General features: G+C 38.1%; 4 protein-coding genes across 4 annotated transcripts in view; 2 read left to right on the top strand and 2 right to left on the bottom strand.

Annotated features, from left to right (window-relative positions):
- The first annotated feature begins 9,843 nt into the window (after positions 1-9,843).
- On the top strand, positions 9,844-19,856 carry LOC135470805 (uncharacterized). Its single transcript, XM_064749847.1, has 5 exons — positions 9,844-9,868; positions 13,460-16,130; positions 16,635-16,896; positions 18,013-18,105; positions 18,428-19,856. Exons 2-5 carry the CDS (start codon positions 13,779-13,781, stop codon positions 18,547-18,549), a joined length of 2,829 nt encoding a protein of 942 aa, XP_064605917.1. The 5' UTR covers positions 9,844-9,868; positions 13,460-13,778; the 3' UTR covers positions 18,550-19,856.
- A 9,622-nt stretch (positions 19,857-29,478) lies between these two features.
- LOC135471696 (protein FAM110C-like) lies at positions 29,479-53,815 on the bottom strand. The gene is made up of 3 exons (XM_064751013.1): positions 53,454-53,815; positions 36,771-36,903; positions 29,479-30,451 (listed from the first exon to the last, which is right to left on the bottom strand). Exons 1-3 carry the CDS (start codon positions 53,554-53,556, stop codon positions 29,626-29,628), a joined length of 1,062 nt encoding a protein of 353 aa, XP_064607083.1. The 5' UTR covers positions 53,557-53,815; the 3' UTR covers positions 29,479-29,625.
- A 7,302-nt stretch (positions 53,816-61,117) lies between these two features.
- LOC135470804 (annexin A5-like) lies at positions 61,118-70,789 on the top strand. The gene is made up of 9 exons (XM_064749846.1): positions 61,118-61,138; positions 63,835-63,913; positions 64,277-64,371; positions 65,267-65,380; positions 65,693-65,783; positions 66,106-66,254; positions 66,765-66,945; positions 68,895-69,007; positions 70,227-70,789. The coding sequence occupies exons 1-9, from the start codon at positions 61,118-61,120 to the stop codon at positions 70,347-70,349; spliced, it is 966 nt and encodes a 321-aa protein (XP_064605916.1). The 3' UTR covers positions 70,350-70,789.
- An 86-nt stretch (positions 70,790-70,875) lies between these two features.
- LOC135471401 (inosine triphosphate pyrophosphatase-like) overlaps positions 70,876-72,089 on the bottom strand; it is a 5,182-nt gene continuing 3,968 nt past the window's right edge. Inside the window, exon 4 of the mRNA XM_064750628.1 lies at positions 70,876-71,207. Coding sequence (XP_064606698.1) covers positions 70,918-71,207 — 290 coding nt within the window. The 3' untranslated portion in view covers positions 70,876-70,917. The remainder of the gene's footprint in view (positions 71,208-72,089) is intronic.

The following is a 72,089-nucleotide window of genomic DNA, read 5'->3' as shown; positions in this document are numbered from 1 at the left end:
AGCAATACATCTTTATACATGTCTTGTGGTTTTATGTACATGTAAGGCGTGATTATCCTTAAATCGGTGGCAGGGCTGACAGTTTAGACCTATATATATATATATATATATATATATATATATATATATATATATATATATGTATATATGTGCATGTAATTATGACACAAAACATTTTCATAAACATATTTTGCAACTTCTGGGGAACCTAGCATTTTACAGACTACCCTAATTCTTCTAATTCAGATATTAGCAGTGTTGAAAACAGAACATTACATTTCTTACTGGTATTTGAAAAAGTAAAGATATGAGTATGTTGTACATTAGATGGTCTAACCATGTGAGAAAAACGAAACTCAATATTCCTGCTAGAATTACATATATATTGGCTAAAATGAGCAGACCAGGTGTCCCAAACTTTAGAAGAAATAAGGTAAAAAGAAGGTATTCTGAAAACACAGTTCCTCATCGTTTACTGGACATTGTCACTTTGTCATTAGGCATTTTCCTGAATCAGCAAAATGAAGACAGAGCCCAAGGCAAAACTAAAACTGTAGACAGGCTGAAAGTCCAAATTATCTTGAACTACAAAGGTTCTCCATTGTAGAAATATTGACTGTACATTTGGACTGCAATTTTTGTGATACCATAGCCAATCAAAAAGTGAGCTTTTGCTTGCTCTAGATCAGAGAAAACACTGGCGGAAGCTGCTGCTTTCTGTATCCTGTCCCATGTAAATTAGTTCAAATCATATCTCATATTTTTAGTTTCAACAAAATTACCAAAGTTTATTCGAGGTCTAGGTTTAAAACTAGTCACTGGTAAACAATTCATATAAGCGGGCATGATTTTCCACCATGTTTGTATGCCGTGGAGCAATGTGACATCCTTAACCTACAACAGGAAAGAGCATTATGTACAGTCAGTTAATAATATTGTCCAAACGGATTTCATTTTTAACACAAGGTTTATGCTTAAAACTGTATCAACATTTATCTAATGCAAAGGGTTAGTGCATGAGATAGTAAGTGCAATGTTTAATTTCCACTAAAAGAATTTAAAGTCTAAATATTTCCTCAATGTTTCTGTAAGTCAACTTTGTGATTAATTCTAAAGTGTTTTATTTATTTATTTATTTATTTGATTGGTGTCTTAAGCCGTACTCTAGAATATTTCACTCATACGATGGCAAGCCAGACACATTATCACTAGACCTTGAGAGGAAGGCCTCCGGGCACAGTCGGGGAAGCGCACAACATCAGCGTAAGTGACCAGACATCTCACCATTACGGTCGCGTGAGGAAGACTTGAACTCACAGCGACCGTATTGGTGAGATGCTCCTGGGTCATTACGCTGTGCTAGTGCGCTAACCGACTGAGCCACGGAGGCCCCCTCTAAAGTGTCTTAAGTGATTATACATGTGTTGGTTGCCAAAGATTATGTCAATCCAGATCAGATAACAAGGCCATAAGTGATGTCAGTGACCCAGATTACAAAGCACTAAATTAAATTTTTAACTTGGTTTCTTTGTTGCCTTCCCTTTATGCACGTAAGAGTTCTACACTTTGATTGCGCTGTTGCCAATATCATTAGTATATGTTCTTTCATTAGCAGAGAACATCACAGTTAGTAAAAACCATGAAATGTCTCAAGCGTTTCAAAATATTTGCTCAAAACCCAGAAACCAGGCCACGGGATCACAAAGTGATCTTAGACATACGTCCAAATTTCAAATCACTTTAAAATTGTTATTCCTTACCTGACAAGGTCAAAATATTGTTTGAGAACGTAAATTCTGGGTAAGTTATTGTAAACCAAATTTCAGCTAGAATAACAGATAGGCACATACCAAGTTTAATGACTGAAATTTTGACTTAAGTCTAAGATTGCTTCGTGAGCCTGGTGCCTGAATGTTCATTTAAGTCTGGTAGTGAGAAGACCAAATGTAAACCAACAGGATTTGCTGCCTCATATGATCCAGCCACAGATGCCATGGTTTGTTTTATTGTTAAATTGCCCCCGAAACATGATGGAAGCAACTGCAGGACCATTCCACTTGTAACTTCCCCAAGAAATCTACTGATGGTACTGATATGCTGGGCAATGCTAAAACACACCTGATCCAATAGTAAAAGTTTCCAGCTGATTTCTTAGCCGCTTGTGGTTTGTTTATTATTAAATATGTACTTTTGACATGAATGCAAATGCAACTCCATCACACATCAACTACATGTATATGAAGTAAACAGAAATAAAGGCATTGCTCAAGTGTCATTATCAGGAAAAATTCCATCCCTTCATTTTTAGGAATTGTTAAGAACGACATTAAACCCCAAGTGCTCACTCACTCATTTTTAGGATACCTTTGCTCATACTAATTTATTTATTTATTTAATTAGTGTTCTACACAATAATATTTCACTTACCACATTAAAACTCCACGAGGAGTCATGCTTTCCAAGCAGAAGGCAATCCTCCTGACTCATACAAACCAAGATACTAAGATCGGGGTTAGGGTCATAATACCAACTAGACAACCTCTTAAGTAAACAGCAGATGTACACAAATATGTTCCCTTCGTGGAAACTAGTACAGCGCCCAGTAAAAAAGATCTGTCAGAAACTCATTTATTGTTGGTCACTAAATGCTTTTTGATATCTTTAAAATGTAGGTTTTTGCATCCGACTCTGTTTTAGTATCACTATAAAGCTGTTCCAGAGATATGAAAAATATAGGTTTGGTGTACAAACCCTGTAGGTTGATGGTGGTGCCTTTTGATTTACACAATTCTTCAATACTCAACACTGCATTTTCTTGAGCTGTCAGCAATGCAGCCATCAGGCTATTATTAAAAACATGTTCATCAGGCATAACACAACTGACCATCCAAAAAAAAAGGGGCATACATATCCCCTTAATGTTGAGATTTTGATACACACATAAATTTTTTTGGATGAAAACTTTTTAAAATCACTATCTTTTTCATTTGTCATGTAAAAAAAAAAAAAAAAATTCCAAAATAGCCTATGCTATTTTTTCTCTCACAGGATTACATCCAACAAAGAATTTTTTGAATGTGAGAAGTTGATTGGATAAATGGTTGAGCAGAACATCGAAGGTCAAACATATGACAGAGATTCCTTTCTTAATACATGTGGCTAGATGTTCAAAGTGCTTCCAACCACCTTTTAACCTGCCAACATTTAGGACATTAACTTCATGTAACAGGCCTTATTACTAAGACTACAAAACAGATCAATCATGTTAATATAGAGGGTCATACAATTAACACATGTACATGTTCGAACATGCGTGTATGAGGACGCTCAAAGTTAATGTATGTGAGAAGTTTTATCAGGTACCAGTGCTGGGTGACTACGTGAAATGCCTTTAGAGACTGATGTTTCAATTTTATGGGTACAGTGTCACAGCAATCTATATCAAGTCACCTTATGGTAGAATGACACTTCACAAATCATTATTCACAAATGGAAGATGTTGAGCAGAGAACATTTCCATAAAATAATTTTTAACTGTCATAATGTTGTATGTGTAGTTCACAAAGTCATTAAATTCCAAGTGTAACCATTTAACAATGTCGTTTCCATCCATGAACACCTCAGATCAGCCGAATGGACTGGCCGGTATAGGACTTCTCACTGTACATACAAGTATATGTCTAAACATTAACCTTTATGGACTAGTTTGCCGTTTCCACCCTTCCAAAGGGAAGGGGGGGGGGGGGGGGGGGGGGGAGGTGGGGAGGCCTCTACATTCATGATACAGATATTATTATTCCTGATATCTTATTCCTCCTCAGAGCTCACAGAATGAGCAGTCTGACATGTACACGTACTATTTCAATAGGCACTCTGATAACTATTCAGCCCAGACAACGTTCTGATTATACATTTGAAGGCCTAGACAGCACCTGGCTAAAACATATTTCCGTCGAAAGCAGGGTAGTCAAGCTTTCTAAGAAGTATGATAGTTTGTTATTTTGATGAGATTTCACCACATAACACGTTGAATGAAATGACAATACCGCACAAATGGCTGGTGTGAATCAAGGCAGCCATCTTGTCAATTTGGGCCACTCAAACATATTCCTATTAAAATGCGCGGCCTGAGCTGTAGCCTTTACCCATTCACTCCATGATGTGACAGTTGACAACATACAACTACTACATAAGACATCGTTTTGAGATTGTTTACAATGAGTTATTTACGTGTAGGTGAAGGGCCATTTCACACAGTTTTGTGGGACAGGTTTGTATCATTTACGGACCACCACAGATTAAAAATCAGTTAGTTTTCAAGCCGTGTAATATTCAACGACAGTATCACAAATCAATCAATCAGACATCAGCATACTGTCTCGGCCCAAGCTGCATTCCTCCCCCAGCAGACCTTAGACCTCCTAAGACACACTATTCAAATGATATAAATACATTTTTTGTCGTTCATGTTAGCGTTTAGACAGCAAGCAGTTGCTAAATAATGAATATTACAGTCAGTGAAATATACATTTGGGATGTCGAAGGTTTATGGAAATGAGAAGACCACATCTCATCGGATAATGCTTAAAATTAATTCAATCTTATTACATAATTTATTCTCTGAATTTATAAGAACTGAAGAATTTAATTTTGCCCTTTATCTTTCTCGCATACAAGGGATGCTTTTCTCTGTTTTCTTTTAAAAAATACAGTAAAATCATTGAAACCCCATGTTTAAGCTGAGGCATAAACACTGAAACATAAAATCCAGCGACAGATGAATGCCAAGATCAGCCTCAGTAGTGCTTAGATTTGTTTCAATTTATGTCAGAATTGAGCACAAATCCAGTTGTACAACAATCCTATTGTAATTTTGTAAACACTTAATAGGGTCAGGATGACTGGTACCAGCACAACCCCTCCTGAGGCTATGACCTGAACCCTGGCCATGCGTCTGCAGGCTACTCGTGCATCTGCAGGCTACTCGTGCATCTGCAGGCTACTCGTGCATCTGCAGGCTACTCGTGCATCTGCAGGCTACTTGTAAACTGTATAAACGATACAGTAGGCCTACTATGTGAACTGTTCAAGCAGTGGAAGAAATATCCTCGCACTATGTCCAATTTCCGAGAAAGTTAAATAACCACTATTCCCTTCATTTGCCATAGGCTACTGCTTAGACTATCATACAGGAAATACCTTCCATAGCTAGAGTAAATGTGACGTTAACTTGCAGTCAATAATGGAGATGGGCTGAAGCTGGAACAAGTTTCACTAAACTTTTACTTCTTTGTAAAAAAATTCAAAAAAAATATTTAATGCTGGTTTATGACACTTTGAATGGTAGTCTTTCAGCTGACATACACATTAGTCAGGTGCTGTCTTTCACTTTAAGCATGTGTTTCACAGCACAATTCTTCGGCCAACAATTTAAAGTTTTTCTGTTTTTAGTCGGTATCCTTCAAAGTAGTGGAAGGCAAGCTTATACTGAACCACTTGTACCACTCCATTAAATTAGTTTGTTTTTTTTTCTTACATTTCGTTGCTAAACACTGCATTAGCTTCGCTTTGAACTTCTCTCGTGATGTTACATTGGCCTCCTGTTAAAATTATATCCATATGAGCCAAATGGCATTATCCTAAAGTACAAATGAGAACATCTGACAGACTGGGTCACAGAAACATGAGTTTGATATATTAGTCACTATGGGTGAAATATAAACAGTTACAAAATTCTCATGAGGGGAAACAAGCCTGTCTGGTCATGTGGCTTTATCCAGATAGATGACAATTGCCAAGTAATATTACTTCCTGCTAAGTTCATGCCATTACACTGAGATCAAATAAAATGAAAAAAAAAAAAAACAATAAAAAATACCAGAGGCATAAAAGTATGCTGGAAACAGCCAAAATGAAATCACATGTAAAACTTTTATAGTTTTATAAAAAAAAAAACATATATATAATTGGACAGAATGTAATACATGCCTTAATCGAAACATATACATGTATTGTCTCATTTATCTACTGCATTCCCCAAGTTGAAAATAAATCGAAACTGAAAGTTATTCAGTACATGTACTTATCAGCAACAAGCTTTCTTTATTCATTTATCTATTTGTTAAAGTCCTAGTCCAGCAAAATTACAAAACGTAAAAGTTTGGAACATGGTTTCAAAAGTGAGTAGGTAATATTTCACTTATATGATGGCGGCCAGCATTATGGTGGGAGGAAAGCGGGCACAGCCTGGGGGAAACCTACTACCATCTGGAGACCTTCCCACTTATGGCCGGAGAGGAAGCCAGCATAAGCTGGACTTGAACTCACAGCGTCCGCATTGGTGAAAGGCTTCTGGGACATTACGCTGCGCTAGCACGCTAACCAAATGAGACACGGAGGCCCCTTGTTGGCCTTTAATACTTCACATGTAGACATGTTTGTTTAGCTATATATTCAACACTGAAGACCAGTGTGACATGTGACAAAAAAAACCCCAAAAACATGCACACAGACAGAATAAGAAAGGTATGATTGAGTTGAGTGACAATAGCCATATGCCTTCAAGGACAACAGCGCTAGTGCAGCGTAATGACCCAGGAGCATCTCACCAATACGGACGCTGTGAGTTCAAGTCCAGCTCATGCTGGCTTCCCCTCCGGCCGTACGTAGGAATGTCTGGCAGCAACCTGCGGATGGTCGTGGGTTTCCCCCAGGCTGTGCCCTGTTTTCACTCACCATAATGCTGGCCGCCGTCGTATGAGTGAAATATTCTTGAGTACGCCGTAAAACACCAATCAAATAAATAAATAAATAAATCAAGGACAACAGAAACTTTTTATTTATGTCTGATTCTGACTAAGTCATTTTATCTGGTCTGGAAAATAAATGTACACTTTTAAGTAATGAATTCTTTCTCAGCTGACGATTGTGGACCTTGTAATATGTCACAGTGGTATAAGACCACTGCGTTTTATAAAAATAAAATAAAACCTGGGTATGCTGAAAAGAGATTTGAACTAAATTAATTTTATTTGTCTTTGAAGACAGTACTTTAAACGATCAGCTCCGTGTCATCAGCTCATCTGCCAAGCTTACAGGCCAATCTGGTTGTGTCAAACATGACATGGTCACACAGACGTGCTTCAAAAATGCATAGCATCGCATTTAAGCATATCCTAGAACACTAAAATGATTCATCAAAATTAGATTAACTTAGTCAATAATGTCAATAATGCATGCAGGGCCGGCAGGTGGTTAGGATGCCAGCACAACACAATGACCCAGGAGTCTTTCACCAATGCGGTTGCTGCGAGTTCAAGTCCAACTCATGCTGGCTTCCTCCAGGCTGTATGTGGGAAGGTCTACCCGTAGTCTGCGGATGATCGCGTGTTGCCAGTGGCTCTGTCCGGTTTCCTCCCACCATAATGCTGGATGTCGTCATATAAGTGAAATATTCTTGAGTACAGTGTAAAACGCCATTCAAATAAATAAATACATTTAAATAAAATAACTTCTACGTGTTCAGCTGCGATAAACACATACATGTAAGCCTATATGCCATATACACATAAGGCTTCTCAGTGCCCTGTCTTTCCAAATACTGAAGAAATAATATTTGAGATGAAGGGTAGGCTACAATAAATTCTTTTTTTCTGGTCAGATGACAGATTGTATGGATCTAAGTACTGAAAACTCTATTTCAGCCACAGTGTAAGTCATATACAGGCCTCAGTCGGCTGATGAGTTTTTATCAGCGCACAAGTGTTTTTCAAACGGACTGAAGTAACTCAGTGGTGAGATTTAAATTTCTAAAATTTAATTCTCATTAAATCAAGTTTTGTAAAAGATAATAATTCAGTATAAACGAATATCATCAGTTTTACGATATTTTACGTTCAATAAGGCAAGCTATTCAGTGCCGAAATCCGTAAGTGTCGCTTGCATGTGCTCAATTTTGTTATATGAAGAGCTGTAGTCAGTTGGGTACTTGTGACGTCACGTGATCCATACCTTGCCCGGCAATTCGACCATATCCATCCGGCAAGTGCAAAGCACACATAAAAATTTTACATCACCAAAATATCTCATATTCAAATAATTTTTACACTGCTGGTGTGAATGTCTAGTTATGTCCATTATTAGTAAATCTGTCATAATGGCATTATCACTGAAGTGGCTCTTTAAGCTAAACACAGTAGGGCTAGGCACACTAACAGGCCTAAGGCATTAACAGGCATTATTCCCCACGTTGTCAACCTGTCACTACCATGCACTGTGAATTACACTTGTGAAACAGTTACCCATCAATCAACAACTATCCTGGCTTCCTCTCCGGCTGTAAGTGGGAAGGTCTTGCAGCAACCTACGGATGGTTGTGGGTTTCCCCTGGGCTGTGCCCGGTTCCCACCCACCATAATGCTGGTCGCCATCGTATAAGTGAAATATTCTTGAGTACGGCGTAAAACACCAATCAAAAAAAAAAAAAAAAAATCAACAACTGTCAGAAAGTCTTCTACAGGCTGCATGTCCTTCAATTTTGTCTATGGTTAACATGCAAATTATTTCCTACTAGCTACAAACATGGACATTGAACAGTGTTGAAAGTATCAGCCACACAAATTTAATACATAAGGTCAGCCAGATGAAACTACAGGCGGTGGTAACTTAACACGCATGTAAGCGGTATGAGTTGACAACAAATTCTGATTTCAAAGAGTAGGACCTACGTGTTAACTGGGTTAATTTCATTCATATCATACATGAACTAGAAATCTAGCATCACATTTCAACAGCTTCTCAAATTTTATTTTTGTCCTTGATTTTTATTTTTGTCCACCCCAGAGAATGCTTAAAGAACATATAAAGAATGGAGAAATGCACCTCATGCAACAAAACAAATACGTTAATTTCCTAAATTCTTCCTTTACTGTTTCAGCTACTGGCCTACATATACATACCGGTACTGATTAGATCAGTTATTTATTTTGTCTCATAGATGTACATCTATATTTGGGGCTACACATACACTGTGTTCGGTCTTAAGCTTTGCCTATTTCATATCATATTATTGTCTTAAAAACTAAATAAATTAACCAAGGACAGATGGTGATATAATCGAGTTAGAGTCATCAAGACGGACAAAACAAAAAAAGACGTTGTAGTTAAATCTGACATGTTGTCTGCTAGTGAAGAGAAAAACATATTAAAGGGAGCAAGTTGTCAAAACACTTACAATAGAGACAAAACATAAGTGATCTGTCAGTGTCAACATACAACGTAAGACCGGCTCTGAGGGGAGACGGAAGAATGGGCTTGCACACCGACCCGTTCACATGCAGGCGGTAATGCACATCGTTGTTTTAAAATGAAAATAATCAATTAACTGGTAATTTGTTCCAATCTCTGTTATTATACAGCATATCAGAACAAATATGTGGTAACTTACCTTGGACTGCAACTAAACTCGGGAAATACCTATTCCTTTCAAAACCCGGCACTTGACATCTGCAGTGCTATCCTATTAATTTCAAGTTCCTGGTTGTAGCTCTTCTCTTGTAAAAGGTACAAAGTTACACCATTTCCGGAGACTAATTTTTCCCAGAATGCCTTGTCATTACCTTATATAGAAAAATGATAAGAAAATATAGTTCCAAACGTTACGAACAAAATGTATTACTCGAGGGCAGTGAACTGATTTTCTTCTTGTTTTGTAAGGCATACAAATCTTCTACTAGACCACAATGAAAATATTGAAATAAATTTGAAAGGACGTCCTCCAAGTGATTTATACTGCGTAGTAATACATTACTGTTGATTTGTAAACAAACCATTCTTCAATGTCATCGACGCCAAACTATGCCAATAGCCGGTATTATTTTTTGACTAAGGTTTTTTTCTAGGATAATTCAACTTTATAAAAGTATGCGTGGTCCTTTATATGTTGAATGGCCATAGTTGTGAGTAAAAGAAAGCACGTTGGTCACACATGTCGTGAAACTCGCCACGTGCTGAAAGCGTCGTCTGCTTTTCTCCGGCCGATAGACACGGCATGCATTTGACGTCTGTAACGACACAATGTGTAAAGTCAGTCTTTCCGTTAAGTGAGAACGCTGTCGCGGTTCTGTCTAAACGGAGACAGTATTTCAATATTGATAACCATAAAGTTGTTGGATTATTTTCTAGTAATTTTAAATCTATTTTCCCAAGATGTATGTAAATGACTTTTGAATGTACTAATGGTGTCTGACCTGGATTTGGGAGACGGGTAACGTAAACCGAACTTAATTAGAATCAAACGTTGTTAATCAACAAATGGGCTGTTTCTGCTAGGTATGCATGTTATTGCTCACTTTAATGACAGCCATATATTATTTTAGTTTTTCCACAAGTTCTAACTTGTATTACCCACGTTGTCCATACAAACTAGGCAATATATTTTACAGCTGCTTTCTTCCAGCATGCATATGTAATTCCAACTTTTTAGTAGTCCGAAATTGCTTTGGCTTTACGTTTGACAAAAATTTTGTTTCGCCCAAACCACCGTCAGACCGATCTCCATTTTCAAACCTGATGCAGTTGCCATGGCAATTTGTCATGTCATTTGTGACAAAAATTACCTGCATGCCTCCACAACTGTTGACATTCATGTTCTTTATCTTTTCATTTGTTAATTTATTGCAAGTACAATATCGATTGCTTATTTCCTAGGCCGAGAGTGCCCCAAGAAGTCTTGGTGATGCTCGAAAGCTTTACTGACAGCGTTGACATACGGATATCAGACAAGTGCAAGGAGTAGATGCATCAAGTTTTTAATGGAGAACAGTCTGACGCTGGTTTAGGGGTATTCTTGGCCCACGGAACATTTTTTGTCAAACTTGACGTCAGCAATCTCGGACAACTACTAAGGTGCTACCTGTAAACATCAAGGTCTTGAAAAGCTTTTTTTTTTCAAATCTGGCAAAGTTTGAAAGCGATAAACAGAAAGCATGCCAGAGCATGGTCACAAATTTTCGGCTTGAGCAATCCAAACTGAAATTTCTGTACTTTTCCTCCAATATCTGACTATACATAATTATGCACTTTCACAAAATGGCAGCCACAGTATCAGGCGATTTTCTGTTTTCATGTAATAACTAATTTCCTAAGTAGTTCCATTTCAGCCTGAACTACAAAATTACGGCCAGCACAAAAATTAATGATCATTGCCATGTATGGATTGGAAGGGCACTTGGCAAAATTTATACAAATTAGATTACATTTCATTCCATTCCCAGAGAAGGCAGGTGTGACATATTTAAACACATATACGCCATCCCGCTGACGCAGTTGCAACAACATTTACATGTTCAGTCAAATGTGGTTTCTTTAATATATAGTCATGAACCGTAAAGGAGAAGACAGGAGCTTAGTAAAACATATATCACCCATAAATAAGATGCTCAAGCTTTCTAAAAAGTATTATACTTTATTTTTCTGAAGTGATTTTACCAAATAAAAGATAACACAAAATAACAGTAATAACATAATAGCAGGTGTGAATCGAAGCAGTCATCTTAGGAATTTTATCCAATCAAATGCGTGGCGTGAAGCCATAATCTTTCATTTCAATCAAATTGCAATGCATTTGCTATCTAGGCTATGACATTGCCTTTACCCATTCACTCCGTAAAGTGACCTCTAATAACGCAGGACTACTATATAAGACATTTTACAATGATTTAGTAGCATGCACTCACATGTATACAGGGCTATTCTCACTCAGGTTTTGCAGTTCAGGGTTGTCCCATTTACTGACCACCTGTGATGTAAAACAAGTTGAATTACAAGTATTTAACAAGGTATTCAAAATTAGGTCGCAGTGTAGCATACTGTCTTGGCCCAAACCGCATCCATCTTCCCATTAGGCCCCACATATTAAGTCAAGTTCAGAATATACAAATATATGTATATTGTTCATTTAAATGTTTAGCAAGCAGTTTGAAAATAACAAATATAGTTATTGAAAAATTACTTTGTGATGCTGAATGTTTATTGGAACAAGAAGACAACATCTATTCATGTAGCATTTAAAATTAGGGTAGTCTGAATCAAAGTTGAACTTTGGGTGCAGCTCACAGGTACCAGATTTATCTTTCCATAGCATTTAACATTAAATTTTTTGAAGTAAGTTTTCTCTCTAGATTTATGACAACTGACATGACTGAAGAATTTTAATTTGGCTCCTTTGTTGTTTGTACAGATTAGGGATATTTTTTTTTGTTTCTGTTTTAGTTTTATAAAATGTAGGAAAAATTTTCAAGTGGTGTGTTGGGCCAAGGTGTATTTGAATCAGAAGAAGACCTTGCGGGCAAATATATTTTGCCCCAGAATCAAACCCTGTGAAATAGTGACACTGTTGATAATGAAAGACAATGAACTAGCGATCAGTTGAACGTGTAAGCCTGTGACATTAGCCCCAGTTGGGAGTGGATTTGTCTTCATGATTTAAAAATTTAGCACAAATCCAAGTGAACAACAATGCTGTTGTAGTTTTGTTAACATCTACTAGGAGGTAAAGTTGCAGGTCATGACCCCTGTAGAGACGATGACCTGGGCCAGAAACCCCTATATCGTCTGCAGGTGATTTGAACTGGGTGGCAGAGCCTGAACAGCAGGCGTAGCCTTTTGCCACAGCAGCCACACATTCTGCAGTTCATTGCAACTGAGGAATACTGCTCACGGGGAAGCTACAGACACTAAGCTGGCCATCCTTGTAAATTGTAGTAGGCCTAAGGTGTACCAACAGTTTTTTTAATATTTATTTATATGATCAAGTTTTACTCCATTTTGGCTTACTAAAGAATATCACACTTACATATATATATGATTGCAGTCAGAATTATGGTGAGAGGAAACCAATCAGAGCCGACTGTCGTACGACTGTTTAAGCAGTGAAAGAAATAATATGCTTCCGATGTGTCTAATTTCAGGGAGAATCTACATGTAGTAATGGTCGGTTATCGCCAACATCCACAATTTCCTTTCTGCCATATGCTGCCTAGCCTATATCACATCAAGTAACTCTGACGTGAAAGAAGTACAGTAAATGTGACATCACACTACTCTTGATAATGCCGACGTGTTGGAGACTTGTCACAATTTCACTAAACTCTTATTTGAAAAAATATTTAATGTCACTTTTGATCCCCCTCAAACTCGACTCCCAAATAGATAATTTAACCTTGAAAAAGTTGCATTAAATTCACTCTGCCTTTTCATAGGGGAGGGAAAGAGGTAGAGATCAAGGAGAGAACTAGTGAAAACAGCCGATTTAGTTAGTGCGATTTTAACCAGGTTCATGTGCTAAAAATCATGCTACTTACAATTTAGTTAAGATCAAATGGGCAGTCTCATAAAAGGCCTTCACTTTAGATTATTTGAAGAAATTAAAGTTTTATTACATGTCCTTTTTTTTTTGCAGAGTGAATTATACATGTACATGCCTGATGTCCCAAACCTGCAGGTGGAGAAGTCAATGCTAATCACTGACACCAAGCATGGTAGTATCAAGCAAAAGGACCAATTGAACGAGAGTTAATTTCAATCAGCCATGAGGACTGATAATTGATCCACTGCATACTGTTCACTGAGAAAGAATTCAAAGCCAAAGTTTCCAGAAACGTTGACTATTAAAGAGACTTTCTTTGGGCTTTGGACTTACTGAAGTTGACTTACATGTACCACTGTCATATATTTTACCAGCAAACAAGGTCTTCAACACTGGGATTACTAGAGTTGAAATGGAAGATCTGCATGATTCAAATGAAGCGGCCAGGCTCATTATGCAACCTCAAACTGATCAAGTATCTACCACTTTGTTAAGAGCGCATAAGGAAGAAGGTGCATTCTCAACTTATGTGGATATCAGTAGCACTACCAATATTCTGCATGAAGAAAATAATGGTTTTCGTGAATCAGTTGATGATGTTGATGAAAAGCCAGGTTACGAGGTACATGTAAAGGATGACAAAGCTACCTTCAACAGTTTGGATCCTAATGAAGAGTTATCTTGTGTTATAATTCCAGCTTGTGAAGAGTCCATGCAACCAATGCCAACTGGTTGTGCTGGTAACACTTTGGTAATGGAATCCACCTGTTCTGGCGAAGTCTTCTCCTCTTTGCTTTCAGAAAGTGAGGAGTCGGGTAGCCCATTAACTATATCATCTGGTTTAGCAAATGATAGAGTGGACTCATCTACATCCAGTCATGACACAGTGAATGGGGTACAGCTTCCTTCAACTCTTGTAGACACAAACATACCAGTCTTCGAAGATCAAGATTTTGAAACAAACCTTGATGAATATTCCCAAACAACAAATGATCTAATAAACGTGCCAGCAAAAATGGAAAAGGGAGTTGTTCCAAATGAAAATGGCAAGGCAAAGGTAGATCAAACATTTTACGCCATCATGGTGCCACACGTTTCAGATATCTCATCTTCAGATGAAGCGAATAAGAGGGTGACAAACCTTGAGCATGGATTTGAGTGTCCAGCTCAAAAAGAGGATGAACCCTGTGGTCTAAACTCACCTCAGGGTGCTCAAACAGCATGTGGCAATTTTGGCATGGTACATGTATGTGCTCATGAAGGGAATTCCCACAGTGTAACTTTAGCAGAGGAAAGTACAAGTTTTGAAGAGTCAAATGAACAAACTTTAATATCTTTGTTAACATACAATGATGTTCCAGATGACTTGCAAACTATATCTTTAACAAGAGCGTGTTCTTGTAAGGACTCGAGTTCCGTCGTTCACAAAAAGGAAGAATTTTATAATCCAGTTCTAAATTACCCAAATCCCTTTCTTCAAGGTTCAGAGGAAGAACATATTGAAAGACCATTTGATGATGATGCAGATCAAAATGCACCAGTACAACATGTTACAAGTGGTTCTGATGTTATGTTCAACTTAAATGATCAAAATACAAGCTTTTCTGTTCAAGTGTCCAAGCCCAATATCTACACTATTGAGGCAAAAAGTAAAATTAATCTGTATCAAGAGCTCCAAGTTCCAAGTGAAAATGGCACTACATTATGTGACTGTGAAGAATTAATAAGCCCAAGTAATCAAGCGTTTACAAGCCCATGCCTAGTTCATGAAAAATTTACCGACAAAGTTGATCAAGAGTTTACCTCTTTAGGTCCAAGTTTTATTTTCCCGATGCCCCCATCTCCATTACCAAATAATACGGTATCCAGCAATCCATTAGCTGACCTCAACAGACCAAGTGAAGTACAGTGTGTTGAACACCAAGGAAGCTCATCACCCCAGGGAAGCTGTTCACCCAATGAAGAAAATATCATTAGCCTGGTACATTGTGACAAGGACATCCCAAGTGATCACCAAGGCCTTAGTTGTTTAGTTGCAGTTTGTGAAGAAAACACCAGCCCAATACCATCTGGTCATCATCAGTCTGAAATGCAGACACCATTGCCAGATTGTAAGGAGTTGACCAACCTTCTTGTGATTCCTAACAGCCAATCTCACCAAGTGCCTTCAACAGATGAAGTACTTTGCTCACCTTGTGAAAGTGTTGTACATGAAGGACTGAATGATTCAGTTTCAAAAGATCGAAACAGTGACACTTGTGATCATGAAGATCACACTACATTGTCAGGTTTTCAGGAATTAAGCAACTTATTAGCTAGTGAAGAGGAGACCATCCCATTGACAACAGTCATTGATAATTCTGTATCACAGTCTCTGGTAAATGAAGAACTGATTATTGCAGTTCCAGTTGATAGGGAGAATGGCACATCTGATGGTACTATGCCAGATGGAGAAGATTCATTTGATAATCATTCTGATTTCTCTCCCTGTAAGGAGTCAAACAGTGTAGTGTCAAGTGGGCATGTTCTTGTAGGCGCCAGTCTGTTTCCGTCTGCAGAAACTCTATCTTCATCACCCCCTCTTCATGAAGAAACAGCCAACTTGACTCCAGCTAATATAATCGATGATATTTCCCACAGCCCAGAATCATATGTCTCACCGTCCAACATTTCTACACCAGTGAATAGACTGAACACTTTTCAGCCTACAACTGAGAGTCATTTTTTCTTGGACTGCTTTAAGGCCAACAAAGAAGGTAGTAAGGTATGTGTGGCCAAAGTGCGACAGCTTTATAAAGACATTGATGCTGGACATTTTGGTTTAAATAATCATAGCAGTATAAGTTTTGAAAACTTTGTCCAGAGACATGCTGCTGTATGCGAGTCTAGAGCCATTGACATTTGCGAATTTCTGTCCCAAAAATACAGTGTCGTGCATTGTCAACATGAGAATGGAATAACTGGAATTGCTGAGGAAGTGGGAAAGGATATTTTTGCATTTACACAGGCTGTAAAGGAAGATGTTGCCCCTAAACTCACTACAACTGAAGTTTGCAATGATGTGAGAAATATAGTAATTCATGGTTGTTTGGAATCCCAGTCCACAAAGGATTTGAATGCATCTGAGGATGACTATTATGTGACACCCTCTCCATTTCCATCTACAGCTAGACGCCCTTGTTTACTTAAAAATTCTGAAAATTATCAAAGCACGCCACCAATTTCCCAGTCTGTCACTGTCCAATCTTTGCATAACTGTTCTCTTCAGCAGCTCAAATCTTCCTCAGGTGACAGAGATGAGCGGATTCCCAGTAAAGTCAGAATCATCGAAAGAACAGATACGGAAGTTCACAGTTCTGACCAGGCTGTTCCTGATTGTGAGGCTTCCAGTCTCACCAGTCAACCCAAATCAGACACGGAGCCCTTCTATCAGGACACCATTCGTGATTGTGAAGCTTCAAGGCCAACCTATCAACCCAGATCAGACACTGAGTCATTTTATCAGGATGCAGTACTGCTAAGAAGAAATGGTCAGTACATTATAGTGATATGCTCTGCAGATGCCATCAGTGCATTTATCTTCTACTGCAGTTTGACTGGATTTAACCTCCTGTTTTGTTTGATTGGACATTTATTTCATTATTTCACAATTTACCGACTATCAAAGAGAACATGTTTAAGTCTAGAGAAAACAAAAAGCCACTGGCATAGAAGTAGTCATCTCCTTACTTACCACAGTGATGAATATTTCTCATTTGTAAATAAAGTAACCTGAAGTGGTTTTAATGGAAGATCCATTGTAAACAACCCAGGATATAACCACAAGACAAGGGCAATGTTCTACACTTGGTGATATTTTGAGAGGCCCTGACTTTTTGGTCAGCTTTTAATGATGTTTGAAAATTTGCCAGCCCAGGAGCCTCTCACCAATGCGCTCGCTCTGAGTTCAAGTTCAGCTCATGCTGGCTTTCTCTGAGCCCGTACGTGGGAAGGTCTGCCAGCAACCTGCGGATGGTCGTGGGTTTCCTTCGGGCTATGCCCGGTTTCCTCCCACCATAATGCTGGCCGTCATATAAGTGAAAATATTCTTGAGTACGGCCTAAAACACTAATCAAATAAATCAAATAAATAAATATCCTCTAGCAAGGCTAAATACATGCTCTAGGAAGTGCGATATAAAGGGAGATAATTAGTCCAGCTATGCTAAAGTTACTGCCCTTTAATGTACATCAAGGGAGCATGATCATTTAAGGTGTTCTCATGACATACATCATGTAACTTATTTATGATTACTTAGGACACTTATTTTTGCACTGCTCTAAATTCATACATGCACAATTCTTTGCAATCCAGGTAAACTGCAATTTATTTTAAAATTAGTTAAATTTCTTTTAAAAGGTGTATCTGACACTTGATGTCATGACAGAACCATATGGAAGTGTCTGTCACTGCTGCTGATTTTCTCCCTGCATGCAATACCAGTATTGAATTAATCTTTATATATGTACAGTGTCCTATACAGATTTTTCATCCTTATCGTGCATAGTAATGGTTGGAGTAGTTTATACCTTTGAGTATTTGTTTTGGACATAAAAATATGTAAACCACTTATAAATTTAATATTTCAGTATATTTTCAAATTGCAGATGTGAAGCCCCATAATCTATCACAAAACAGTGTGTTTAGCTGGGATAGAGTTGACATCATCCATGACACCCCAGTAGAAAAAGACAGCAACAGTAAGTGAAAACAAAACTGTCTTTAAAGTAGCATTATGTAATAGTATGGCAGTCGTGATGAATTTCTAACTTTCTAAGTTTGTATTCCCTAGAATATCCTGAGATAAGGATGGAGTATAAATGTGGTGTCAAGATGTTTTAACATTACAAGAATTATGAATTACGCTATGTAAAAAAAAAAAGAAAAAAGACAGTACTTGTCTAATATAAGCATAGTTAACTGACTGATCATATACTCTTCTTCCATCTACCTGAGACAAACCACATGTGTGATATACAAGTATTAGATAAATAATAAGAGGTCATTGTAAATTGGTTGCAGGTGAAGGAAGTTTATTTAAGGTATTGCCACTGAAGACATGTATGAAACCAAGGAGAGTTGGCTTATCTAAAAGGCAGAAGCTCCCACCTCTCCACCATAAGGTTAGGAAGCCCCCAATCTAACCCTCAACTGAGAGTGGGACAACCTGTGCCATAGAAATTTGACGATGGTTTCTTCATATTAAACATTGTTGCTAGTTCACACACAATATTTGTTTAAGGTTACACATCTGGACAATTGGGTCCAAGATTTATCTTTGGAAATGAGAAATGAAAGAAGACTGATTTGATACACTTTTTAGGTTGTTGATGCGCTATAAATTTCTGCACTGCTGTTTTGCATCTAGTTAAAATATATCAGAATTTGGTCTGTTTTGAACAGAACTGAAAACTGTTTGCGTAGTGTTGCTACCCACCTCCCTGGAGGTTACCAAGGTAACAAAATGCTGTGACTTCATTTCCAGCAATCGCAGCTCAAAACAGTGGTGGTCGTGCTAGATTAATTTCTTGATACGTTGTAGAGAAAAGATCAAGATGCATGTGGTAGTGTGGCCTGATAGCGTATGAATGTTAGGGTGTATATATTTTTGAGGTTGAAGTTGACAAATTTATCACATGAATAGTAAACAAAATGAATCAGTCTTACCTTGTTACTTTAAACTGTACTATGAATTATTACAACATAATGTAAGTTTATTTCTGGAATATATCTGTACTGGTGCTATGCCCTTTCTTGTAACATTTTGTTCATGCTCCCTGTTTATTATAAATTAACTGTGATATAGTTTAGCTGTGATATAGTTTAATGTTATTACCCAATACCAGTAATAGCATTCTGAGTGAGCAGGGAATATTCATATATTTGGATGTATTTATAGTACTCTGGAACACATCCTAATGGGGTACAGCTATTTTCTTAAGTCAGTTGGATTTATATAATGTCTTTAACTTTTTTTTTTAAGTTGTACACTGAAACGAGAGTTCACCAGATTTGCTTTTAAAGAAATGGGACAGGAAGTATGGAAAGAGTAGTATATCATTTACATCATTTTTAGTGACAAAAAGCATAGAGGTAATAGTTAATCACTCTGAATCTCTCCTTTTCTAACAAATTTAGTAAAAATTTATGTATAACAATGTTTATTGCCAGAATAGCCTGTGGAATACATGGTTATAAGAAGGAAGTGAAGTCTCTGAGTGCTGCAACTTGTGTGGGGTTTATGAAAGGAATTTTGATGTGCATAGTGCAAGTTCGTTGTTAAATTTCTTGTCATGTTCTAGATTAAAACTGTTTTCAAAATAAGTGACTTTCATTCTTTAAATTCTGTCAATAAAATATGGGTAAAAAGGTTCATTGTAAAATAGCTGTTTCCCGTTTCACATTTAGTCTTGTCAGCCTATTATTTAAAGTGAACAAAAAGGCAGCCACTAAATTAATTCCTTAAAGAGTTAATTTAGTGTTAAGACATGTGTGTACTAAAAGGAAGGTTAAATGATAAGGATCAAGATAATAGGAATTACTTTCTTAATGGTTAGAGAATCCACCTCGAAGTGGAGAGACTTGGAATCAAAGCTGTATTGTGTCAAACCAAAAACTTGTACTTGCTGTTGTCTCACTTAGCGCCCAGCACTGAGAGGTTAGAGGGTAAGGAAACAGGACTGGTTGGCCCAGTGTCAGTATAATGTTAGTCAGTGGGGTGTCCTGTTTGGTGTCTTCATCGTGATACTTCAGTTGCGGCATCACTTTGGCAACATGGACTCACCCTGCCACAAGAAGACATACTATATCATCTTATATGACTGAAAAATTGTTAAGTACAATGTAAAAACCCAAGCATACTTTAGCGCCAGGGGTCTCTGTGGCCAAGTACGCCAGCATGGAGCCATGACCATGACCATGCTCAACTCCATCTCACGGGAAGGTCTGCCAGCAGCTCTGCCCGGTTTCCTCCCACAGTAAGTCTGGCAGCCATTGTATAAGTGAAATATTCTCGAGTATGGCGTAAACCACCATTCAAATAAATAGATAACTACTTAAGCGTCATAACAGGGGTTGCAGAATTTGTCTGATTTCATCAAGGAGACTGTGACCAGTTGATTTGACTGATAGAAGTCTTGTATGTACCCTGATTAATGCATGATCAACTAGTCATACCTTATCAGTCATTATCTGCACTGCGCTATAATTGGTAAGATCATTCCTGGTAATATAGGCGTGTGAGGTTTCTGGGGCCACTGGATCCTCAGCTATCCCCACCTCCATATATAATTGTTGATTGGCGACCCCCAAGGTCAAAACTCCTCAATTTCAAAATCAGAAATGACCATTGGGAATCGGCCCCAGATGACAATGCATTGTGGCTCAAGGATATCAGGTATCATGTATCAAATATACCTGTCCATCTCTAACATAGAGCTCGAATTCATGTACATTTAAAACTTTGGTGACCTGCTTGCCTTATTTTTCTCCTTTCACAGTAAGCCTATCTAAAAACATGTTACATGCTCCATTTTAATAATATTGTGCAAATACAGTATATATATGTAATATATTTTCATAGATCTGGTGAAAACCATTTCTCCAACCACGTGTACTTGGATTACAGAGAAATTTCATTTATAGGTCTCCCCTCCCCCCCCCCCCCCCCACCCCACCCCTGTATGTAGCAGACTACAAGTCAGTTTCATTGACGTTTGATCTTGTGTTGATGTTTTACCTATATGTATTGCTACAAATTATTCTCCTTACATTTATTAGGGTTCCATGCCTTCAGCTTGGAAACCCGTTGTTCTTGCTACAGCTTTTTATTTTTTCTTCTCTGAAAACTGCTTTTTGTAATCATGTTCATAACCAAATGGCTTAGGCTACCTGCTGCTGCATGAAAATCTTTGATCCACTTAGCTGCCATATTGGAGAAGTATAGAAGTCTTCTCCAAAACCTCTAAATTCATATGCACAGAACTACTGCAAATTTTATTCAAACTTGTCAAGAAGTGTGGAAGCTCACTATTGTTCGTTGATCACCTACTGGCCTGCCGAAGACAACTCCGTTTTTCCTTCCCTGCAATGAACAGTTTTCCTGTAAATTTCTGTTAAAGTTTGCATATGTGCGTTTCTTGGCATTTTCAAAGGTCACGTGACCAGATACTGTTGGTGCTGTGAATCTGGAAATTGGTCAGTCGACAGATCAACTAAAAACTTGTTTTATTCAGGGATTTTTACCAATGACATTGTGAACAGCTCACCTAAGTAACCTTAGCGCTCTTATGCCATTGTCCCCAACCCAGCTTCTTTTATATCCGAAATGGTTATGATTGGGTTTAACCATATTCTCAACTCAAATGCAACCTGTTTTATACCAGAATTGTGCACTTCTGTACAGAATACGCAGTTAGATCACAGTCAGTTACAGTAGTGTAGCTATACATGTAATCGGTACATAGGCCGCTTAGTCTGTAGCTGGCAGCAATAAAATGGTTGTCTTGACATACCAGTGACACTGTACGGCTTAACGACTTACATTTTCATGGTCTGAGACAGATACCCTCTCCAAGCACATAAATAATTAAGACAATCCAGAATGAAAAATGAAAACGAATGTTCTGTCGTAAACTTGCTGTGACTGAACAAAATGGGAATACAGGCTAAATTTTAGCGAATTCATTTAAAAAGACTGGGTTCAAGTCTGGAGACTGTTTATAGTTTATTTGTGGGCAATTAATTGTGACCTAAGGTATTGCTGAAGTAGTTTTTATCTTGTTGGTAATGCAAGACTTGGTAGTTGGTTCCCTGCCTCTGTGTAAGTTTGTGCAGACACACCTCCAATGACCAATGAAAATTTGCACTTGTTTCTCAAACTAATTTCCTTGTGTGCGAAGATTTCATTGTCTGATATATGCATTTACGTCTTTTTCACTCATATCAGCAAAAGTTGGGGTGTTTTGAAAGAGCACAGGTTTGATAGATTTGAATGGTCTGTTATGGAGAAAGTAGGAGACAGATTTATTCTGAAACATGCGCTAAAAACTGTGACCTTGGCTCAGTTGGTTAGCACGCTAGCACAGCATAATGACCCAGGAGTCTCTCACCAATGCAGACGCTGTGAGTTCAAGTCCAGCTCATGCTGGCTTCCTCTCCGGTCGAAAGTGGGAAGGTCTTCCAGCAACCTGCGGATGGTCTTGGGTTCCCCTAGGCTCTGCCTGGTTTCCTCCCACCATAATGCTGGTCGTGGTCGTTTAAGTGAAATATTCTTGAGTACGGCGTAAAACACCAATCAAATAAATAAATAAAAACTGTGAAGACCGCTTGGAGGCCACATAACTGCAAGCAGCTCTAGTTATTTTTCTTCTCGCTTCTCTGTTTTTATAACTATATAAAAACTGTAACTTATACACAGTTACACACTACATCTGAGGGACCATGCGTGGTACAGATTTTGAACTTTCAGCGTGACCTACACTTGTCGCCATATTGACGTCTACGGCAAAAACTTAAACTAAAAAAGGCTTGATTGGATTGAGCTGAAATTTTGACATGCTGATAGAACATGTCGGGGCAAAAAAAGTTTCAGTAAAGAATTTATCTCAAAAACTCTGAAAGTTGGCCTATTTGCAAAATATATTTGCATAATTTAATCATCAACAGTACTTTATCAAGTGTAGCTTGAGCATCTGATCACGAATCTGTGATTATTTTTTCTCTATCTTGTATATATATATATATATATATATATATATATATATATATATATATAGTTTTGCGACAATTTACAAGCAAAATGACGGAATACTAAGTGGTGTTAAAGGAACAAAACTGGTATAAACTGAAAGTTTCATCTTTTGGTCTAAAAGTGCCCTCACAAAATTTTGGTCAGATTTAGTATTTTTCTTAAATTTTATGTAATTTTTCCTTTCCATCATTTAGGCCTATTTTTTCACAATTGGAATAAAATGATGTAAAAGCATGTAATTAGATGTAGTTTTGTCTGCTGATCATGAATCTGTTTTCTTTTAAATAATAATTAAAACCCAGAAAATTTCTGTTTGTGTGGTACTTTTGAAGGTCAACTGACTGTAAATTGTTGCTGCTATGAAGGTGAATGCTAGCCAGACAAGACCTAAATATGGTCTTACTTTGAGCTGAACATATGGTGGGCAAAATGGTTGATTTTGCATATACTTTGCTTAGTGTTTGAAGTGCATATTATTGTTGTTACGCTATGGAAAAACATATGCAGTTGTCTGCTGCAATTGGCCGTATTTATCCAGCTCAACTAAGCGCATCACACATTGTAGTGTACAGACACAGAAGCTGCAGACTGTGTGTGAAGACGTCTTTTTGTCTGTGTTGATGAACACAAAGAGTTTTTGTGCTTCAAAACAATTTAAAATGTCCTAAATTCTGTATACTTGTGTGTAATATGTACAGAGTTTCTCCATTCGCCAGTAATGTTGCATGTACAGTATTCAGTTGCTCCTTAATGGCTGTTACAGAACACAATGTGCAGGGCATCAATGTACTGAGGCCGACATGACTAACAACATGTGAAGACATCTTGGAAGCCTTAAAACTGCAGACAGTTATTTATTTTATTTATTTTTTTTTTTCTTGATCACCATACTCAAGCATTTTCCACTTATGATGGTGGTCATCTTTATGAGTGGAGTGCCAAACCACCAACCATTGGCAAGTTATTGATGAGCTTTCCTACACTTCAAGCACTCGTGTGCACACCATACTAAATGGTGGTCTTCAATAAACCATGAACCTGAAAGCCATTGTATGAACAAAAAGGTCTTCAGCATGGATTAAAAACTAATAAAAAAAAAATAACACACTGAATAATGTCACTAGAACAACTATTTTATATGACTGGTATTTTTTTTTATTCACACCAGCCGCAGTTATACACACACTGTACAGTCAGGTAACGATGGGATACAAAAATACAAGCATATCCATAATGAACTGGTGTATCTGCATTACTAACTGTCATCATTAATATCTATTAACATATGTCTGAGCACATTCATAACACATATCTATATGGGACACAAAACAAATGCCAAGAAAGCTGGAATGATCAATGGCAAAAAAAGTGGTGATATTGCAATGAACAGGTTTTGATAGTTCTGGCTATTTAATCATGCTCAAAAGAACTTGAGAAAGACCTCGGATTTTGCATTTTCACTGAAAGTATCCACCTCAAACTCATATTCCCTAAACATGATAAATGCACGAAGAGATCAACCATCATAATACAAAACTTAAAAAAAAAAAAAAAATAATAATAATAATAACACTCCGCAACAAACAGTATCATTATTTATGAATTTACAACCATCAAATACATGCACTGTTCATATCTGCGTATTCTGGTACACAAATGTTTTAATAATAATTACTAAAACACTAAGAATTGTCGGTTTCTGAGAGTCTCAAAAAATAATATTCACACTGGTGCCAAAATATGCGTAGATATTACAACCTGTCATGGCATTACTATATTGCAGTCTGCTTAATGCTGATAATACCTTCATGTATATGCACATCTGACAAAACAATAGTCCCTTTTTTTTTTTAATACAACCTACTGTCAGTTTCCAAATATACATGTACATGTATTCTACAAAATATACAGTTACTACAATCACTCAGATTTGGAATTTTGTATTTATAAGCGGCTCATCGTAATCTAGTAAGACACAGGAAGAATAAGTGTAAAGTACATGTGAAATCTACACTACTTGAATACTGCAAATAACATTTGAGATGAATGCCCAGTGGCACAGCAGTCAAGGGGAATAACTCCACAACATCAGCGGACACACCATTTCTAGGTTGTAACATTACAACAGCTGATGGAAGAAGGAGATGGGGTATTTATCCTGTAGCCAGGCCAGAAATTCTGCATGTCTGTGCCTATTTCTCATCTGTGAAGTGAACACTCAGGTAATAAAATGTCTTAAGTGTCCAGTGAAATTCTCTTATTGTCCATATCACAGACTTCTATTTCTGGCCACAGTGAAATGGTTATCAAAACTGCAAATATCAAGCCAATTTTCTATTGTTCAACTTCTTTTCAACATAAATAACAGGTAAAACAATAGCCATTAACATACAGTACAGTACCTGATAATGCCAATGTCCAGTACTTCCCTGTCAGGACACTTGCTTCTTGCTCTGACATATTTTTTAATATAAACTTACATGTGTAAGATGATGCTGATGCAAATATCCCTAAAAAAAAAAAAAACAAAAACAAAAATTGGACAGATGTCTATTACTATATGCAAATGTTTGAGCTGAAAAGTAATCTGCACAAGGTTAACAAATTGACATTTTTATTCAGCAGATATTGCATTCCACATAAAACGTATACTATAATTTTCAACAGAGGTAGAGGCTCTCAACACAATATGGATAAATCAGGTACACCGTATATGTAATAAATCACTGCAAAATGTTAATTTCTCTGAAGTAACAGTATAAAGATATCTTGAGATATTTTATCACCATTCACTGTAGCCCTTTTGGTTCATGTAATGTTGAAATGGAGCATACAAGAATATAATTAAGTTAGTACACAGAGCAATAACGACAGGTCTGGCATTGCACTTACAATATGGTATAACTTTAACACTACAGGTATGTACAAATGTTAAAACTAAATACGTAAAGTTAATAAGAACCTAGTGAAAGTAATATACAGTTCTGGTGGGTTTTTTTGTTTTTTTTTTTTTGTTTTCTTTTTTTCTTCAAATGCAGATCTATGATTTATTTATTTATTTATTTATTTGATTGGTGTTTCATGCTGTACTAAAGAATATTTCACTTATACGACGGTGGCCAGCTTTATGGTGGGTGTAACCGGGCAGAGCCCGGGGGAAAACCACGACCATCCGCAGGTTGCTGACACACCTTCCCATGTACGACAGATCTATGATAAATCATGCTCATTCATTTAAAATGACACACCTATGTGGACATGTACATTATAGAGGATAGATGAGTGTATGTGCCTGGTGATCAGGCTTTCTTTAGGATCACCGTGGATATTACATGTGGCTTTTCTTTTCACTTTACACTGCTCAAAAACTGTAATAAGGGAAAATTTAAACCATTAATTCATAAATTCCATATTACTGTGACCAATATGTTTCTGAAATATTTAGTTTTGCTAAGGGGCAATCTCAGATATCAGATGTGTCTTCATATATATCAATTCAGGGAAAAGGACTTCCTGTGTTTTTATGACTACATCTGCTTTATATCGTAGCGGGTAAAGTCCACACATGTAATTCTTGTGTGTCATACGATGTAAAAACCCAAGCATACATATATATAGTATACATATATATATATGTAATCACATGACACAAACCTCAAACCGTATTTTATCAAAATCTCAACTTACTGCACTTAAAAACAAAGAGAAAAAAATAATAATAAAAATGTAATGCAAAAAATTAAAACAATGATCTGCAAATCTACATCAAATGATAAAAACTGGGACATGCTTAAAATCTTCTTGAATAAAAATATAAAACAAAAGTACCTCACAGGTACCAAGTTTCAGTATGAACATTAACAGAAAATGTGATTAAGAAAATGTGACAGAAATGGAAAATGCAAGAAAAAGAAAACGTTCCAACCTCGATCTAGAAAAGTTGATAGACAAAACTCTTTGGTCAGTGATCGTGTTATACTGTATGCCAAAATTTGGAAAATAAACTTCGGCCATTTACTTGAAAAATCTGAATATCGTGCTTCAGGATATCAAAAAGACAGCACCATTCATAACATGTACAGTACAACCCTGTTTCGGAGGAAAACTTATCGTATTAAAAGAAAAGTTTACTCATCTCCTCCTAAACGTAAAATATATAAGAAAAACTCGTACCTATACAACATACAGATACAGTTTTGTAGAATAACAATTGGAAAATTTTTTCAATAGAATTCGTTAAAAATTCATTTTTCAGCATCTTCATTGTAAGGGTACACAACCAAGACTAAGACAGCAAAAGATATTTGGAAGTGTTTTTTTGTAAACTAATAGACATACTACACTGAATTTTCAGACCAAAATACAAGCTAGAATGCCTATCAGTGATCACTTGATTTCCATCATTAACATGTCTATAATCCAGAAGCATACAGAACAGAAGCATATGTGCCATAATTTTGAAGAACATGGAACATACTTTGACCCTAGCATGTCAATATGACCAAACCTCTTCTATCCCTGCTTGACATGACATTTCTGCACTATCCTGTAGCTTTATAAGGAATAACAACACAAGACACTTCTTACAGAAACAATGTATCAGATGCTTTGGCAAAAGATTGGGGTTTTTTTTCTTGCAGTAAAAGTCTTTGAACAAAACTTTATTAAAGTCCTCAATACAAGTAAATTTATTTATTTGATTGGTGTTCTAATGCCACACTCAAAGATTTTTCACTCATCCTCACATGGAAGAAAAACATCTCCTTAAACTAATAATATTAGTTAAAGAACTATGAACTGTTTCTTCAGTGACAGTTGCTATGGTGATGACATAAATGTATGTCATGAGTGGTATGGAATGTAAGTCAAACTTTAGGCCAAGCCACTTTGTGAGCAACAGGGTGCCTTTCACAAAACTATCAACATTCCTTTTTAAGAACTGTTTTTTTGTTTATTTTGGAAAGGATGTCTAGGTTATAATAATTTAAGGCAAGGTGATTTATGAGGGGTTGTGGAGAGTTTCTCTTCATCTGGAACGATTAAAATATAGATTTAATCTGATTTTATAGATTTTATCTGAAATATGCCTAACATTGGTGGAGGAGAACAGGTCTGTGTGGACTGGAAATGGAATTTCAGTCAGAGGTATGTCATGAAACATTTGCAAAAACAGTTATACAGACAAAGACAGCACATGCAAAATGGTACAGAATTACGAGGGTAAATGTACGGTATCTAAAATATCCATGGGAAAAACTAGTTAGTATTTCTGAATTTCAGTAGGACTGGAGGTTTTATATGTATGTGTAGGTTTTTCATAAATTTGTTTTCAACAATCACAACCATAGATCTGACTTGCATACACTGCAGTTAAAAGTAAAAGCTCAACAATGATCAATATGTATATAATAACTATTTCTATACATATTCCAGGTTTTTTGGGTTGAAATAGGGTCTACCATTATGCGAAATGCAAAACACCATGTAGGAGTGACCTGTACTAGACAGTACAAATGGCATCCAGTTGGAATGGGACAGAGACTCTGCTCCACGTACATGCATGGAGCCAAATTTAACAAACATTCTCAAAATATTGCTTTCGAAATACCACATCCTCTACAAGTTCGAGTCGTTGCAGTAATAGCTGTGCCAAAGTCTACAACAGAACAATTATGGCCATAATTTTGTCAAAAATGAAAGAAACGACCCAAAACTTGAACTTGATCTGTACCTTGTCATGGTGATGTTGTGTACCAGGATTAAAGTTAACTTCTATAAAACTAGACTGTTTTACAGAAGTCAGGAAATTGTCTTTGGTCCCAAAGTAGGATAAAACTGGCCAAAATGTTACTTAAAACGGATGGGCATGTAATTGCCCTGAACCTGATCTGTTAATCGTTATGGTAAAGCCATGTATCAAGATTCATTTCAATGCGATTTACCGTTGTGACAAAAAAAAAACTGTCCTGAAACTGTTTCGTGATCGACTGTCAGACTGACCTACATAATACATAGTCCTCTGCACGATGGGATTAATAAGCGTTCAACAATTTGAGGAAAACATTGGGGACACCATGGGATATTTGTTGACATTAGTTTTTATAGTATAATATGTCCTCCTTTGACAGCACTAAAGGATGTATGTTCAAATACGTACTGGTAACACGGTTTTTTGGTAAAATTCATTTCGTAACAACAACAACAACACAGGTAACATTTACTTCGGTTGTGCTTGGCAGCCTACAGTTAGTGCAATAGTAATGGGACATTCAGGTACATGGATAAGAGATATACCATGGCCATGATATTTTGTGAGTCTTTTGGGGTTTTTTTTCCTACACTGTCAAGCACACTGCGTACACCATTTCACATGAGAGTGTTACATACTATAATTTGTAACCTAATTCTGCACACTTTGTAACATGTGAGAACTGGCTTCCAGCTTACCATCACACATGATTTTGCTCTCTTAGATGGCTTCAGCCTTTTCTGTACTCACGGCAATATTACGAGCTTTTTTCACATTGCACAGCCATTTTATTATCCGGGCATTTCTCTCAACTACAGAGGTTGAGCTAATTGGTTTCTCCGCACCCTCGGGACCTGTATGGTCTGTTTTCTCGCTCTTGGAGACACCACTGCAATTGCTGCGAGCATCTGGAGAGCCCAAAGAACTCATTCCCTCTAATATGTCAACCTCACTGAAACTCTGCGACTGTTTTCTTAACATAGGGTCAATCACGGTTTTGTCCAGTCCCATTTCATTGAAGAACCTCTCCAGTTCAACACTGGTCCGGGAAACGCGCGAGCTTAGGTCAGAAAAGTCTGCGCTGCTGCGTGAATGACGACTGCTGAGGTCAGACTGAGACCGATGAATAGCTTTCTGTCTACGCAACAGACGTTCCTCTGACAAGTCTATACTGCTGTGGACACAGGCTTCTCTTCCTGAAACCGCTGTGCTGATAAGAGGTCGGTATTTTGGGGACACACTCATGCACGGAACTTGATCAGTGGTCTTCTGAACACCGTCCATGATCAAACGTTCATCACTTGCATCGGACGATTTTGACACATCTCCTGGGGCTGAGATCGAGTTAGAGATGTCCGGGTAGACCCCGGTCTTGTCAGTACCTGTTGTTCTACCTGTGGGCCGCACACGAGCTGGGGGCTGGAGACTGTGAGGTATGTTCTCGCATGCCCCGATACTGTACCTCAACTTCCTGTCACGGCGATGTGCTCGTGGAAGACTCTGTACCTCACCGTCGTTCTCCTTGGCACAGCGGGGAAACTTCTCTCTGGAAAGAGGCAAAAACAACAACCACAATGAGCGTCTTCTAACAGCATGAATCAGAAGTAAACACAAATTTAGTCATGATAAGATATGGGACATGGGCCCTTAGGATAACACGGAAAGATCAGGCCACCCATAAAACATGGTTGTTGGTCATTCCTTTATCTGGTTTGAAGGTTAACTCCTGTAAAACTGTTTTAAAGTTTTTGGTCTTCTTAAGGAACAAAAATGATCAGCAAATTTCTCCACACTTCACTGAAAAACTGAAACAAAAATTACAGAAGAAATGTAATCCAAACAAGTGTAGGACCTGCGTACCTACAGTATTTATCTGGTGGATCAATTCAACTGCCACTCCACGAACATGCTCTTAACATGGGCCTCAGAATGGTCAATGACCTTAAACTAATTTGTAGTATTACTCATCTGCTGGCTACTAACACTTCCAGCCTTCCACAGAGATCCAATCTTACTATTCAGATTCAATCTCTGGGAATTTAGTCCTCGAATGGCCTGCATCACCACAGTAATGTTATTTTATAGTCAAGTACTGCCCTTCAGCACTGGTGTAAAATGAAGGGACCTGTGTTAGTAATATTGGTTCCAAATCGGCAGCTATTATTAGTAAGCAATATCACCAATGTGCTTGGTTCTGATGGACTGAGAACTGGTATGATACACACAAGAATAGAACAGCAGAAATCCGTTCATAGATTCTTGCTCATTTGTTCAATGAAAATTATAGGCAGTGAAAAACAAGATCACCGAAAATCGTTTTCTCAATGTTCATTACAAGTGCCTCGAGTTACCCTTGGCATATCTATACTTCTGACTCAGTATGTGAAGCTGGAATGCACAAATGACCCATATTAAAGATGGAGAAGGCATGAAAGTTACATAAAGTTCGTATGAAAGTGTTCAAAAAGTTAGTTGTAAATGTGGTCTTCAAATTTTTTTCTGATTTTTCTTTGAAATAAAGAGAAACAGGCACTTGAAAACAATTTTGCTATGGTGGTTAATTGGGACCATTTTCTATGGTGGGTATTTTGGCACATATAGTTTTTGTAATAATGATATAAATGAGGATGTAAAAACATATTTAATAAATATACTTGCACTAGAATTTGTTTTTTTTCAGCTAACAAATGTGTTCAACCTGGATTTTGCTCATATTTATATTTTTAATTTATTCATAAATATTATCATAGTTCAGATTGCATGCATATGTTTAGATATACATTTACATTCAAATAAATTTATTAGACATGCATCACATCCTTGTTTAGGGCATTATTATACATCAACCTTAAATACCAAAAGGTGGTCCCAAACACCCACCATACAAAAATATTTTCAAATACTGGAACCCTTTTCCCCTAAAAAAAAAAAAAAAAAAGAAATGAAAAAAATATTTATGAAATAAAATCATATTTGCAAATAAGTTTTGATGCTCTTGCATTTCATTTTCACCTTGTTTTCTCTTTTAATTCCTGAATTCAGAATATCCATCTAAAACCTTCAAATCTGGCACCTACAAGTACACTAGATTACCTCCTACATTCCATGTATTGGAAATAAAATGAGCAATACTTTTATCAATATTTCTACAAGAGTAAAATTAATAACTTATATTCAATAATTTAATATATACATGTAGAGAATTTTCTAAGACAAATCAATGCTTATCACGTTTCCTTTAAATTAAAATGCTTTTCCTACATGTAGGCCTAGAAATTCTCGAATATTTAATTCCATTTATCTGGGAAGTTCCAGGGTTATACAGAGCTTTTCATGCCAAAAGCACGGTGTTGGAAGTTCTACATGTATTATACCTCTGTGTAACCCGATAACGTACAATTAGCTGTGTTACTATGGTAATTCTTCACTGAACTGATATCATAACAGCCTACGTAACATGATTATAGCAGATACAAAGGCAGTGTGATACCGGTGTATGACAGATGACCCCTTCAGGAAACCAGCGTGATGACCAACACAGCTTCAGTTCACAAGGGTGCATCCACAGGCAGATAACACCACATGTTCCAGTCATTTTCTTACCCCCATGGGGAGAGTGAATCAGGGTTGGAGTGAGAAACTGTCAGCCTTCAAACCCACCCAAGCTCGTGTGTCCCAGGAATTTTAGCAAAAACTACAATTCCCTCTAGGCATTACAGTTATTAGTGAGCGCAGAATGATGCATATGGTTAGGGTATCATGTAGATTTATTTAACACTCCTTTCTCTGTCAAACATTCAGATGTATCTGGGGGCTCATTCACCCTTTCACATGTGTGATGATTTGTTTATCGCATGAAAAAATGTATACATGCATATTGTATAAATGAGTTAATAAAATATAGTAAATATTTTGCTGGCATTCATTTCAGCGTTATTTGAGAAATTCATGCTGTGTATATGTACATGGGTGAGTCCTCATTTATTATGTATCCAAAAGACACTGATATTAAAATGTCCTACCCCACTCAGGATGGAACTGTAGAACAAAATCAGTCTTTAACTACAGGCTAGTACTAAATACTTGATTATTGCTTGTAATTAAAATGTTAAAAGGGGCCTCCGTGACTCAGTCGGTTAGCACGCTAGTGCAGCGTAATAACCCAAGAGTCTCTCACCAATGTGGTCACTGTGAGGTCTAGTCCTGCTCATGCTGGCTTCCTCTCTGGCCATAAGTGGGAAGGCCTCAGCAACCTGCAGATGGTCGTGGGTTTCCGCCAGGCTCTGCCCGGTTTCCTTCCACCATAATGCTGGCCGCCGTCGTAGAAGTGAAATATTCTTGAGTACAGCGTAAAACATCAATCAAATAAATCAAATAAAAATATTTAAATTTAACAGACCTTGCAATTATAACTACATAGCAGTGGCTGCAGGAACATATTTTTCTCTTAAAAAACAAAAAAAACATGGCTGAAGAAAGCATGATCAATGTCCACTGACTTTCAGAGGTAGTCTTGGAAAACTCTCCACAAGGAAAATAAATGAACTGCATCCTCTCAAACTTACAATTCATCCACAGTCAATACCCAGAAACATCTCGGACAGTCATTATCCATGTCACAAAGATAGGTTAAGAAACTGTTTGTATTTCTCTGTCCAAGAAACAGAGTAGATATCTCAGTCACCTGCTCACAGTGAACTATAAATGTTCCGATGCACACTGCAATACCGGATGCCTAGTCAGTGTTGAATTCATGCACAGTGCTGAATACCCTCTGGTGACCTGCAATGAACTTTGCTTATTTTCACAGACATGCATGTACTTGGAATAGCCTAATCCCATTCCAAAAATAAAATTCTACTTTTTATGAACATATGTTGCTTCCTGCAGAAAAGCAATGTTTTTAAGGCTAAAAGCTGCAAGGGACTATCTTCAAAATCCAGTTTTTACCAGTTTATGAACCTGTCTAAACAAACCTCAGATACTACGCACAGCCCTTGCGTCTGTTGGAGATACAAGTCCAAATAACCAAGGATTCTTTTCGAAGAAATCCCCTTAATAATTTTTTCTTGGCATAAAATAATGTTTAAACTGGAATGGAAATTTTAACCAGCCCCAACTCGGTGACTGACAGCAGGCAAACAAACCTGCGTGTAATTTCAATTACCTTACCCAGGCGAAAAATTTGGTATTGCTTAACGCACCACTCCACATGCCTTATCTACCCCACTGCAAGTACACATCCCCTATACTCACTCGGCCTTGCAGACTTAATTACCACAAGGACTGATTTCCATATCTTACTGACATAAAAACCATCCTCTCGGAGAAAAATACCTAAATATGAATTATAACATTTTCAAAGTTTCTTCTTAAATTCTTTCAAAATGTCCAAATTCTAAAGTCTTGTATGCACCCATATCTGCATCTGTTAGATACAGACAAATCAAGAATATTACACCACCAAAGTCTTGGATGATACAAATTTGGGAATATCCTGAAAACAACAAGGCATTGGTAAAATTTGTCTTCATTTCTAAAAGCATTACGTGATACATACATTTCTCACATCCCGTCCTTACACCGGCACTATAAAGTAAGATGAGCCTGGTTATGCTGGAAGAAGCAAGCACGCATGTACCAGTACATGTAAATGCAAACTAATGCAGACGTGCTTAGACCCTGCAATCAAAGAGTTTCGGAGCTGTCAAGAAATCAGCTGGGTTTAACAAGGCTATTATTAGTTGTTGTGAGCCAACGCATTGCCTCACTCAGCAGTAACCGATGTAACCTGGAGCTGAAGGCAATGTTCCTAACAGGGGGCATTCTTAACTCACATTTGGTCCGACTCCACACAACTCATTCCTCAAACTGTCAGGAAGCAGCCTCACAACACCTTCCTCTCCACAACACAGCTCCATTCTTATCTTGGCAATCAATTACTGTAAAATTTCGTTTTAATAATCAACAATTACTTACAGAGAAACTGAATCTTCTGCAATACACTATTACTGAGAAATCTTACCTTAGCAATGACTAATGTTAAATCCAGCCTTAAAAATCTATAATCTTTGCCGCTTTGGTAGTCAGTGCACTACTTCACCAATTTCATTATGGGATTAAGCCAATACGCGCTTTTGCAAAAACTGTTGTTGACAGCCTTCCTCTCTGATTCTATAAGATTTTGGATGTTTTCTTTGTGAAAATAATTCATTAAGTATTTATTTATTTATTTGATTGGTGTTTTACGCCGTACTCATGAATATTTCATTTATACAACGGCGTCCAGCATTATGGTGGGAGGAAACCGAGCAGAGCCTGGCGGAAACCCACAACCATTCGCAGGTTGCTGACAGACCTTCCCACAAAGGGCCGAATTCATTAAGTACTTTTAATATAAATGTTTACAAGTGGCCTAAGTAACACTGCACATAAAATATGCATCGCTTATCTCTGTTTTTACAGTCACGTTATTGGTGGTGCTCGCCCTTGATGTTTACAAAAATACAGCATTTCTTGTTACGGCATTGTTGGTCAGATGAATTAACGAGGCATTTCCAAAATTCAAAGTGATTAAGCCATGCTGAATAGGCCATGCCAATTAAATCACATACTGTTCAACTTTGTACCGTTTATTTCTGGCCAAATACAATTCTCGGAGGCTGGCCTCCCTGAGGCAGTTTCGAGCTGTCTGGGCTGAAATCTGCCTGTTTTGTAGCCCAACAGTTTCATCAGCAGTTTCATGTCGCCAGTCAGAGCTGACCTTTGAGGTGCTGAAGCCACATGTGGCAATCCTGAGTGGGTGTGGTCACACTTGGTCATCGGCCATGTGGGCTGTTTACAGTTCTCCCAGTCTGTCAGAAACGTGTATTTAAGTGACTGATGGTGGAATGAGTCACATCCAAGAGTTTTTTTTTTTTTTTTTTTTTTTTGATTGGTGTTTTACGCCGTACTCAAGAATATTTCACTTATACAACGGCGGTCAGCATTATGGTGGGTGGAAACCGGGCAGAGCCCGGGGGAAACCCACGACCATCCGCAGGTTGCTGACAGACCTTCTCACGTACCATCCAAGAGTTAGTGATATTCCCGTATTGATCAAGCCAATGGCACGCTGCCTCAATGAGTTGATCTGTGCCATGTTGACAAGCGACAAAATTCCACATTGTGGGCGTCCTATTACTGTCTAACTGTAAAGGAGTGACCATGATGTACTGGTCAGGCATGACGGACATTGTCATCCTTCATGTCACACAACATGAATAACTCAACTTGTGAATAAACTCACTGGGAGTGGTCATTTGAAAATGGGACGCTTGATTTGAGGAAAATAAATCAATCAGTATACAAATAAAGAATTTTTAGGGGCATGTTTCATGAAAGATCATTTTAACATAGCATTTTTTTCTTTTGTGAGTTACCGGCCCAGATAGCACAGTTGGTAGAGCGTCCGCTTCGGGACCGGTAGATCCAGAATCAATCCTTGATCGAGTCACACCTAAGACTTTAAAAGAGGAAGTTGTAACTTCCTCGCTTGGCGTTCAGCATGAAGGGGATAGTGCAACGACTGGTTGACCCGTATCAGTATAATGGCTTGGGCGGGGCGGCTTAATTGCCTTCGGTAAGTCGTCACAGTGAAGCAGCACTAGATAAAAGAGCGGTGGAAATCTGTCCTGCTACAAGGAAGCACATTACACGTACATTACACGCACCCTAAGGATTCCTTCGTCGTCATATGACTGAAAACTTGAGTATGACGTTAAACCCCAAGCACTCACTCACTCACTCACTCTTTCGTGAGTTTAAATTTTTGTTGAGTGTAAGTCAGCCTATTAGTCACATCTCACTTCCATGTTTAATCTCACCTGGCCGAGACTGGCTCATGATCTGCCCCTGGCCCTAGACCTTGTCTCTGTTCTAACACATGACTGCTCTTCACATACTGAGACTTGCTGGCTTCCAGTAACTCCACAGCACTCTTCCTTCTACCACATTTTCCTGCAAACAGAAAATGATCAGATTTCCACCAAAACAACCCTGATTTACAGAAACAGCCAAATGAAAATTCCAGATTCAGTAATAACAGATTTAACTGCACATAATCATACCAGGAATATGAAAAGTTTATGAATATGAGCTCTTTTTGTGTGCGTTTTTTTGAAAAAATTTGAGCAAAATGTAGCCAACGTCCTCCGCAGAGGGTGGTATGGATCATATGCTGACACAAGTAGACAGCAGGGTCCAATTTCACAAAGTGATGCAAAACATTTTTTTCCCGCATATTTACTTGTCATACAATATTTTGTACATCGCTATTACCATACCATTGTCCTATATGTGCGATTACTGAATGTACAACATCATTGTGAAACTGGGCCCTGTTCAGAGTCAGCAGCTCTTCACCTTGTAAAATGGAGCGCACAGTAAGCGAAACCTACAGAGATCAGCACGCATAACTCGCCTTATACGACAAAAAAATACCATAAAACCTACGATATTCTTTGACACTGAAGGGTTGGCTTTCAGTAAAGTATATTTTTAGAAACGTACGTGTAATTCTCAGCCCGATCCATCAACCGTTTAACAGCCCCCACTCTCAGATAAAATTATCTGTTGAATCTAACAGAAAGCCTGTGGTTTGAATGATGCTAGAATGTATTCTGTTCTTGTGGCACATTATTCTGTTAAATAATGCACACGCATTCTATTAACATAAAGATTCTATCAGGCTAACAGATAAAATGTTGAATATAATACAGTATAATAGCAAAGTACATTCTAGTATCACTCACAACAGACTTTCTTTTTTCTATTTATTTATTTATTTATTTTATTGGCCTTTTACACTGTAATCAAGAATATTTCTCCGGCGGCCAGCATTACGGTGGGAGGAAACCGGGGGCAAACTCACGACCATCCACAGGTTGCTGGCAGACCTTCTCACTTACAGTAGAAGAGGAAGCCAGCATGATTGTGTTATATAAACCAAATCTCACTTTTATCTTATAATCACATATCTACGTGTAAATTTGCTGGAGTAGCGAAGATACCAAAATTCTAGCACATCACATCAAAATATGGAAAACGTTATCATATTCTTTAATTTGAAAACACTAAAAATATTTTCATAAATTCTACAAAATCCTAGTAAGTTGTAAGGTGATTATTTGTTTTAGCAAAAAAATACTCACAAAAATACGAACACAAAACTATTAACAATGTCCACCACTGGAACAGAGGTGGGAGCTCAAATAGCTTGTTTTTTCACGGATCAATTAGTGGCAAAACTGACAATTGGTTTCACTGCAAATACCAGGATGTAGCACTGAAAACTGAGGAATACCACTCTGGCTTTTGAGCCACAGAGCAGCCTCAACCACACTGATACAGATACTATACCTGTTCATAATTCAGTGAACATTTTGTTTTTTCTTTTTTTTTTTTTTTTTTTTTGCATTTACTGGTGACCCACGAGATGTCAGAAAAACTAAAACGGATTTCAGTGGGCACTGAAATGAATAGGGAAAACGAGAAATTCCCATGCACAAAGACAGAAAGTTTTCAGTGGGCACTGGAATGAATAGGAAAAACGAGAAATTCCCATCCACAAAAACGGAAAGTTTTCAGAGGGCACTGGAATGAATAGGAAAAACGAGAAGTTCCCATGCACAAAAATGGAAAGTTAATATCAGCTATTACATGCAGCTCCAGACAGTGGACATGTTAGAGAGATTGAGAACTACACCATATAACTAATATATGTGCACATCAGGCAGAAAATGTCTGCCAAGAGATATGTATAGAGTATAAACCTCAGAAAAAAAACAAGATGAGACACGAGAGACATGTATACTGTATAAACCTCGGAGAAAAACAAGATGAGACACAAGAGATATGTATACTGAATAAACCTCGGAAAAAAACAAGATGAGACATGAGAGACATGTATAGGGTATAAGCCTCAAAGAAAAACAAGATGAGACACAAGAGACATGTATACTGTATAAACCTCGGAAAAAAACAAGATGAGACACGAGAGACATGTATACTGTATAAACCTCGGAAAAAAACAAGATGAGACATAAGAGACAGCTATAGGGTATAAACCTCGGAGAAAAACAAGATGAGACACAAGAGACATGTATACTGTATAAACCTCGGAAAAAAACAAGATGAGACACAAGAGACATGTATACTGTATAAACCTCGGAGAAAAACAAGATGAGACACGAGAGACATGTATAGGGTACAGACCTCGGAGAAAAACAAGATGAGACACAAGAGACAGCTATAGGGTATAACCCTCGGAGAAAAACAAGATGAGACACAAGAGACATGTATACTGTATAAACCTCGGAAAAAAACAAGATGAGACACAAGAGACATGTATACTGTATAAACCTCGGAGAAAAACAAGATGGGACACAAGAGACATGTATACTGTATAAACCTCGGAGAAAAACAAGATGAGACACAAGATACATGTATACTGTATAAACCTCAGGGAAAAACAAGATGAGACACAAGAAACACGTACAGTGTATAAACTTCGGAGAAAAACAAGACGAGACACAAGAGATACATATTGGGTATAACCCTCGGAGAAAAACAAGATGAGACACAATAGACATGTATACTGTATAAACCTCGGAGAAAAACAAGATGAGACACAATAGACATGTATACTGTATAAACCTCGGAGAAAAACAAGATAAGACACTGATCCTGTAACTCAAGCTTCATGTGCTCATCCCTGGCCAGAGGTTTAGCTTACAGGCTTAGTCACTGACATGCACACTTGCAAACAGACAATGCTACATGAGGAGATGACCATGAGAAAGAGTCACACCCCATAGCCCAGATAATAGCCAGGATAATAGCAGCCTCCCTGACATGTACAAATCCAGCCCCAAGATCTGATACTTAATGACCTACTGAAGGACTCCAGTTTGGTGGTTCCACACCAACGGCTACATGTACCAGTCCATGGTCCTAAAAGCAGCCAAGCGTGTCAGTTCAGTCTCACCCGGCGAAATCAAGCCTTGGGCTGCCCCAAAGATGAGCTGCCATCTTCCCATACAGCCTCGACGCAATTTATCACCCTTCACACCCCTCCCCTCCCTTTCCAAAAATCAATATCGGATAATACCACCGCCGTTGATACAGACACGATGACCAGACCAGACCGCTACATTATGTCATGCCCAGCTTTGACGACATGACCATATGACGACAACAACAAAGAATTGATTTCCGTGCAGACACAGCTGGTCACATGACCTCACCGCTTCCAGACATCACATGACTGGCTGTGATGCAGGTTTTCAATCAGGACCAATCTTCAATGTGCAGCACCAGCAAGAAAAAGACAAAAGCGCTCCATACATTATGGATTTTGCCGGGTACTATGTCAACAGCATCTAGACGTATGCCAAATAATTTTTAATCATATAGAAAAACTAAAAATAAATCTTTTACAAGAAAAAAATTAATTATTCATAAGGGTCAACATTTAAACAGCAGTCATATCTAAGTACCCTGTCTCTGTTGGTTCAATGTATAAATATGGCCATTAGAAAACCCTTTAAATGCATAATGCAAAACTAATTACATCTCCAAATATATGTACTTTTTACATGAATTCTGTATTTGTCCACAAATTTGCATTTTTAGAGTCATTAAATATTTTATTAGGAGATGAAACTTACATTTTTCACATAGAAAAAATCTCAAATTGCCACTTAAATCTCAGAATCAGGCAAAATGAGTAACTCAGACACGGACAAGATTTTTAATAGGTTTTAATAATAACGTACATGGTAGCTTTATAATTAATTTTACAAAGAAAACTTTTTAACCAGGCTACCAAAGAGCTCACCTATACGATAATGCAAACTGAATGAATGTATGCAAAACTTCAATGAAGTACTGTGACTTCCCATGGCCCCAAGGCTTTTATAGTCTTATGGTGCATGGCAAAGTTGCTTTTGATCTGTTTTATATATTAAGTTAAACACCTGTCACCATTTACACCTTTTTATCGGTGTATATACTAGGTTATGGCCTGGAAAGGCTAGATTAATATGTTAGGGCTTCACAGACAATGGTAGCTGAGACTGGGTGTCCTTGAGCCTAGCCCAGACTCCACATTAATCACTCAGGACTCTGGCGCCCGTACTATCCTCAGGGTGTCATAACTGTACACAACGACAAAAAGGTTTCCTGTGATCCAAATTCATATCTGAATCACCTCATCATGCAGGAAAAATAAAGACTTAACAATCAACACAAATGTAATGGACACATCCATTCGGACAGCATTTAAACGTCACAAAACGTTGAATTTTCGACTTGGCTGCTCTTTCCAAATACAATCACCTTTTTTCACAATAACTGCTTACACTTTCTTCTGTTTATTATTCAACAAATTAAAGTAAAGACTCTCAAGCAAGTTGTCTATTGACTGTTTAATGGTATAAATCTTCCTGTTTTCAATCCAAATATCCAAATATAATTATGGGTTTTATCACTCATAAATGACCACATGTAGGTGATATGAAGACGGAATTACTGCAGCATTACAGCACATCAGCTTTGAGGGAGGGAGTGAGTGAGTGAGTGCTTGGGGTGTAAAGTCGTGCTCAACAATTTTTCAGTCATATGATGACAAAGGAAGCCTTAGGGTGTGTGTAATGTACCTCCTTGGTGCAGGACGGATTTCCACCCCTCTTTTATCTAGTGCTGCTTCACTGAGACGCCTTACCAAAGGCAAGTAAGCTGCCCTGCCCGAGCCATTATGCTTATAGAGGTCAACCAGTCGTTGCACTATACCCTTCATGTTGAACGCCAGGCGAGGAAGTTCCAACTTCCTCTTTTAAAATCTTAGGACTCGACCCAGGATTAATTCTGGATCTACCACTCCCAAACCGGGCACTCTACCAAGGCATTGTGGACAGCTCACTTGAAAAGACAGAGATCCAGTTATAGTGTACAGATTTGTATTTCTGATAGCTAGGCTGTGAAGAGTGAAATAGATCTCAGATCTAAGACAATGGTTACAGAAATAATTAGACTGCTTTTCCTCGCTTAATCACACAGGAAGAAGGTGTGTTGTTTGAGTTAAGTTAACTCAATCTTATATACATGAAATTAGATGTGCAATATTGTGGCAGATTTTCCCCCTCCTCGCACATGACGCTATTAAAGAGAAACTTAGATTTGGAAAGGTGCAAGAGCTTGCCCATGGAAGACATGAATACAACACTTCAGCTTAATACATAAGTACCGAAGTTGTGAATTTTGTAATTTTACCGTACTTAATATGCCAGGAGTTCATAGAAGTTTGGACGTACCGGTATTTGATCTGTCGACCAAATACAAAACTCAATGTATGGTTCTATTTATTCAATCTGAGGTTGATTTTGAAAGAAAAATTTTGCGTAAACTCAATTTGAACGTATCCAAAGCAGCCTGTTCGTGTTACGAGTTACCTCCCTTTTCACTGATCAGATTTAAAAAGGCAATTTTTGGAAGCAGAGGGGTATATGAAATGAACATGAACATAGTACTCCACTTTGGTCTCTTCCAAATCGGTGCTTACGAATAATCTGACTGACTTTTGTCATTTCCGATCATTCTATTTTTGACATTAGCATAGAACAAGTGACTGAGGGCACACAGTCTGGCTGGTTCCCTTCCCGTGGTGTCAAGTGGTGTTAATGAACCAGGCTTCGTTTGGAATTCCAAGCAGTAGATCCAGGGTCAATCCTGGGTCGAGTCACACCTAAGACTTTAAAAGAGAAAGTTGCAGCTTCCTCGCTTGGCGTTCAGCATGAAGGGGATAGTGCAACGACTGGTTGACCCGTATCAGCATAATGACTCAGGCGGGGCGCCTTACTTGCCTTCGGTAAGGCGTCTCAGTGAAGCAGCACTAGATAAAAGAGCGGTTTAAATCCATCCTGCAACAAGAAGGCACATTACAAACATTCTAAGGATTCCTTCGTCGTCATATGACCGAAAAATTGTTAAGTACGACCTTAAACCCCAAGCACTCACTCACTCACTCATTTGTAATTCCAATTTTTGCCTCCAGGTTTCGGTTTCGTTTTCAAGAGTCTGAAGTTTGATAAATGGCTTACAGCAGCAAAATTAAAACCTTCCTTGCCAGATATGGACATTTACTAGCGTCTTTTTCATTCAAAGACAGAACACGGGAGGAGAAAAAAGAAAAATTCAATTTCATCCTGAGAGTGTTGGTCAGTACATGGGAGAATGACTTCAACAAACCACTATATGCACACAGAGTATCAGCAATGGAAAATCCCTCTTGTCTCACTGTGCTTTATATGCATGTAAATCTTCAGGTCAACGCAGGCAGTACTTTTTATTTATTTATTTATTTATTTGATTGGTGTTTTAGGCCACACTCATGAATATTTCACTAATACGACGGCAGCCAGCATTATGGTGGGTCGAAACCCACGACCATCCGCAGGTTGCTTGCAGACCCAGTACTTTTTAACATGCCACCCCTAACATTGTGCGTAACATTGACTCTAACACACAATACACTTAACCATGAATTTTGTACTTAACGATATTTAATATGCGATGGAACACCTCTCTCATGTTATGTTCTACATGTGTACAAGACCTGAGCTCAATACATAATTCAGTACTCACTTCTAAGATACCACCCCTAACATTTTGTTTAACATTGCTTGCTTGCTGTTATCTGACGCCGACACTCTGGGTATGACATGAATTATGTGGTATGTAGCCTGCACAGGCGAGCAAAAAATGATAAAGTCGATGCATATCTCTATGCAAATGTATAAAACGCATATGCAGAGTAAATGCAGATACAATGGCCAGCTTTACCATCAAAACCTGTTCTGGTACCAAGGGAGATAACCCTTTCAACTTTATCAGTATCTGAGCCAAAAGTGGCTTCACACAGAGGCCTTTTGTAACAGTTCACAATGTGACAAATTCATGCATCAGTAACTAAACCTTTTCCGGTTACTTTTGCATGTGTCTTCAGTCTTAATTTAGATCAGTAATTTTAGCTCCTTTGTTACACGTGGACATAATGTGCATGTTCAGAGATGTCCATATGTATGAAAACGTATATAAAAATAAGGTCCAAAATAAATTCATCAATAAACTCTTTCGTGCTAATTCTTAAAACCTACTCAGTCCCAGCAAAACATCAATCTCTTCTTGGTTCAATTAAATTAAAAGTGCCCAAGCATTGTGAAGATCAAACCATAATTACAGTCCAAATGGCCGAACCAATTTCATATTTTACCTTAATAAACATATGCATTATATGCTTATGGGATTTGACCCTTTAATGATTATTTCCTGCCTCATTACATTCCATAATGAGCTATCCTTACTCCACACAGATGTTCATCACAACAATGAAATATAAACTGTTAAACGTGTAGATATAAGATTCGAGACTTTTTGCATTAATTACACATTAGACATATACATTGTATGTTCTTGTCATGATTTGTATGCAATTATCTAATTACGGTTACAAGAACGTTACACATTAACTCTTTCGCCAAATAAAATTATTTCACATTATTTCATCAATGCATATTCATCTACAAGCTGATGAATATTCATGAGGTTGAAATTAAACATCTTATAATAAATCTAAAGCAAAATAATGTACAGTGCACAGTATGGATATGCCACAGCAACTACCATAATCTTCATGTGCATGAAGTCTCAAGTTTTATCAAAAGCATTAATAAAATTAGCATTTAGTATTTTTTCTGTCACAATTTTGAAAGCCCAGTCACGGTGAGTACTTGGCAGAGCTTATAATACATTCACTGGGTGAACTCATTCCAGCATTGGGCATCAAAAGAACTTTTGCAGATCTATGAAAATGTGCAGTCTAGAAATGTTTTATGGACTCAATCTGACATATTTCTTTATTTCTTTCTTTTATTGGAGTTTTGGGCAGGGCAGAGCCCAAAGGAACCCACAACCATCCACACGTTGCTGACAAACCTTCCTACACACTCAATCTGACATATTTGATTTTCTAATAGTTATAATGTATGTTTGTACAAGATGTACATGTGTATTCGCCATTTAACACATTATAGCTTAATTGTGCAGGTCTGGTGTGGGTATACGCCGATGTTAACAGCATAAATTTTAGAATCTGAAACCCTGTGTGCATGCTATATGAGAAGTAGTCTTCAAGAGTATCTTGCAAAATTATGGCCATTAAATATTTTCAATTTGAACAGTACTTGTAAGCTGATGGAAACATATCATTCGCCAAATGAATTTTTTAAAATTTAAATGCAGAAAATATTTGGTCACATGTTTATCAGACATTATAACGAGTTCTAAATTAAAAAAAAAATAGTTAGGAGCAGAATTCCTGACCTGCATTTGGAATAATAACCCGGTCTTGGCAACCATATTTAGATATTCTTAAGAAAAAATAATCTCATTAAATTTCCACTCTCCTCCCTAGATGCAATTTTTCAAGAATGTGTAATTGGTGTACATGTAAATTGATTTCAGAGAAACAGTTCTTTTCAGATTGGTAAAATCATACCATATTTAAAGCACTGGAAATAATAATTCCTAGCTGAAGCAGTTTCATTTTTGGTAAACAAATTATTCTGATCCATAATTTAGAACTATAATGTCTGGTAAAATTGACGACTCTGCCTTTAAGTTTGATAAGTTTGATTTGCAAGATATATCCGTGTGATCAAAGCTCGCAAAACATGACACAATTCAGGATGGTAAACTCAAGGCTGTGGAATGGAAGGAATGACCACAGAATCATGTACACACTCATGGGCCACAAGGATTTAGTTCCTTCCAAGTCAGAAACAGGACAAAGTAATCAATTTGTAGTTTCATAAAAGGCACAAAACAAAGTCTAAAAAAAAAACATTGCCTAATTCAGGTTAATTCTAGACAGTGATCATTTTACATATTTGAAGGGGCCTCCGTGGCTCAGTTGGTTAGCGCGCTAGCGCAGCGTTATGACCCAGGAGTCTCTCACAAATGCGGTCGCTGAGAGTTTAAGTCCAGCTCATGCTGACTTCCTCTCCAGCCGTAAGTGGGAAGGTCTGGCCGCAACCTGCGGATGGTCGTGGGTTTCCGGCCTCTGCCCTCTTTCCTCCCACCATAATGCTGGCCGCCGCCGTATAAGTGAAATATTCTTGAGTACGGCGTAAAACACCAATCAAATAAATACATGTTTGAACCATTACAACTATCTCCTGACTATGGACAGTATTTGTATGCCCTGTATATTCTCCCATCAGGCCATTGCAGAATCGTTTAAGCAGCTCCTGGGTCACTGCGCTGTGCTGGCACACAATGCACCTGGGCCAAGGAGGCTCTCATGCAGCTTTATATATCACCTCCCACAAGAATGGACACTGAAATGGTGTCCCTCACACCTCTCAACTGCTATATAATATGCCAAGTTAGACGTTAAAGTAAGAGTTATATTAGACCTGTGATCTGTTTCATTCTTCCAGGCTCGGCTTTCAGAAATACAGATCTGTACTCTCTCATTCCATACAGATCTGTACTCTCTCATTCCATACAGTTCTGTACTCTCCCAATGTTTACAGATCTGTACTCTCTCATTCCATACAGATCTGTACTCTCCCATTCCATACAGATCTGTGCTCTCCCATTCTATACAAATCTGTACTCTCCCATTCCATACAGATCTGTACTCTCATTCCATACAGACCTGTACTCTCCCATTCCACACAGATTTGTACTCTCCCATTGTATACAGATCTGTACTCCCCCATTCCATACAGATCTGTGCTCTCCCATTCCATACAGATCTGTACTCTCCGATTCCATACAGATCTGTCCTCTCCCATTCCATATAGATCTGTACTCTCTCATTCCATACAGATCTATACTCTTCCCTTCTACATAGACCTGTACTCTTCCATTCCACACAGACCTGTACTCTCTCATTCCATACAGATCTGTACTCTTCCATTCCACACAGACCTGTGCTCTCTCATTCCATATAGACCTGTACTCTCTCATTCCATACAGACCTGTACTCTCTCATTCCATACAGATCTGTACTCTCCCATTCCATACAGATCTGTGCTCTCCCATTCTATACAAATCTGTACTCTCCCATTCCATACAGATCTGTACTCTCATTCCATACAGACCTGTACTCTCCCATTCCACACAGATTTGTACTCTCCCATTGTATACAGATCTGTACTCCCCCATTCCATACAGATCTGTGCTCTCCCATTCCATACAGATCTGTACTCTCCGATTCCATACAGATCTGTCCTCTCCCATTCCATACAGATCTGTGCTCTCCCATTCCATACAGATCTGTACTCTCCGATTCCATACAGATCTGTCCTCTCCCATTCCATATAGATCTGTACTCTCTCATTCCATACAGATCTATACTCTTCCCTTCTACATAGACCTGTACTCTTCCATTCCACACAGACCTGTACTCTCTCATTCCATACAGATCTGTACTCTTCCATTCCACACAGACCTGTGCTCTCTCATTCCATATAGACCTGTACTCTCTCATTCCATACAGACCTGTACTCTCTCATTCCATACAGACCTGTATTCTCCCATTCCATATAGATCTGTATTCTTCCATTTACACAGATCTGTACTCTTCCATTTACTAACCTGGAACTCGGTCTTTTCATGTGTGCTGTCCTGAACATGCCAAAGCTGTGTGCTACAAAAACATATTCCCTAATCCTGCAGTAATTCTGACCTCATTATCACCTAATTATTCATAAATAATGCAGACCATAATGTTACAATTATCACAAATGTACCCGGTGCGTCGGCAGCGAGCCAAAATTCTCTAACCACCATTTTCAATTTGAGTCATCCTCACTCAGCATCATCCGGAACAATATAAACTTTGAAAATTTTTTTAAATGATTTGACTGAAACCAATGAGATGTACACCTGTAAAGGGCGATTCACAAATTGTTTATAAGTCTTAACTTTAATTTGTGTTCTAATAATGAACAGAAAGAAACCATAATCAAATATTGTGAAAAAATGAGATGATCTTAATTTTAGGAAGAGCAGAGGAGTCAGTTAATTGGCGAAGTTCTGATGCTGTCCGAGTGGGTGTGTTGGTTACACCTGTGTTATTTGCTAAGTCTTTATTATTTCTGCATGAACGATATGAATTTAGAATTCCTTCACAAGCACTGGGCACCTCTTTTGTGGCGTACAATGTTGGGACAGGATCAAGATTCAGGTTGGTGAATGTAACGATTCAGAGCGGTTAATGTGGTAGCTAGGCTGGGCAAATGGCCAACCGTTCCCATAGCTAGAGTTATATATGATAATCTTAAGTATTGCCATAAAGTTTAAACTGAATAAATAAACACTTGTTAAAACATGGAAATAAAACTAGCCTTAGTTCAGGGAAGGTACTAAATCAATATCTTACCCCTAACATACAAGTACATAAAGTACGTTCATGTACCAGTATGTGATATCGGACTATGTGACATTTGACGATGGGGTATCTTAAATCACTTACAGCACTAGTAATCACTTACAGCACTAGTGCCTGGGATTTTCAAATTTTCCTCAGTATGGTGTTGTGCTCAAATGAAGAATCACGCTAATCTTGGGACAGACTGAATAAACAGGGTCATAAAAAAGCTTAAGTTGACATGTTAAAGTAGGTTTTAATCTACATTTGTGCCTGAAATTTGAGTACAGTCAGGAGCTTAAATAAATACTGTAAATCTTCAACCTTTTCAACTTTTCATACAATTATTATGAAAATGATGGTAACATGATTTAATTGTGTTTTTAAGGATGCAAGCTTCATAAAACTCTAAAAAAAATAATTCTCCACACTCCATAGTTCTATCAAAATATTGGTTGCAGAGGAGATTGAAAAGGTTGAAAAATATTGAAAGGTTGAAAAATATTGAAAAGGTTGAACAATATTGAAAAGATTGAAAAATTAGATCACTGTACATGTGCCCTGATTTTTCAACCTTTTTCAACCACCTCGGCGTCCAATATTTTGAAACTCTTTGAGAGAACTATGGGGTGTGGAGAAATAATTTGCACAGTTTTATGAAGCTTGCATCTTAAGTGACATAAACAAATTATTTTTATCCCTATTTTTATAATACAGTAGTTGTATCCATAAATTCCACTTTAAAAAGTGCTTTAGCGGTTGAAAAGGTTGCAGATTTACAGACACATTCCTCAATGCATTGATATATTCTATAACTGTCTATGTATGGAACAGATAGCAAAATGCAAGCTGCATAATTATAAAGTCAAAGTTGCTGCCATTTCCTTGGTTGCTAACATATAACGATTAAATAAAAACTTCGGGAATTGATATCCCAAGAATATTTTCATCTAAAATGCATTAAAGACAAATCATTTCTCTGGTCAAAGCAACATCAATATTAGCTTGTGTCCTTTATGTGCAAGCCAACGTTAAAAATCCAAAAATAGAATAAAAATAATATTGAAAATGTACCTTTTCATCAAGCATGATGTTGATGTTTTTATGATTTTTGTTTTTCAAGGCTTACTGATCACAAGACATAAAAGTCTTCAAAAGGAAAAGTGCTGGGACAGTACACACTTCCCACAAGTTGGATGATTTACCTGTTATATTTTCTTTGTTATACCCTACCCCCCCCCCCCCCCCAACATTAAAAACAAGACTCACTCTGCCTATAGATCAAAAATTTAAATTAGTGTGACCCAATGGAAGAATAAAAATTTAGTCAATAACTATAATGTAAACATAAAAATGAAAAGGTGGGCAGAAATTATGGCTGACATCTGATTTTCTTAAACTTTTATACATGTAGGAAGTGAAGAGTATCCAAAGGTGTCAACATCCTGCTCAAGAACTCTCACCCTCATACGATCTAAAGATATTGAAGAATGAGTTTTAGTTCAGTGCAGTAAAGTACAAGTTTTAGACTTCGGGCCTGGTTCCCCAAACCCACTGACCAAGAGCCACAAAGACTAAATTATATATTTTGTTCAATAACATACATGTATGTTACTGAAGCTGTACCCATACCTTCTGCTCAAGCTTTTGAAAGTGAATTTCAAAGTGAAAAATCCAAAAATCTGTGTGTAAATGTATGTAGCACATGTTCTTACTTCGAGCCATGGTTATTTAATTACTGATTTTGTTTTTCTTCAAATACTGTAAATGCCCCAAAATTTCTGCCTAAAAAAAGAGCATTTTATAGAGGCAAATAAATGTCCTAAGATATTACTTTTAGTGCTGAAATGTACGTTTCCAGTCGGATATCTTCCTACAAGTACCTTCAAAACAAACATCAAAACACCTTTTTAAGACCATTAGAACTCTCACCATCAGGCAAAACAAAAAAATTAAAGCATGAACAAGCTTACAGGTCATTTACAGTAACTGGATGTTGCTAACATACATCATTAACTTTGATTATTTAGTGCTCAGCAACTCATTAGAAAAATCATACAACTGGTTCATGTATTCACGAACAATTTCTTACAAAAATCATACAACTGGTTTATGTATTCACCAACAATTTCTTACAAAAATCATACAACTGGTTCATGTATTCACCAACAATTTCTTACAAAAATCATACAACTGGTTCATGTATTCACCAACAATTTCTTAGAAAAATCATACAACTGGTCCATGTATTCACCAACAATTTCTTAGAAAAATCATACAACTGGTTCATGTATTCACCAACAATTTCTTAGAAAAATCATACAACTGGTTCATGTATTTACCAACAATTTCTTAGAAAAATCATACAACTGGTTCGTGTATTCACCAACAATTTCTTAGGAGTGGCCTGAGATAACATGTTGGTGTGCTGTTGAAAATGGGGGGGTGGGTGGTGATAGTTAAATCCCCAGGGTACAGGATGTATCAGATGACATACCCGCCCTTGAGCCTTGGTCTGACACCATTCCTCACTTAATAGCCTTTCAGCCATGATGCATAAGTCACAATGGGAAGTAACATTATACCAGCAATTACAGCCATGTACATGAATGTGTATTTGCTGAGATAACAGCACCATCTAAGGTACAGGTTAGTTTACTCCAGTGAATAGAGGAGGAAAAAAAACAAACATTTAAACACTATAAAAGTGGACAGGCTGAGTCCTGGCCATATCCTGAAACATCACAGTTACAGACATCACAGTGACAGACATCACAGTTACAGACATTACAGTTACAGACATTACAGTTACAGACATCACAGTTAGAGACATCGCAGTTACATATATTACAGTCACAGACATTACAGTTACAGACATCGCAGTTAGAGACATCGCAGTTACATATATTACAGTTACAGACATTGCAGTTACAGACATCACAGTTAGAGACATCGCAGTTACAAACATTACAGTTACAGACATCACAGTTACAGACATAACAGTTTTGGCAAGAAGTTAGAACTGATTTCACACATATTTCTCCTACTTCTTCTCCTAGAGCTCTCTCCTCCCAAAGGGTTCAGGTACATTTCAATACACAAAGCATGTGTATGAGCTAATGTGGAATTTTTGCTCCCCTTGTACATGTAAATAATGGATCAGCGTCAGGCGCAAGATACAAGTACAATCAAACAGAGTGAGTGAGTGAGTGTTTGGGGTTTAACGTCGTACTTAACAATTTTTCAGTCATATGATGATGAAGGACCCCTTAGAGTGCATGTAATGTGCCTCCTTGTTGCAGGACGGATTTCCACCACTCTTTCATCTAGTGCTGCTTCACTGACATGCCTTACCAAAAGCAAATAAGCCGCCCTGCCATTATACTGATAGGGGTCAAGCAGTTGTTGCACAATCCCCTTAATGCTGAACGCCAAGTGAGGAAGTTATAACTTCCTCTTTTTTCCAGATCTTACATGAACCAGACGCTCTACCAACTGTGTCATCGGGGTCAGTTGTAATCGAGTAAATAATAATGACACCATGTATAAAAAACAAAGTTTAAACTTAAATGTATGGTAAAAGACTGTACGTGTGTTCTATTTTCTGTTAACTAGAAAAAGCAGGACCTCTCGTTAATGGAAACAATTAAGCCGTACCGTAAACAACAATAGCTATACACGCAAAGGCACTTGTTTAATGTTACTTAATGAACTACCTAGTACATGCATGTTCCACACAGTAACTGGAGTTAAAAGCTTGAAGTAACAGGTGACCTAGGAAAATCTAATCAACGACTGATTAAGTCTTCAGAGCGGTTGTGGTTACAGCTTTCATACCAGCCACATGCCTGTCCTCCATTAATTTATACGTGCACTGCAACTGTTTTTGTACAGCCTGTGCGAAGCCCTTGTAGCTGAGTATGCCTAACATGCTGGTAATGGGTTAGCCTTAGGGGGAATAGGGTGTGAAATAAACCCATAATCATAACATTCCCTAGCATGTTGTGAATGACCTTGGGTGTGTACCTATTGTTGGAAATACACCTCTATACCAGCACATGTATATCACTGGACGTAGGTATTACGATATACATATGTAAGTATAGTGGGTACAATGTACAGCGTAGAAATAATCTAGCAACACTGGAAAAAAATTAGGCCTAAGGCAAATTGCACTTGATTCCTTGTTTCCTTTATCGTAATCCCCAGACTCATGCATCAAAACTGGATACCGGTATTTTTGAATTTTGTTTTAAACTGGCAGAAATTGATAAAGAAGGTGACATTACACTAAAATAATGACAATGAAAAATAAACACTGTTCTACTGCCCACACCAATTTTTCAAAACATTCCCGAAGGAAAACAATTTTGTATTGTGAAAAAAACTGACAAGTGAAGTTGTGCAAACTATCACGTAAGAGGAAAACCCATGTAAACTGTAAAAAAAACTGTACATAACAATTAACATATCAACCAACATTTAATTGGGAATACTCAATTATTAGACAGTTCAAAAGGTTATAAAAGATATAATAACCAGTAATTATGATCATTTAGAAGAACTGTTCAAATGTGTGAGACACGTATAAAACACAGTCACAATTAGATTAGTGTTGTGTAATTTACGTAAACACAAATCCACAAAATCGACTTCCTACCATTCAGCATAAATTCAGCTTGTCTACAATTTCTTTACTCTTTTAATGTATATACTGGTAATTTAAAAGTGTAATATTTCAAAATTTGTACAGGTACGTAGCATTAATATAAAAAACTTCACTCAGTTTTCCTTCGTTTAATATACCAATTAAAATAAGTGTTACCACTACCAATAAACTTCCTGTTTTCCCCCACCAACATTTAAACTAGTCAACTGTCACTGAAAAACATGTTACTATAGCGCTAGTGTAGGCCTACCTATAACATGGCCTACTAGACAAGTAACAACGTACTGAGCTAAATGACAGCCAAGCACAAAGGGGAACAGGCCAACTTGTTGCTGATGTCTATTGTGGTATGTGTACACGAATGGAAAAATATACAGGTAGTGCTGGCTACGGTATACTTACTGAGAATGCCTCTGTTTGTCCTTTCCCTGAAATAACTTGGGCCCTTGTCCAGCAGTTTTTCGGGGTTGTTTCTCAGGGTAGAGGAAGTTACCTGGAGAGCCATGTTTCAGGCCAGTCCAACCTCCTCGCCGACCCGCAGTCTTGTGATCACAACAAAAGTTGACATCAAAAAATAAGGCCACTGGACTAAAATTAGCTCACGAGCAACTCATCCGGTCGCGTGGATTAGGCTACTTACGATAGACGATTGCTCTACAACCAAGTCAATCATCTCGCTAGACTGTCACGTTTCTATAGACTGTCACAGTGGTCGTCTCTGGCTGCTGTTCTGTTAACCATTTATAAGCCATTAGCGATCCTGACCGACCGTCTTAGTCCGCCATGCGGCTCCACCTTTCCTGTCACCTTTCGCAATGAGGAAATCCCCACTTGTTTCGTATCGGGCTATTCCGCCCGCCATGCTCACTCCCTTCACTGGTGTCAGATAAATGAAGGGAGACAACTTTGTAGGGACGGAGTGGTTGAGAATGTAAACAAACATTCGTGAACTAGCCGTCAACCAAAACCGACGTTCCAGGTCAATCATCGCAAGGCCAATTCCCCAAACGACGTTTAACACAAACCACCAAAAACTGAGATAATATATAAAGTACGAAAACTGGACGGAATAATGCAAAGAGAAGCAGTCAACAGCCAAAAAAAAATCCATAGTTGAAAATCGGCCTTAACCAGGACTTTTCTACACGATCCTCTGTCAATATTTCAGGTATTTAAGTACAAATGGATGGGACACTTGTTTCATTTGCAATGGGAATGCAAAATAACAAGTATGATTTTGTAAAGATATTAAACGTCTTTAATTACAAATGAAATAAAAGGTCTTGATCTGCAGGATCGATTATTAGAACAAAAAACATAATAGTAACCGTCATTAGGCCTACCCATTCTTTGTCCATGGATCGGGACGGCACTGAACGGAAATACGAACTTCAAAATTATGAATGCCCTTATGAATGCAGTTGATGGGGGTGCATATATCTTTAAGGGCAGGCAGCATCTGGCTAAAAAATATTTCAGTCGAAAGTAGGATACTCAAGCTTTCCAAAAAGTACCATACTTTATTAATTTAACGAGATCTCACCGTATAGCATGAAAAACAAAATGATAATAGTGAACGAATGGCTGGTCTGAGTCGAGGAAGCCATCTTGAGAATTTTATCCAGTCAAACACGTTGCTATCAGATTGCGGGGCGTATGCTCTGAGATAGCCTTTACCCATTCAATCCATGAGTGGCATGTGATAATACAAAACTACAGCATAAGACATCATTTTTGAGGTCATTTACAACGATTGTGTTTCGTGAAGCCGAAGACCCAGGCCACAAAGTGCTGTGGGGCAGGTCTGCATCATTTACGGACCACCACAGACGTAAAATCAGTTGATTTACAAACAATGTAGTATTCAGCGATGGCATCACAAAGTATGCCAGACAGTAGCATGTACCGTCTCGACCCAAACCGCATTCATCTCCCCAAATACATTTTTGTCGTTCATTTTAGCGTTTAGTCAGCAGTCTCTAAATAACAAATATCAGAGTAACTGGGGTCAAAATCACCAGCACAACCACTCTGTTAGTCTATGACCTGAGCCAGGAATATCCCGGCCATGCATCTGCAACTAGGCTATTGAAACAGGGTTCCTTGTTCCTTGTAAATGATATAGCAGGCCTACTGTATCAACAGTTCAAGCAGTAGAAGACATATTTTTCCAGTATGTCCAGTTTCCGAGAAACATGTATCACTCGGGCCTTCATCGCCGAAGTCCACAACTTCTACCAGTTGTGGACCCCATCATGATGCTGGCCGCCGTTGCATAAATGAAATATTCTTGAGTTGGCCTACGGCATAAAACACCAATGAAATAACAGTATTTTATTTGTGTTTTACGCGTTACTCAAGAATATTTCTCTTATAAGGAGGCCGTCAGCATTATGGTGGGAGGAAACCGGACAGAGCCAAGACAAAGCCCGGGGAAACCCACAACAGACCTTCCAAGGTACGGCAGGAGAGGAAGCCAAAATAAACTGGACTTGAACTCACAATGAATACATTGTCATTCTGCCTGGCTGACGTGCTAACCCTCTAGGCCACGGAAGCCACAATAAAATAAGTAAATGAAGGACTGAAAGTGCATAAGCTCAGTCATATATTCTAAAAAAAAATATATATATATATACTGATATACATGTATGCTTCCATGCAATGATTGCAAATGTGCAATTTTTGTGTTACAAGTACGCTGGACTTGGAGGAGTATTTACACGCGCCATGTAGGCCTACTATAGATATATATGTGTGATCTATTGTACACGATGTGGTATATTCTAAACCAGAGGAAGGCCTCTGTTTAAATGGACTTTCACATTATAGTTTCTCTTGGATCGAAGGATGGGTTCATTTATTATCTATAATACTTAAAGGTTGACTGAAAATTGATGGACGTATACAGCTCCATGGACTAACGCTTAAACTCAAACGACAAGAGTTGCACATATTGCTATGTTTACATTTCGCGAATGTTCATGCCTTGGAGCTTGCTTCGAATGTTTCCTGAAACCATTGTAAACAGCGTTTCCTGTCCGACTATTGACCCAATGGCTATAATACTGGCACCCCCATCTGGCACATGTCTTTTGCATTGATTTAACAAGGCAGTCTGGTCAATATTAACGGTAACGCCCTGACCCTTGTCCATCACAAGTGTAGAGTGCTTATAATAAATCAATGTGCATGATAAATTACCCTGTAATCTTAACCAAAACTGGTCAGCGTTTCGGCCTGAGGTATGTCGATCGTGTGCAGGACTAAGGCAGTGTTTATCTGACACGAACCAGGCATAGACCTTGTTTAAACAACAACACGTATACAACTGAAGCTGTATGGATTCATTGGATATACACTGAAAGCTACTGACGCAATTTTAGGAACAACGGTTATAGACGATGTGTATCGGTTTCTGATAAAGCACGTGACTATACAAAGGACTGGGACGTTGAAGTTGGTGAACACCGTTTACTGGACGCCGCCTGGTCAGTAAGTGTTTCATTAAGTTTTGGCAGGCGTATCAAAGCCTTTCGAAGTTTGACTGGTCGTGCATTTGAAGGGCAGGCCATTCATTCATTCAGCAGGCCACTAGTTAATATTTAGATATGTTGTGGAATGTGCTTTCAGCAGGTTTGTTCTCTCTTATTTCACATTTTGTTAAAATCTATGTAACTGGTGTTACCTTTGAACAGGGGGCCTCCGGTGGCTCAGGTGGTTAGCGCGCTAGCGCAGCGTGATGACCCAGCAGTCTCTGACCAATGCGGTCGCTGTGAGTTCAAATCCAGCTCATCCTGGCCACTTCTCCGGAAGGTCTGCCAACAACGTGGGTTTCCCCCAGGCTCTGCCGGCGTAAAACACCAATCAAATAAACACATAAATAATTTTGAACAGCTTTCATTAGCACAGTAACTTGACTTTAAGCTAGGCAGTTTTATTACAGTATTCAGCTAAATGTTGTCGAATGCGCTCTCATAGAAAGTCTTTTTTAGAAACGAGTCTTTCTAGATAAGGAGAACACTTCTTCAGTATGCACTGAAAACTGAGTTTCCATCATGTTTCTATGATTTGGTAAAGAACAGTGAAGTACTATATACAGCGGCTGTTTCCCAGATATATTAGACTCGAAATCGTTTAGTGTCATGTGGTGCATCTTTTTCAAATGCACGGTTGTTCATTTGTTCTAAAGAATGAGTATCTAAATAATGTTTCGCCCCATTGTTATTATTTATTTTTATTTGTTTCAGAAATAAGGCTACCCAAAGATCATGTTCAACCTGGCTTAGGAAATGGCCTGAACGTTGTGTTAAAAGAAGATCTGGCGTGTTTCAGACAATGCTTTCTCCAAATAAGTAGGCTAATTAGCATCAATAATGGATATGTTATGAATACAGTAATAATGTAACCCAATAAAGCCATAGATTTGGATACTTGGCTTGCTATACAGAAAAGCCAGTAAGTGTTACAGCTTGGCTATATGCCACACAAAAAGTTAGTTCCTAGGCGGTGTGCATATTAGCACAGTGCCAGAAAATGGAGACAAGCGAACCATTCCTGAATTCCTGGCCTAAGTTGGATGAGAACTGCATTCGTAACCCAAAAAAGAACTCACCCAGTCTTTGTGGTGTGTATGACATCGTTATACCGACTGATAGTACGGTTGGTTTTGACAGTGAGTCCTCTGAACAAATTCAGACCAAACTTAGATGCAACAGCATAAATTCTGGAGCCACGGAAGACAGTCTGCCAAGTCGGAATAAGCTTAGAAGATGTGCTTGCAATCGTTGGTCATGTCGAGAAAGCTTGTCTAAGTCGTCTCTTCCGAAAGATTCTTCGTTTCAGAAACTGGATCTGCGAAGGACTCGACTCCCTGCAATTTCGACCGACACCAAACACACTTTGGGAACCCCTGTGTTGTTTACCCAAAGACAGATATCATTGTCAAAGGTATCTTTGCCAAAGAATTCTTCGAGAAGGGACCTGTTAGGGATACACTTAACACCCCAAGTTCCAGAGCTGGCAACGCACGGAGACTTGTCAGACAGAAACCGGACACAAATCATTCCGTAAGTTTATATCTACACATCTAGGCCAATACGCTTATAGGGCAATACACATATGGGACAATACACATATAGGGCAATACACATATAGGGCAATAAACAACTATGCACCATACCATATTTACAGTGGTGAAAAATTCACGGAAAATTTTATTGCCCATAATCATCAGTCTGGTATGGAGTTGATCGTATAAGGCGCTCCGGGGCGATCATTTGAAGTCAGTCTTATCTGCAATATTAATAATAGACATTTTCTACAAAACATTATAGAAAAATATTGGTGTGTGACCATCCTTGTTTTATACACATATAGCATTGTGTTGGACATCTTAGCATGATAGACATAGTTGAGTTGGAAAATGGCGTTAATAGTTGTGTTCAGAATGGATCTTGCTATAGTATTGATTTTGAGCACTCTTCTTCGATTGAGGAGTCCTATATAATTTTCAGACTTTGGATTTAAGTTGATCTGTATTCATTAAATTAAAATTAAAAACAAATTACAAAATAAATATTTGCAAAAGAAAGGAGGTAAATTTGAATATGAGATTGAATTGAAATGTCATACAGCTCGAAAGCATTGCTGTGAAAAATTCACTGCAAGGTGATACATACATACTTGTAAAATAATACATACTCCGATCAAATGTCTGACTGGAGATTGGATATTATTTTCGCTATTGGCATCTCTTTCATGACTACATTGTCTTGATGCTTCAACATAAATTTGGTAATAAAATATGAACCTGCGGATGGTCGTGGGTTTCCCCCGGGCTCTGCCCGGTTTCCTCCCACCATAATGCTGGCCGCCGTCGTATAAGTGAAATATTCTGAGTACGGCGTAAAACACCAGTCAAATAAATAAATAAATAAAATATGAATATAATATACAGGTATATATTTCAGGAAGAGGGTCTCCATGAGAAAGCCTCTTGATGTCAAGATACAGTCAGAGGAGAGTCTGTCACCAGGAGCAAACGACCGCTTTCTAGTGTCACTAGACCCAGACATTCGAACGTCTAGTTGTATGTTACACCCGAAGAACGACCAGCCAAGCAGAGACAAAACGTTGATGTATTCCACCAATCGCCACGGCTCAGTTTACACACAATATCAAAAGCGAAACAGAGTGGTAAAGAAACCAATATTCCAGGCTATTAGAAAATCATATTTTGAAAAGGAGAGTACGAGGGACAATTATCCACTTGTGAGAAGACTTCCGGTTCTTCCACGCGAGTTACACGCGGATGAATTTGTTGCCACGTGGTTAGTGCACGGATCAGCGCCATCCGGAGAGCCTCACTTTCCTGATATAACATCATAAGAACATTCTCATTTGCCCTGATCCAAGTTGAATTGACCATTATTCTCTTACAATACATGCATACGTTAACGGAGCCGTAAAATTGACATGGTGACAAAATATTTGGAAGAAAAAAAGATGACATGGTGAAAAAAAAAATTCGAATTATACTCTTTTGTTCTTTTAATACGTGTCCGCATAGTCCTAGTTATGCTCATCAAGGAAAGACGTACACGTGCATGTAGTTCTCAGCCACTGCGGCATAGCAGCTGAGAATCGCTTGTTTTTAAACAGAATTGACCTGTTCAGACGACGGTATCTTGTAAACTCCAATGTAATTTATCTCATTATCTCATTAGTGAGTGAGTGCTTGAGGTTTAACGTCGTACTCAACAATTTTTCAGTCATATGACGACGATATCTCATGGTAAGCCATAGTCAAAATATGTAGTTATTTGTGAGAAACGCACGTGTATGGTTGCCATAATGGCTGTTTAATGGCAAACGACCACTGATTGGTTAATAAAGTTGGGACCCCGGGGGGTAAAAATTATTTTCTACTCCAAAAAAATTTTTTTTCACCATGTGACTTTTACGTTTTTTTGTGTATTTTTTTTTTCTTCAAGAATTGTATTTTCACCTTGTCACTCTTACGGCTCCGTATACATTACCAGTTTGTTCACCAATCACAAAAGCGGGAATAAACGCAACTTACAGGCCCACGTTACTATAAATTCCTGATTCTGTCACTGTCCTACAACCCAATAGCTGCATTGAAATGAGCCCAGTGACCCAAAGACTGCTTTTATGTGGATTGTGTATTCTTCACTCAGTGTTGTAAGCAATGCAATCAGTCAATAAATCAACCATTCAACCAATAATACATCATTTTCATCGTTATCGTGAATAAACGTTTTTATTGCATTGATTGTGAGGAATTTTAGTAAAATTGCCCAATACGTCTACTTGTGAATATGGAGCTGTACATGTATAACAGTGCCAGATCGTGACGAGATTGTATAAAGTGCATGCGTGCATGTAGACACATTCATCTGTCAGGGATCGTGAAACCTGGACACTCAAGCGATTAGAGGGATATGAAAGGCCTACACACAGATCTGTTGTATTTGACCACAGCTTTGTGTGTATAGATCAGAGAATGCCCTCATTCTCTCACTTTATGCCTGATTTGTATGGCTGTCGAAGGTTTTAGTTGTAACCATTTATTGAAATAAACCCAACAATGGAGTAGCTGGGTATTTTGTGCAGTGAAGTGTACGATAGGTTGGACTGTTATGGCAAAGGATGACCGTGTATATATGTGTCTGTACAACAAGTGTCCAATCCATAAGGAGGAACAAAATCAAAGTATACATCTCAGTTAATGTTGAGGGTAAAAATTCTTTAACTATAGTGTCTAACCGTCTATTAGTTTAAGAGAATTTACTTAAGGAATTGGAAGAAGTCCGCATTGCTGAATGTGGAATGGGGCAAGTTATTGCCCAAGTCCATTCTGTGTTAATAAAGCTGTACATGTTGCTGTTCTACGGTGCGTCTGAAGTGACCTGTTACACATCATATAACATTTAGACCAACACGTGACATTTGTGCTGTTAACGCAAGGTCCTTTGTTAACAACATACGTGACAAGACGTCCAAAAGCGAATTGCAGTACAGCTAGAGAGCGTAAGAACATCATGGCAGCTGCATATTTTGAGGTACGTCTGTAGAAATATGCGTCTCTCATAGCATTAACTAGTTGAAATTGATGTACAAGTACATGTAAGCCGATGTAAAGATTAAAAAAAAAATATGAGTGTGAGAAATCTAATCATGTACATGTATGTACAAAAGAATTACGCCCGTTAAATTTCGGCTGCGGGTAAATTTCTCATGCATGCATGAATATACAAGTTATATGCAGATGACTACTGCTACTTGTGAATGATGGTCGTATGTGTGACGATTTTTTTAAAAACTATATATGATACTCCAAAATACAAATAAACAAGCAATTAATTCGGCTCGAGTACTAATGTATATGAATGACGTGTCAATACCAAATTCAGTGTGGATGTCCTTCACATGCTCACTCATTGACTGATTGATTGATTAATTTATTGACTGAACGTATAAGGCTGTGCGGATGACCGCTTATTGTCAACATGGACGCAAAGCCATTTACGAAGCCTCGGTGCAGTAGAGATCTTTTTGTATCCGGACATTATATACTGTTCTCTAACTAATTTAAGTCCAGACTGAATATATAGACTTTGTTTGCAATAAATTCATATTCTAAATGATATCTGACTGAATGGCAATGTCTAATTCCTATATATATGTCGGTTCAGATGAAGTCCAACTTATACATGCATATGTCTATTAAATAACACGCTCTTATTCAAATTTTCTTCATAAATAATTCAGGCATTGTGCATGTGAAAGTTCGTTGCAAATAACTGAATCACCTCATGATAGAATAGTTGCGTGTTTATGGTTCTTTAATTGGTTCTCATTTGCATACATTTATCATGCATGATTTCCGTATTTCAGGCCATGTTCTGGCCTGTATATATTGTATTAATTAGAAATTATACTCTCGTTGATTAATACTTGTCCCCTAATTGCATGTAGCAAGAAATCCAGTTCATGATTAATCAACTTAAAGGCTATGTATAATAGGCGTGCTGAAATCGTATATTTCCGGCAATAAACTGCGCGTCTCAAATGATGATAGGGACCGTTTCCACACCAGGTTAACTTCATTTATGATTCGAAATGTGGTTTCAACATTTATTTTCGGACCATTGAAGTTAAAATTGGTAGGCCTACTGGTAACATCTGAAAACTAGAATGTGGTAAATATATGTTTAAAGACAAATTAATGGAAATTTTGACTTCTGGGGCTATATATAAGGTCCGTATTATATTAAGATTTTAATTTTTTATTTAAGTCAAGCCGGGGAATGGTATATCGGGGAAGAGTTCGAATCTTTGTGACACTTTTTTTCTTTGGAAACATACCTTTGTGTGAGTAAAGATAAAGGCCGTCTTGCATTAAATAAGTGTTATCATGAATTAGAATGGATACGCTATGGTATTACGTAACATTTGGCTGCTATAGCGGCATCAAACGTGAATCCTGGTGGAGAGCACATGCGGTTCACTAGTTTAACATTAAAGATTAACATTAAAGTATAAGGCTGAAAGTTAAATTTGTTATATATTTATTTAGTTGATTTGTGCATAACTGCGGGATCAATAATTTTTTAGAAATTTACATTTGTAGAGCAGTGATATTCACGACTCTACAGTGTCTAATGCCAAAAAAAAACATATCACAGTGTGACCGGAGTCGGCTACAAGTTTTCGATTTTATGACCTATACATCCCTTCAGTGCATATTTGGAGTTTTATAAACGGTAGGCTTGCCATATGGCAGGAAAGGACGAGCCAAACAGAACTGAAAAAAGAAGTAGCAGTACTTCAGTGTAAGCAGCTGTCACTCAAGGCCATAGTCAGTTTCGCTACTAGAGGTCCACAGATTCTTGCACTGGGGCCGTACAATACCAGACCCTTTGGCCACTTGTTAATTTACTTCAATTATAGGAATTTATTCTAACTGTTCATGTATAAATGCTTAAAAAGTATCAACTTACGTGCCCTCTAGCACCATGAGTAAAACGCATTAGATATAAAATGCAGCGATATTACATTGCATTTTATTAGACTTCACTGGTCTAGAATGAACCCGCGCATGCGTGGAGTTACTCTCTGAAAACAATCGTGTACAAATTTGTACATCCTCAATGACATGTGTATCAGCGGGGCATACACATATACACAAGTCACTGTACATGTGTTACATAAATTACACAGTTTGTATACTGGTACACAAAATAACATGGACGCGCATTTTTGCCACGTGCAACAGCACCAGAGAGAATTACGCCGAATCAATCTGATATAAGCAAACGAATCCCTGAAAATTAGCCCTTCTTTTCTGAATATAGAACAGAAGCCAAAAAAAAACCCATGAAAGTTCACAAGCTTCCAAAATCATCAAAACACACAAAAATAGTCACCGCGGCCGCGACGATGCAGGAACCTGTGCCCGATTTATCAAGCAATTTAAGACTAAGGTCATAAATTGCGAGTCCATAAAAAGCCAAAGTGATAACAGGAAAGAACTCAAATTGTGGTTAGTACATTGCTCTGTAGCAAAGAATCAGTGTTCACATTTTCAACTTTCCAGAGCAAAGCATTTTATTTGTAGCGGTGTTTGAATTTTTCACTTAAATCTTGTGACGTTTGATAAATACGAACCCAGGGCTCTTTAGGCTTCTCACCTCTTTTGCCCACTTTTTGTGTGACCAGTTATAACATGATGTTGACACGTCAATTTTCATGCCAGGGCACCGTTCTCCCCGCTGGCGACACACTGGACGTTGAGAAGGCAGCGGAAAGGCTGCGGAAAGCCATGAAAGGTCTAGGTAAGGTTTTTTATCATATATTATGCCAATTTTACGCCCATCTACATGGATAATATTTCATAATAGCACATTCTAAACTATGCGTACCGGTACCTAGCAATCATTATCAAGGTTTAAGCCGAAATTTTTCACAAAAAGCCCACCACAATCCTGTCAATATTCATGCTTCATCAAAACATTTTATTTCTTGAATGCACGGCATGTTTGCAAGTAACCAAATAAATTTTAACATAAATATAAACTGGTTATGCCCATTCTTATTAAGGAAATTAGTGACAAGTAGGCCGAAAACACAAATTCACCTGTGCGTCGACGCTTCTCTATTTGCCTCCTCTGATTGTCGATGACATTTTGTTTTTCAAGGTACGGATGAGAATGTCATCATCGATGTTCTGTCCAATCATTGTAATTCAGAGAGGCAGATGATCAAGTCCATGTACAAAACCATGTACGGCAGGGTAGGTGTGCAAGTGTGCGAACCCGCAAACTCTATAGATTCGCACTTTGTCATCATGACGTCATTTATGGCTACAACGCAATTTATGATCACGACACAGTTTATGGTCACCACGCAGTATGTGACGGCAGGGTAGGTGCGTTGTCACCTTCTTTTCTGAATATAGAACAGAAGAAAAAAAAAGCGATGAAAGTTCACAAGCTTCCAAAATCATCAAAATAAACAAAAAAAGTCACCGCGGCACCTGAACCTCACCTTGAACCTGACCACAGCTTGAAAACACAGTTTATGATGACAACGCAATTTATGATCACGACACAGTTTATGATGACAACGCAATATGTGACCACCATGAGCACAGTTAATGATGACAACGCAATTTATGATCACGACACTGTTTATGATGACAACGCAGTATGTGACCACGATGAACACAGTTTATGATGACAACGCAGTTGATGATGACAACGTATACTTCACCGTCACAACACAATTATCGTCGTTATACGACTGAAAAATTGTAAAGTACGACATTAAACCCCAAGCACTCACTCACTCACAACACAATTATCACACCGCAATTTTAAGTCCTATATAGATTAAGTTTTGTCGTCATCATCGACATTTCAAACTGAGTTAAGAATAGAAATATTTTCATACCTTCATAAAGGTTTCATTTTGTAACAATTATGACTCCATGATTTCATTCTTGCTTCTATATATACATTCACCCATATATTACTCACCTCCCAATCTCTCTATTTTTTTCTTCTTATATTTGTTTGCTGTCTGATTCTACATGAGCTGTTTAGATGTAAATACTATCTTGGTGTAATGAAGGCCGTATACGTGAATGGCAGGGAATGACTACTGACTGATTTTGTTTTACATTTCAGGTTATTATTCATGATCTTCAGGACGAGTTAAGCGGCCATTTTGAGACGCTCTGTTTGTACTTCTTGATGCCGAGTCGTAATTTTGATGCACACTGCCTTTACCTAGCAATGAAGGTATGGATGAGAACACAGTGAGTCAAGTGACAGGTATTCATGATGTATAGGTCGATATAGTACAGAGAAGTGTATTTCATTGGATATACAAGTCAGTTAAGTGTGTAGTTCGGTTTGAAATTCGGTTTATATATAACCCCCTACGATTCTAAAATCACACTGATGCGGACTGTCAATAAATTAACAAATAATAAAAGTAAGGACCTATAAATAGAGCTTCTACGCGAAGGCAAGGAGTTGAAATGTTAAACTGTAGCTCAAAAGCGTAATCCGGACGTGCTTGTGAACTTCGTAAGTTTCCATTGTTTACAGAGCCTGGGGACAAAGGAATCCACACTAATCGAAATTCTTGTCAGTCGGACTCCATCTCAACTTGAAGAAATCAGAGAAAACTACAGAAAGAGTATGTTAAAATAACACAGAATCCTAGATGCTGCTGGTTCGGGCTCTCTGGCAAATATTTAGTTCTTACCTTCTTATCTTTAAAACTTAATATAAAGGCATGGAATTTACGGTCTTGGAAATATCTTATTATTTTGAATGTTGTTTGTTAAATGTGTTTGGAAACAGATACCCTGTATACAAATAACGTAATCAATAGGCCAATAGCAATTAAAATTCTTTGAGAGTGTGAAAATTCCATGCGCAATTAGCGGCATATTTACAGCTGTGATACGTTTAACTTGCCAATCCTAATTATTTAACGCATTTGTTATTACTCACAGACTACGGCCATGAGCTGGAGGCAGCAATAAAAGGGGAAACTAGTGGTGACCTTGAACGTGTACTCGTTTCTCTACTTCAAGGTCAGCGAAGCCAAGAACCAGAAATTGACGTGGAATTGGTAAAGAAAGATGCTGAAGACCTATATAATGTAAGCATGTTTATTGCCTGGAAAATCATCGGACCACAGGCTTCAGTTTTCATTATTAATTTTTGTTTATTAGATGTTGCAAACATAGGCCTATAAATTCAGCAGAAAGACATAATTATGTCCAACCACTGAAACTCAGAATACTGCTTCATAAACAAGAAATGGCATGTTCATTGAACGCAGTACTAAATATTTCTCACCCCCATGAAGTCTCATGTAGTCACATGCTCAGTCTTACGTACATTTGTCAAAGAGTACATTTTCTTCCATAATAGGCTATAAACTGTGATAAAAACTAAAAAAGATCTCCCTACAGAACCTAAATAATTGTCCAACTTATCATTTCAATAAGCAAAATAAGTAAATACATGCATGCACAAAAATATTTAATCAGTACGATTGTAATGTCTTGGCGTTTGCTTTTTGTAGGATAATTGACTTCCAAACCTTTTTGAAATCTTTTGCACGAACGTTTGTATTCTTACAGAAGGCATATTTCTTTCCTCACAGGCAGGAGAGGGTAACCGAATGGGTACCGATGAAACAGTCTTCAATAAAATTCTTGTTAACCGAAGTATGGGTCATCTCAGGAGAACATTCGAGGAGTATCGGAAACTGGATGACCAAGACATAGAGGGCGCTGTGGCGGCCGAAACTAGCGGAAACTTGAAGAGGGCTTTTTTGGCAATAGGTATGTGTGTGAGCGCTTGCACTGGTGTGTTTGTCTGACTACATTAAGATCAATTTCTTCAAATTCTGTATGTAATTTAGGGGGTTGAAATGACAAATTTTTAAGCCCATCTCCATGGATATTCCTAAAACTTGTTTATTAGATATAGTCTCCCCAGGCTAACATGCTTTAGGCCATTCCAATCATTCGTTGGATTTCCAGGATAGTCCTGTTCTAATACCAGAGCAAGCTTGCATGCTGTGGATGATAAATCATTGTCTCAAACACTCTCATAAATGAAGTCTAGGTCTGTCTTTGCAAACAAGTTTATGTATTATCTATAAAATTGGACTGACCCCCAATGGCATGCTTAAGAATGGTTCACTTATACGACGGTAATCAATTTTATTAATGGAGGCAACTTTGCATAACCTATAAAACTCACCGCTCTCGCCAGGGACCTGAAAAGTCTTCTCACTAAAGCTCATAGAAAGAACTGCGAGATCTGGGCTCGAACCCGCGGCCTGAGTGGTCGATAGGCATTTTCCGTGTAGGCCACGCAATGAATTCACTTGCAATGGAGACCCTTTCCCGCCTAAAGTAATTCTGGCCTAAGCCGTATATTGATCATTCCTGTCTTTGCCATGACATGTTGTGGGCAAACTGCTTACGTCTTGTTCATCCGATGAAAGAGAATAGCCCCCGACCTGCGCGCTGTCCTCCCACCATAATGCTGGCCACCGTCGTTAAAGTGAAATATTCTTGAGTGTAGCGTAAAACACCGATTAAATAAAATAAATAAATCAAGGGTACAGATGGGAAAGTGTACCCTATGGCGTTCATCCAACATATCTGCTATTAATTACACATATGCTGAAGGGGCTTGAGTGGGCTAAAGCTCTTATTAGATTTTTTCGCATTTGGAAGCTGAGGTGGATTGCCAGGGGAGTGATTAGCGTGTTAGTGCAGCACATTTGACAATCAGGAGCTTGAGTTTTTTCTTTCAAGGGCATAACGGGACATATAACAATACAAATGCCATGCATAATGATCATTCAGTGATTAAGCCCAATAGTATTTAAAGAGCAAGTGGAATTGTTGATTTCAGCCACATGAGGAGTGAGACGAAACATGCAGATAAACAATAAACAGACATTGTGTCTAAGTGTGGGACAATTAAAATTAGCGCCTGGGATTTATCAGGCATTGTGAACAATGAGTAACAGCTTCATGAATAAAGTAAAGTTGTTGAGAAGTGAGACGAAACATACAACAGATTAACAATAAACAAATAATGGGCTTGAACAGGTGTGAGGCACATGGCTAGCGACAGCGTCTGTCTGCTCAAATCTAATCACTGTAATAGGTGTCTGGGATTTTACGCTCATGAGGTATTCCCGCTGATGTTATGAACGAAGATTGATCTTCGAATTTCTCTGCCCTCCATTTGCTTGCTAGTGGTGATGATGGTTAAGTTTGTTCTTAATAATGGGTTTACACTTGACCAGTCTATTGTATGGCAGGGATTTAACATGATTCGAGATGGCAGATTTTCGCTTTATATATTTACTTCATGGAATTTACGGCCGTACTCGAGAATATTTCACTTATAGGCGAAAGTGGCCAGTATTATACATGGTGAGAGGTAATCGAGCAGAGCTCGGGGGAAACCCATGACCATCCACAGAATGGGATGCATATCTGCCGATGTTCGACCAGCATGAGTCGGACTTAAGCTCACAGCGATAGCATTGGTGAGGAGAGGCCACTGGGTTATCGTGCTGCTGTGCACGGTAACCACTAGACAGCGGTCGCCTCCGGTATATTTTCAAAACTTGAAATTTTATGCTACATGTACATAAATATGTTAATATCTATACCAAAGCTCACAGAATAACTAGAAGATGTCATCTATACACATGTGCTCTCATTACATTTCATTAGGCACATGCTTGTGTTGTGATTTACAGTTCGATTTGTGAGGAGCCCTCTGGAATACTTTGCCGAATGTTTCCACGAGTCTTTTAAAGGATCTGGGACGGATGACGAGCGACTTATGCAACTTGTTGTCAGCCACTCGGAGGTGAGTCGCAGTGTATCTTCCGGTCTCCAATTCGACAGGTGCTGTACAGTTCGTTCCACTGCTTAGGGTGTCACGTCAAACCTAACTTTCATATTCAACCATATCCTAACAACGTCTGCCTGTGGATACCTATCTCTACGACACCAATATTCAGGGTGCTGGATCATCCGAATGCCATGTCTGTGGAACCAGACATGTCAAACCCCGAATCCAGTCACAGTCAGTCCCAAAGTTACACTGCTGTTTTCACACAGAATTCTGTTTAAGCAATGATGTTCCAAAACCATTTGGGGCTACTCTTGACAACCAAATTTGCCCAAAATCTCAAATCAGAGCAATCGGTCTAAGTCACAGCATATTAATACCGTGCCTATCAAGCCACTACCTTCGTACAGAGTACTAGAAGAGAATTTGCTAAGGTTACCAATTTTGATGTTGCCACTCATGACTTTGGATTGCACCGGAGTACTTCGCTCACTGGACAACTTGCCAACTCTTCAATCCAAACATAATCACCCTGATTGGCTGCTGTACGAAATCGAAAAAAACAATTTGACATAAACCTGAAGTTTAGTTTCTGTAGAGAAAGGCTGATTTTGTTCCTGCCAGTTTATGAAATGACAAAAAAGAATGAGATCATCTAACATGTACTTTACATGAATGTACCGCTCATCCCACCATCCTGGCTTTGATTGAATAAACGTTAAAGAATGAAATCGAATAATGAGATCTCTTCAGCAACTGACCGTTCATCATTGATCAGTATATCTTTCTTTATAGAAAGATTCAGTAAAGTTGTCATTCTGAATAAAACCTTTAACGTTGCTCTCCATAGGAGCAATTTCAACCTTTAACGTTGCTCTCCATAGGAGCAATTTCAACCTTTAATGTTGCTCTCCATAGGAGCAATTTCATAAAGTGCCATCAGTGTTGTTCACATTTGTTTCAATCAGCTCGACAGGTCATAGACTTCATCTTAAACATACATTCAAAAATATTACACATGTGTGAAGCTAATTTTGTTATGCGAAAAGTGAGCAGAACAAGAGTAAAAATCTTTCGAGAAAGGTTCTGAATGATACTTACACATAACCTAAGGTCAGGTGAAAACCCCAGACTCTCCTGTGAAGAAATCTGTTTAAAAACTGGTACTCATGTATACATATATTTTTCTCCCAAAACCAGGTATGGCCTAATTCTGTTATGCTTTTTATTTCAGGTGGACATGAAAGACATCAAAAGAGTGTATGCTGAAAAATACAGCCAGACTTTGTACTCAGCCATTAAAGGGGAGACAAGTGGAGATTACAGGAAGTTGCTCCTGAGCACTGTGGGAGAATGATGTCCAAGTTTTGAGCCAAAATCAGTAAAAACAAGCCAACTAAGTTGAACATCTGTAACAGCTTTTAAATTATCACATCTACAGGAATGTCCTTGTTATGGGTGGACATTCTGACCAGTAGACCATCCAGGAATTTCCTTGTTGGTCTACTGCTAGAAATATACAGCAGCCTATCGTTTCAACATACAGTTATTGCTTTAAAACCTCATGTCACACATTGGACACAGGAAGCATATGCGTATCACATCACTTGCTGAATCACTTCACTTGTCAGGTTCCTTCACCGAGCAACCATGGCTATCTGTCTTTCTATCACATTATCATACAAGCAATCAAGTAAAATTACTGTGAACACACTGGCAGCCTTTGAAAGCACCACAAACTTGTTCAAAAATTACCATTGTTTTGCCTCTGACAACTCTTGGCTGACAATGACTCTAGTTGAAAGAAATAAAGAGTAGACCTTTGATAGAATATATACATGTTTTTCTTTTCTTCTTTTTATTATAAGATGACATGAACTACATAAATGCAAGTTTCTATGTTACAAGGTGAAATGATAAAGAAATTATTGCCAAGAAGTCTTTAAGAAATGTTCCTGAAGAGCTTTAAGAGCTTTCCCTCTATGAGAAATACCATTCTTGGTTTCCTTCGGCATTTCTGCATAGGTCTGATCAAAGTTGTTTGGCTGGAAACAAGGATCCCATCCAAACTTGGCTGGACCTCTGGGGTCAACAATGGTTCCGTCCGTCTTCCCTCTAAACAGAAGCACTTCCTGTCCTGGACCCTCGCACACCGCAAATGTGCACAGGGCATATCCGGACTTGTCCTCAAAACCATGCAGCATTCGGTGAAGACCTGAAATGTGCATACATTTATGCTTCAGGACCCGGGGCACTACAGGTTCACCCATCTTCTGTCAGTCTGTCTGTCAGGAAAGTTTCTCAGAATTTTTTCAAAATGGTTCAACATACTAAACTTGGTACATGGCTTCACAATCTATTATTCTGATATAGCTATAATTTCAACAGCTCATACTGAAAGGGACTTCCAGAATGCTTATTCAATTAATTTTTGCAATTGTATCCTTTGTTTTACTGGAACAGAGCCTTCATTCTGAATTAGTTCCGTATGATGTAAGATTTATTACATAGTGCTGCTTCACTGGATCACCATGCTTGAAGACACCCGATATGACGCCCAAACCCAATTCCACAAAACTAGCACAGGGCCCATCAGTTATAGCCTATCCCTCTTATGCTAAGCTTCAAGCGAAGTAGTACTAAGATTACAAAAGTCCTTGATATGATTTGACTATGGATTAATGATGGCCGGAGATGAAACTCGAGTAACAAGAGATGGCCTTACTTCTAATACACAATGGGCCATCATTTATTTCTGAGGCAGCTTGCACTCTGAGGCAGTCCTAAGCTTAAGTTGATTGTAAATGATTAAGATCGTGATCATAGCCCTAACTTACAATCGACACCCACTTGCAAGAAAGGATTGATAGTTATGACAGTTTAACTTACAATCGGGTCAACCTTGTTCTAAATGTTTACATTTGTCTTGAAATTAACCTGAAGTACATATACTTGCCTAAAAAAGATTGTTAGGAATTTTTGAGATATGCAATTTAATTGTCTCAAAAAGATGCTTTTTTTTTCACATTACTGTTGTTAGCTGCTGAATCATTTAATGTCTGATGTAGAACATTACTGAAAATGGTACATTTTCTAG

The sequence above is a fragment of the Liolophura sinensis genome, chromosome 7 (assembly GCF_032854445.1).
Source record: "Liolophura sinensis isolate JHLJ2023 chromosome 7, CUHK_Ljap_v2, whole genome shotgun sequence".
Lineage (NCBI taxonomy): Eukaryota > Metazoa > Mollusca > Polyplacophora > Chitonida > Chitonidae > Liolophura > Liolophura sinensis.
The sequence above is the reverse complement of the archived record's forward strand: the minus strand, read 5'-3'. Positions and strand labels throughout refer to the sequence as shown.

Excerpts from the sequence above, each read along its gene's own strand:
- LOC135470804 (XM_064749846.1), top strand. The coding sequence starts at position 61,118 with ATGGCAGCTGCATATTTTGAG. Across the intron at positions 61,139-63,834 it reads TGGCAGCTGCATATTTTGAG|GGCACCGTTCTCCCCGCTGG; the intron begins GTACGTCTGTAG and ends TTTTCATGCCAG. Across the intron at positions 65,784-66,105 it reads CAGAGAAAACTACAGAAAGA|ACTACGGCCATGAGCTGGAG; the intron begins GTATGTTAAAAT and ends TATTACTCACAG.
- LOC135471696 (XM_064751013.1), bottom strand. The coding sequence starts at position 53,556 with ATGGCTCTCCAGGTAACTTCCTCTACCCTGAGAAACAACCCCGAAAAA. Across the intron at positions 36,904-53,453 it reads GACAAACAGAGGCATTCTCA|GAAAATGTGGTAGAAGGAAG; the intron begins GTAAGTATACCG and ends TTCTGTTTGCAG. Across the intron at positions 30,452-36,770 it reads CATGAGCCAGTCTCGGCCAG|AGAGAAGTTTCCCCGCTGTG; the intron begins GTGAGATTAAAC and ends GCCTCTTTCCAG.
- LOC135470805 (XM_064749847.1), top strand. The coding sequence starts at position 13,779 with ATGGAAGATCTGCATGATTCAAATGAAGCGGCCAGGCTCATTATGCAA. Across the intron at positions 16,131-16,634 it reads CCAACAAAGAAGGTAGTAAG|CAGCTCAAATCTTCCTCAGG; the intron begins GTATGTGTGGCC and ends TGTTCTCTTCAG. Across the intron at positions 16,897-18,012 it reads AGTACTGCTAAGAAGAAATG|ATGTGAAGCCCCATAATCTA; the intron begins GTCAGTACATTA and ends TTCAAATTGCAG.